This window comes from Falco peregrinus, chromosome 3, assembly GCF_023634155.1.
Source record: "Falco peregrinus isolate bFalPer1 chromosome 3, bFalPer1.pri, whole genome shotgun sequence".
NCBI lineage: Eukaryota > Metazoa > Chordata > Aves > Falconiformes > Falconidae > Falco > Falco peregrinus.
This window is the reverse complement of record NC_073723.1, coordinates 116,440,408-116,504,046: the sequence shown is the minus strand read 5'-3', so window position 1 is coordinate 116,504,046 and position 63,639 is coordinate 116,440,408. Positions and strand designations below refer to the sequence as shown.

The 63,639-nt window shown below is 51.2% G+C and overlaps 1 protein-coding gene and 1 long non-coding RNA gene across 9 annotated transcripts; both read left to right on the top strand.

Annotated features, from left to right (window-relative positions):
* The first annotated feature begins 13,793 nt into the window (after positions 1-13,793).
* Positions 13,794-26,434, top strand: LOC106112296 (uncharacterized). Its single transcript, XR_008746410.1, has 3 exons — positions 13,794-22,954; positions 24,281-24,441; positions 24,545-26,434. It is a non-coding gene; the product is annotated as an uncharacterized LOC106112296 (long non-coding RNA).
* Positions 26,435-33,379: 6,945 nt separating this feature from the next.
* Positions 33,380-58,473, top strand: LDLRAP1 (low density lipoprotein receptor adaptor protein 1). Of its 8 annotated transcripts, none has more exons than XR_008746465.1 (11): positions 33,383-33,550; positions 36,257-36,399; positions 37,962-38,074; positions 40,887-41,001; positions 43,824-43,896; positions 44,330-44,410; positions 45,762-45,892; positions 47,540-47,574; positions 49,567-50,885; positions 51,765-52,030; positions 53,313-58,473. XR_008746465.1 is itself a non-coding variant. In XM_055799616.1 (9 exons), exons 1-9 carry the CDS (start codon positions 33,466-33,468, stop codon positions 48,831-48,833), a joined length of 939 nt encoding a protein of 312 aa, XP_055655591.1. In that variant the 5' UTR covers positions 33,380-33,465; the 3' UTR covers positions 48,834-49,706. The 8 variants fall into 8 exon arrangements, 4 of the variants coding, with proteins under 4 accessions (XP_055655591.1, XP_055655590.1, XP_055655593.1 ...); XR_008746466.1 differs by having other exon boundaries at positions 51,762-52,030; XR_008746464.1 differs by lacking the exons at positions 51,765-52,030; positions 53,313-58,473 and adding an exon at positions 48,668-48,963 and having other exon boundaries at positions 33,381-33,550; positions 49,567-49,684.
* Positions 58,474-63,639: the final 5,166 nt, after the last annotated feature.

Below are 63,639 nucleotides of genomic sequence, written 5' to 3'. Positions count from 1 at the left end.
AAATAAATTTTTTTTCGCCTTTTTAACTGACCTGATTTAGCCTGGTATAAAGAATACATTTTGTTAGAAGAGCACTCTGTTATTCCGGGTAAGTCTTCTCTTTTGCAACAGAGCTTCTGTGAAACAGAAGGAAGAACAGATGTTTTTTGTACTCTGTGTATAAACTTAGCAAGTTACCCTGTCTGTGGGCTCTAAAAAAGAAAAGGAAAAAAAAAAACAAAACCCAAACCCAAACAGGTAAATTTCTCCAGAATTGCAAAAGTATGTCTGTTAGTTTAGCCTTTGTTCCTTTCCAGCTATTCTCCTTACTACAAAAGAAAAGCCAAGAGGATGATTTGGAGGTTTAAGCATTGTCCTTATCTAGACCAAAAGAAAGAGCAACTTGTTCCTGGTTAATTCTCTTAGCAGCCACAGTTCCTGTTGTAAAATTTTTTACTGGGAATCCTGCAGTTGTATTCAGGGTAAGTGAGCTGTCTTTTACATCTTCGCTTTGGTTGTTGCTGCCGCTGGTCCTGGCATGGGTGGTGTTCTCTGCCTGCGTTAAGCCTCCAGGTAAATTTTTTCAGGTACCAAAAAAATCCAACCTCAATTATTCTGTGATTCTGCTGCAAGCACTGCCAGAACCTCCCAGTTCCTTGAGGACACACTTTTTTTTTTTTTTTTCTTCTTCTCGAGGCACTACTAGCCTGACATACACATAGATCATTTCCTAATCAAAATACATTATAGATAAGTTTGCAATTTTAACAGATCACATTGCAGTGCAGCAGAAGTTGTGTTCTCTAGTCCCCTCCTCAGTTCAAATGGAAATGTTCCTTTAGGAAATGGGAAAGTATCTGCGGGCAGCAGTCTGCTGTGCAGGATAAGTGGAGTGAGTGCAAATAGATAATTTAAGCACTTGGATCTTTAAATATTTAAATGTCTGAAATGGAAAATATCTTAATGACTCATCATAAATTGTACTTGCAACATTAATGTATGGGGAATTTAAGAACATAAGACTGCAGAAGGGTCACCTAGGATATTTTGTTTTTTCTACAATCAATTTTGAAGTAATACTGTGGAATAAATAGAGAGATCTGCCAAAGAAAAACTGAAGTATCCACAACTTTCTCCAGCTAGCATAAGTCTAGGAAGAAAAGGTAATGGAAAGACAGGACCTCTTTGTAATGGTTTTAAGCACCTCGGGGTTTATCCTTACTAAAATTTTAAGTAGAGCGGAAAGCAGTATGTAATTTTATTTTTAATATTTAACGACAAGTTCCTTTATTCATAGAATCTATTCTTTAACTGTGCTAAGATGAACTGGCTTCCCTATCTTAGCGTATTTCATGATGATGGGGAAGGGAAGGCTTAAATGCCTGTATTGAACTCAGTCTTGCATCATCAAATAACTTCCAGAAGGTAAGAAAATTGCTGCTTTGACTGAAACGTCCTTGATGGCCAGGTGGGAATGAAGTGGGAGATACCGACGTTGGTGCGGGAAAGCAGACTGGAATCTGCCTTAAAGGAGCTATTTCCTCTGAAGGGTTTAAGCGGAAAAACCTTGTGGTTTGTTTTTCATTTTCTCTTCCGTAATTGCTAAATCAGATTTGGAAGTTGTTTGCTTACCCCAGCATTGCCCTAAGCGCGCTGGAATCGCACACTGGAGTAACTGGCTCCAAAACAGTTTCTTAGACCAAAAAAACCAACGTACCTTGTGGCATTACCCGATCCTGCCTTTACTGTGTCCAGGAGCTGGCTGCTCCAAATAATGCTGTTATTGATGACGTTTGTATGCAACAGATGGATATTTTTTTTTTTTTTGCAGTTCAAAATAAAAATCAGGCTCCTTCCAATAGCATTTGATAGAAAATGCGCTATTAAAAAGTTTAACACTTTTCTTTTATCGATAGTGCCTGCTTTTGAGAATAAGATTGTTCCCAAGATTAGCATCCGAGAGTGGGAGAGCCTAACCCAGAGCCTGCTTTTGACCTTGTCCGAAGGGCTTTGTGCACCACTGGCACTGAGCACCACTGTGCTGTAGCAATCCATCATCTGCAGCAGTAAGTTGCTGGGGTTTTTTAGTTTTGTTGGGTTTTTGGGTTTTTTTAAAACTTTTAGTCTGTTATTAAATACTTACGTAGGAGTTAGTGTGCGGTGGGGGATGTGTTCCTTTACTGCTGGACACTTTTCTTGTATTGCACTTTGGAAGTCAAGGTCAGAAATAGACCTTCAGCAAGCTAATACATAATAGATTATAAAAATGAAATCTGAGATGCCACGGTATCTTAATTGAATCAGCTTCTATGATGTACTAAAATAATACACAAGCATTTGACTAAAGCATTTCTAATAAAGGAGAATAGGCAGAAAAAGGGGCAAGAATCCATTTCAATCAAGTTCAGATGTAAGGGCCTCATTTACCTATAATCTCTGAGTGGTAATTATGCTGTTCTAGAGCATGTTGTCAGATTCAGAAAATACTAGTTTTTACTGCTGACAATGAAAATCTTTAAACTATATGTCTTACATAATTAACAAGAAATTCTTTCCCATCAAAATTTAGCTGGTATGAACAATAACAGTTTGATTATAAAAAAAATAATCGTGACAGTTAGTGAAAGTGTAGCCTGCTCTCTTTACATTTCTGGAAATGCTCCAGGAGTAGTATATTTTTTGTGGGGAAATGCAGCTTTTTCTCACTCTACCCCAGAGCATGAGCTTAACATCCTTTTCCAAACACACACAGCTGTAACGCCATGCCCTGGTCGTAAACCGAGTGTCAGCTTCAGGTGAGTTTTCTTATCCTTGGCTTTCAAGCCATTCCATTCAAAGTCTGATTGAAACATTCCTTATGCAAAATGCATGAGAAGCATTTTAAAGACGATTTAAGATGGTGCTAAAACCAAGGGATTCTTACAAGATTGAAATAACCACCATTTTACAATCTTTATCTCCATAATTGCTCGCTTAATCTGGTCTGTTTCCTCGTGCGTTTGCTGCTATATCCTAACTTTCATTAACCTTGACTAAACAATTTGGTCTCTTGATGATCTTTTCAGGCAGTCGCTCTATTTTTTTGTAACCTCTTCAGGTCTCTTGTCACTTAAAGCCATCTGTTTATCTGTAATATTATTATTTTTTTTTTAAATAGGCTTAGGTGTTTGGGTTTTTTTCTAAGACCTCTCTGTGAATTAACTGCCATATAGAATAATTGCAAGCAGTTTTTATCATGAGAAGATTTATGCTTCATCTGCATTTAGTCCCGTGTATCAAAAGCAAACTGAAGCGATTATATAGGGGGTATCCATTCGTTACCCATGGGAATGCATTTCTGTCTGCAAAGTCCCTGGGACTCTGGAGGGCCCCACAGCTGTAAAGAAAATGGATCATATGCCATCCTTGGAGACTTAAGTTTTAAAATATTGAACTGTTTTGATGGGAAAAAAGATTAGAAGTCTTTTTCCTTTTTTCCTTTTTTTTTTTTCTTTGGTGATTAGCTTAAAGGAAAAAAAGTATCAAACTACCCCTAAGTCCCAAGTAAATTTGGTTCTGAAACTAAATGTTGTGGTTCGGAGCAGTTTTCCATGAAAATACTTGAGATCTGAAGAGCCCGAAGAGAACAAACACATCTTGGAGTTTTCTGAAGGTGAGAACTTAACGAAAGGGAAAGTACTTCGTGTCCTTTCCCAAACAACCACGAGAGGGCTCAGGATGCTCGGGATGCTCAGGATGCCTGGAGTGAGCTTAGGGAGCAAATCGTGACCATTAGTCACCAACATACTGAAAAAAAAATGCCGTTTCTTTTTAAACAGACATCAAGATGTTATTTCATACTCTTTGCTATGTGAAAGAATAGGAAATTCATCTTGGGAAGCCCGGAGAGCTCAGAAATAGATGGATTTGTGTGATAATAAAAATATAATTAATATGCAAACATTCTTTCCGTGTAGGACTACGTAGATTCAAAGAAAGGGAAGAAAGAAGGCTTTGCTTTAATTCTCCGTATCCAGAAGCCTTTCTGTTGCAGAAACCGAAGCAATATAGAACCTTGGCTGAAGTTTGATGCGAAGACTTTCCACACCTATAGCATTTCATCCATGTTCTGGCCATGGGGACAGTTCTGAGCTGCCTTGGCCGGGTGTCTGCCTGCTTCAGCTGCAGCTTCCTGGTAACTCTTTTCCCTCGGGATCACTAATATTACAGCTTAAATGTTTTTCAAAGGCTGGTGGCTATTCGTGATACCCTGCAAGCCATGATGTGTTTGCTATCCCAACGTGTGGGATTGTGACCTCCCATAAAAGAAAGGTAGTATTTAGAAATGCAGGTGAAAAACATTTACGTCCTGGACCAAAGTCTGCTTTGTGACCCAGTAGGTGATTTCTTAGGGCTAAGAACAAGTTGCTGAAATTCCCAATTTGCAAATGGGTACGGCATGTATCCTGACTCAGGTGGCGGAGGTGCTTTAGATTTCTGTTGAGAATAATTATTCTTTTTAAAGTTCAATTTCTAGCAAAAGATGCCCAACGTCAAAAGTCACTACACTAAAAATACTCTCTGTTTACAAATACTTTTTTTGTAAAAAAAATCTTAGACAAATTAACACTTCATACCAAATTTTAACATGGGGCAGGGAGAAACCACGCTGGTGCTGTAAGATGTCCTGTTAACACCCTGTTGAACCCTGACCTTCGTTTGCTCATTCCTTTGGCTTCCTAATTCAAACGCAATTCTCTGCACCGGTTCCTTCGAACTCTGTGCTGCCTTGTTGCCCGATGTGTGCAGCAATTGCCATGCAGCTGTGCAGCAGGGCTGAGCGAGCCCATGGGTGGGAGGTTATTCTTTTCAGATGAGGAGGAGGCTTACGGAATGAATTTGCTTCCCTCTTTCCCACCTCCCCCTTCCGTTTCGTTATTTTTAGGTTTTGTATTACTTACGTTAGTAGTCTATAAGTAGCGCTTACAAGCCTGGACTAAGCTTGAAGCGGTTGTGCCTTGTGTTCTATGCACACAGACAACGAGGGGGCTTTTTGCCCTGAAGTGCTCAGAGCTTGACTGGACTTGCAAAAGAAGAGGGAGAAATCAATCAAACAAGACGCACAGCAGCATTCCTGTTTTACAACTTGGCCAGCAAAATGCAAGTAAGCGGGGTTTGCTCCCCCTCCTCCACTACATCACAGCCCCTCTGCCGGGGCCAGGTTTGCAGAGGAGCTCAGTGCACACACTGGTGCCCAGATGGATGCTGAGCTCTTTGCAAAACTCACCATGTGAATTTCGGCAGGTCCGAGCCCTTGGCAACAGTTGGAAACTTGACTAAGACCCAGCAATGCAGCCTTAAACTGCTGCTGCATCCAAAGATTCATGTCTGCCGCTCCGAGGAGTCAGTGTATCAATGTGAGTGCAGAGTATAAAAATGGACCTGCCCTTTCGTAATGGCATTTTTACATATCATTAGCACAACTTTCCAAAACCCACTTGCAGCAAAGCGAGACCTTAAGGCTCTTTCCATCAGTGGACAGCTGGCTTACCAGGTATAAATGATCCCTTTAATGTTTCGCAAAGACACGTCTTTTCCAGATGCCTGTTTGAATTTGCTGGATTTGGTTGAATATCATTCACCTTTTTTTTTTTTTTTTTTTTTTTTGTCACTGCACTAAAAAAAACCCTGTACAGTGCAGGTCACTTTTTTAACATGTATTTCTGAGTGCCAGTAACTGTGCCTTATGGGTGCAGGTTGATGCAGCTTGATACTCTTGATTTCATGGCTCTAATAGTGAAATTTTAAAGGGTATTTCCTACTTTCTTTTACTTGGTCTTCATATGGCAATAAAAGTGAATGGCTGGGTGTCTGTCTGCTGCGGCTTCATTTTTAAATCACTCTGCAAATTTGAATTGAATTGGCAGCAAATCAGTAATGCTAACGATATACAAGCTCCTACAATCTTTGAGAAAACAGGCGGTTGAGTAGAGGAGGGGGAGACCATCAGCTGCTGCAGGAAGAGCTCTGTGTAGAGCTTGAGTCTTCTCCACCTTTACAGTTAATCAGGAGACCCGTATCCACAGGACTGCAGGTCCTACGAGTTAGTGTGTTTGTCCAACTGCTTCGTGGTGAAGCCTATTTAAAACAAACCCAGTTGTACTTGTTAAAACAAAAAGGCTTGGCTGACAGCAAAGGAAGGTTATTCCTTCTCGGGCAGTAGCCTTGCCATTCCTGGTTTGCTTTTCAAGCATCTAATTTGCTCTGATTTGCTGCAAAAACTTTATATTGGGCTGTGGAGGGTCACGGCCAATTTTGAAGGATGCCGAGGAATTAGGATCATTTTAACTTTAGTACCATCTCCCTCATGATGAGTATGTATCCTGGAGGAAATGGTTTAACTTCTTCTCTACTTGCTTACCCATCTGTAAAATGGGGTTTTGTTTCTTGGCTTCTCAGGGAAATATTTTAAAGCTCGCTCCATGTTTATTGCTTCTTTAAAAGTTTAGAGCATTGTTAAAACGCTCAGTATTTCTGAGGGGGACTTCACTGGGCTCAGACAGACAGGAATGCAGAGGGTGCATGGAATACTTTACAGGTAGGAATTGCTCTGGCAGATATTTTGTAAAATATTTGGCTTCCTCCCATGTCTTACCTTGCCCGTAGCAGCAAAACTTTAGTAACAAGAAAAGGAAAACTTAAATATAGGCATATTTTTAACAAAAGAGTTTGATATCTTCTGGTCCCTCTCTTTTTAATTTGTTTCTGATTTACCATAGCTGAAGAAAAAAGGAGGGAAATGCAGTAACGCGATGGAGAACAGCAGGACCCCCACTTAGGCATTGACAGGGAGGAAGCTGGAGGAACTGAAACCGTGAGTTTTACTACATATTATGCCACAAAGTAATGCTTTAACAGTCTGATTCTCACGCTGTGTTTCTAAATGGCAGCAATACTTAGAAAGTCAAAACGCTCCTCAAGTATTCAAACAGAAAGGCAAGAGTTACTCACTGCAGAGAGAGCCTGTTCAATTATCCCACGTGTATCAAACCACTCAAAATGATGGTGCATTATGGTGGTTCAAGCAGAACTTCACAAAGCCCTGAGCAAGACTAGATTCTGCTCTCAGCCCTGTCGCTGTGACTTGCTGCAAAAAGGGGTTTTTAAACTGAAAATAGGTAAGGCAGCTCCTTGGCTCATAGCAACTGATCTGGGGAGACGTAAGAGGGAGAAGAATTAAACAGGAGAATTCTCTCAGCACTTCTTCCATATTTTTTTCAGTATTGCGTGTTTAATAGTAGTTACATTAACTAACACTTACTGATTCCCTTCTGCCCTTAGCTGGGTTTGCTTTGCAATTTCTTCGTATTTCAGTTGCGCCGGCTGTGTGCCTGCCTGCCCTGCTCTTAAATAGATGGTGATCCCAGGCAGCAAAAAAGTAAGGGTAAGAAACCCTGGTGAGTTCTTCCCAGCTCGTGTACGTGATCTGGTTGACTCTCTAGTGAGCATGTGAAACAGCATGTTTATTTGTTCTGTATCACCTAAAAGAGATGTTGGGATTCAAAATCATCCCTAGCAACTGAGCAATGGCATGCTTTGCGGTTCCTCTTGATTTGTTTGGGGGTGTTGGGTGGTTTTTTTATCTTTAAAATTCCTGGGCCTCTCGGCACAACTGCAAAGTCCCACGAGCCAAAGCAACCGCGGAGCTGGGATATCTTGCCTGACAGGTAGGAGTTATTCCCTTCCAGCTGGGCTTTCTGTGCAGCACAGCTCTTCGTTCATTACTTGGCTCTTTAGAGAAGCAGGTGCCTCATTCTAAAGGAGTTAATTTGCTTAGCTGGACCTCTTTCTTCATCTCCTTTGCCTTTTGCAGCCAATAAGCACTTGACAGAGTTTCAGCCCGTTGAAAGTTTGTGGTCAGTCTTGATTGGATTTTGGATTGCACGGCTGCCAGTAATACTATTTCTCAAAGCCCAGGCTTTGAAAATTACTTAGCCTTATGTTTGGCAGTTCAGTTAATAAGTTGCATAATTACAGTTCTAGGAGCAGATCCAGTACCTTTAGAAAGTGCAGTGGAATCTAAATACCTTCTTCCTTCTCTGCCTTGAAATGGTATTAATTTCTTTCTCCTCTAAATGGCAACAGAATTAATTTTGGAGAGACCTGTTGCTTGAAGTGGAGTCAGTGGATTAATAAAAGCGTTAATTATTAAAGCCTGCAAACGGTCCCTAATGATTGTTTGCTGCAAAGTTAATGTTTGATTGGAGAAGGTCATCTGCAAGCCTGAGTAGAAAACCTGCCTCTCTTAATAGCAGGGGAAAGCACAATTACCTTCCCTTCATGATACGCACTGGTGCTCTGTACTACACTCCATCCGATCATCCTAAACGATGAGCTTGGAGGAAGAACTGTTTTGCCATTGGACAGCTGCAACCCAAAAGGTCACACTTTTTAATTAAGTGGGAGCAATTACATCTGTTACTGTGCTTCCTAGAAGGAGGCAGGGGCACCTCATTCTGTATCCCTGCCTGAAAACCACCCTCAGGCTGAGTGAGGGTGGTGGCTCGTGTTTTGCAGCCCAAATAGCTGCACTGCACCATTTCCTGAGAGCTCAATTAACATGTGGCAGATATGCAAAGGAAACGAGTGGATGCTGTGGTTTTGCACCCCTGCTCTGTGCTGAAATGATGTGCAATCAGAAGTGTCTAGCAATGACCGGTGCTGCAAAAACTCAGCCTGCTGCGTGGCTGGGGTGGAGGGGGTCATCCTGAAACCTCTGTGTGCAGTTGCCTCTATACGAGCTTCAGGTGTAATAGAACTGACTGGCACCAGCAGGTACCTTCCCCAAAAGAGATGGGCATCCCATTGCTCCAGCTGAAGAACGAGCTTCTCAATTAATCCTGGGTCTAAGGCATGCTGCTGAGCCTTTCTGCTCTGATCTCACAGGGCAAGGTAACTGCCCGCTTGCCAGAGCCGGTGACGGCGCTTCAGCACTGCATCCTGCACTCCGACTGTTTTCCTCTACGGGAAGTTAATTGGAAAGGACATCAAGAATCTGGCTTAACATTCTGATTCTCCTGAAACGATGGTTGGTGGTATGAAGGGTACTTACTAAGGGTGGGGAGAGACCTCAGTTGTTGCCAGCCCTGCCGCTCACTTTCTTTGCGGTTTTGGGCAAAGCGTTTAACCCCTCTGTGCTTTGAACTCTTTTTTTTTTTTTTTTCCCCCCCCCCCTGTTTAAAATGATGATAATGTGCAACCTTAAGAAAAACCCTCGAGAGCCTTGAGGGAAGGGCGTTGTCACAGTGCTGCCAAGTTCTGTAGTTGTTAGGAGAACGGATGTTTAACTTTACAATTTCAAACAAAACAAACCCCTCTTTGAATAAAGCATTGCATGTAGCTGCTGGGGTTTAGGCATTAATAATGTTTCAAGTCCTTGCAGACACTCCCTAGTTCATTGCGTTGTCAGAGGGATGAAACTGGTGTGTTTTGCAAAAGGAAGAGTAGTAAGAGGGGGAGTATCAAGAGGTGAGCCTCTGCCAGAGGTGAACAGTCAGAAACAAAAAGGAAGGGAGCAGCCAGATGCTCTTTGGTGCAGCTACACCTCAAGTGAGCAAGAGACGCAACGTAAGAACTTTCTTTGTAGTAAACAATGCAGTCGGCATGTAAAAGCAGAGTCGGAAAGGGTGGTTGCTGACATGAAGAAATACGAGCTGCTGCTTTATCTTTCAGAACTAACAAGGGCTTTGGAAGTGTCTGTTATGAAAGCACTGTTCCCCAGGAGAAAGACAATGAGGATTTCCGAGATGTGTCCTGTGACACGTAGCACCAGGAGAAGCCCTGTCAGTCTGATAAGGGATTGTGAGAGATCATCAGGTGGGAGAGAACTGAAATAATTCTGACCTTTTGGTATAGGAAAGCTCTTGCCCTTCATGGACTGTCCATGCAATTGTTGCAGCTTTGAGGATCTCTTCATTAACCTCTCAGATGTCCAAGCAGGCTAAAGGAACAGCTTCTGTCCCCTGGGATTTTGGCTCTTTGCTTTGCAGCTTCAAATTAGCTGATGAAAGGGGATTGAACAGTATCCAGGCTGCACGTGCTCCCATCGTAGTGAAATACAGAGAGAAATCTCCTGACAGATCCTGACAACAGGAGCCAGAGCAGCGAGAAAACAAGGAGCCACAGCAGCGAGAAAACAAACACACACTGTCTGGGGCTTTCAGGGGGTTTGTGTCTTCAGCCAACTGCAAGTTATCAGCCCCCTTTTCACCGTAATTCACAGGGACATGGGAATGTTTCGGTTACAGCAGCACTGCCAGGCAGCGCATGGCTGTGTGGCTCCGGGAGCTGGGGCAGTTCCTGCTCATAGCTGTGACTACACCAGCACGGGGTGAAGCAGCCCGTCTGCACTCTGCCAGAGCCTACAATTAAGCCTCTCAAGCCTGTTTAAATGATACTGAGGCACAGCTCCAGCGAGCAGGCTCTGCCTTCCACCACCCTCATTTACGCTTGCTGCTGATCACTCAGTATCCCCTATTCGAGCGTTTCCCTCTGCAGAAGAAAGGTCAACGAGGAAGAGCAGAGTTCTTGGCTCGCACGTCTGTGACGCCGGGCTCTCCAGAGAGTGCGGTACTTGTGGGTCTTTACGACGTCTGCTGAAGGATGTCGGTGTCTGAGCCGCGGAGCAGGTCAGCGTCGGTAAGCTGTCTGTGGCAGAGCCTCTTGCTCACGGGAGGATGGGAACAGCAAGTGACAGAGGGACCCAGAGTTCACATATGAGTGCCTTTCAGCACCTGTGAATATCACCAGTTCCTTCCCAGACTGATGCTGGCAGGGTACAGGCCAGGCTTCCCGCAAAAGGTTGGTGGGGGTTTGCGCTGGGTTTTTTGTTTTAAGAGTCTAGTCAGCAGGAAAAAGGGCTAGAAATACATCTGAGCAGAGAGAAGCCTCCGAATCTCATAGCTAACTGAAGCTGAAGGCGCGAAGGTTGGCAGAACATAATTACCTAAACTGGAGTTCAGCCAGGACACTGGGGCTCACCCTCCTCCTCCAGCGAAAATGCCGTTGGATATTTGATCACTATGGTGGGTCCCACCACTTGGTTTTACGTATCTCCTGAAAGATGGAGTTGCTGGAGCAGGAACCTCACCCCCCCGGCTTCTTCCTGGAGCTAAGACCATGTAGTAGCATCCACCGAACCTTTCCTAGCCACAGCTTGCAGCACCTGAATTTTCTCTGGCAATCCCTCTCCAGGTTTTGCCAGCTGAGAACCTGCTCCTCCACATGTGGGATGTGGCAGAACCACAGCCCAGAGGCAGCACGTCTGCAGGCTCTGCTCGCCGCTTTGTCCTTATCGCTGCTGTGGCAGGTGACCGCATCCTTGATCCGCTTCTCCCCTGCATGTTCCCGCATCCAGCCGAACCCCCTCGGAGCCTGCAGCGGGGAGGGAACGTGAGGCATGCAAGTCACCCCGTGCCTAAGGATTTTGCTGGTGCAGTTCTGCAAATTCCCTCTGTTTTGGCCACATCTAGACATGCCGGCACGGCGTGGCGAGGGAGGACAGCTTGTGTTTGGCAGTGCACGAAGAGGAAAGGCCTGGATTCATTGCTGTGACTGTGTAACAAGCCCTGCCTTGTTAGCTTCTGGGGTGATCAACAGGATTGGGGCTTCTCCGGCTGCCCTGCCGTCGCGTGGGGGGGTGTCATTGCCACCTCTGTCAGCAAATGTGCCCCCGCTAGCTGGGCTGGCAGAGGGGGCATCCCATGGCTGTGTGCCCCTGCTTTGTCCCCATGGCCGGAACGCACCAGAAAAGTTCTTCCTTCTGATTCTTTGGCATAAATATTTCATGCGACCCAGGAACGTCCCAGCGGGGGCCGTGCTGTGCACTCTGAACGTGGGCCACGTGCGTGGAAGCGGTGTATTAATTATTATGAAACAGCTCAGAGAAACAAATGCAGGTTGCCATGGAAGCACCAGCAGCGACAATGTCACCTCATTTTTAAGATGCTTTCAATGTTCCAAACACAATTTCCCTTCTTTTTCCAAACAGACGATGACAAAATAGCCTGGTGGAGGGGAGATGAGGCTGCGGCCGTCGGCTCTGTAAAACTTGACTCCCCGTTATTACAGCCGAGGGATCAACTTCGTGCTGAAGCCCCAGGGAAGGGAGGAAGGAAGGGAGCAGGAGGTGGAGATGCTGACCCAGGAGGTGAAGGACAGCGCAGGCTGGAGATGGGGGGAGTAGGTTGTTCCTTCCCCATCCCCGGCTGTAGGGGCTGGGGGTCTGCAAGGCAGCTGGTCTGGTGTCTCCGGCTCCTTGGGAGGGTTGGGATGTGCCAGGAAAAGTTAAACATTCACAAGGGTTACAACAGGGACACAGGAATCTGTCTCTGAGGATTTGGATGGAATAAATTGAAACCTTGCATGAGAGAGGAAATGAGGCAAGTGGTAATGTTAAGAATTGATAATGCTGATTTAATGAATGCGAAAATTCAAATCATTGGAGAGGAATGAAAAAAAATACGATAGTAAATGCCTGGAAGCTGGGTTCTTCTTGCCCCTTTCAGTCATCTATGCAAAGCAAAACTGTGACCTTTTAACCCCCATCATTTTAACGAACCTTTTGTTTCCTGACTTGCCCCAGGAGCTTGTAGTTTTAGTGGATGTAGCCAGCACCAGCAAATCTAAAGGAATAATCAGTCGTGGCCAAGCCCTGCCCTCGGCTAGGCCCACCTGCGGGCTCCACGCGGGCACTCGAAGGCAGCAGCGTTTCACTGTGCTGTGGTGCCCCCCGAGCGACGGCAGGTGGGCTCTGCCCCCTTGTCCCCCCCGCCTGAGCGTGTCACCTCGCAGAGGGGTCCCGGCGAGCTCAGGCAGCTGCCGTGGCACCGCTGCTGGGCACCAGCTGGTGGATGTACTGAGCCCTGAAATGGGGTGACCTACGCACCGGTGTCCTGCGCCCTTGGGGGTGTTGGTAGCAGAGATGCCACGTTTGTCCTGTTCTGGCTGCGCTTCTTCTGTGACAGCGTCTGCCTTTGGTTAGTCTCTCGCTTCACGTTTGTTCTCTTGCAATTACCCATTTCTTAATTCCGTCTCCCCTGCCTGGGTTTTTGGGGTTGTCTTTGCTGAAGTACCGTGCATGCTTAAAAACCTGCACTGTTAGCCACCCAGGCAAGGCAAGAGCCTTGTGGATATTTCTGCAGTGCTCAGGGCATAAGTAGAAACAGATTTACCGGACACGTGCTGTTCAAAACTGGTGGAGAAAAAAAACCAAACACACATTAAAATTTCATAGATTCCTAATACCCGATATCCCTGCTCTGTGAAACCTTTCAGTGCGTGGATATCTGCTGCCTTAGAGGATCTCTACAGAGATCCCGATTGTTGATGCTGAGGGCAGCAAGGTACATTCAGGAGGGGTGGAATCGTGGCTGGGGAGCTGGGGTCTGGCTCTCAGCCACCTCGTGCTCACACAAATGGGGTTGTGTCCCTGCATTTTTCACCCGGACCTGGAGAGGGGCTACGCCACCATTCATGCTTGGCCTTAAAATCTTTCTTGGATTAAAAAGGAACGCTGCAACTCACTGTGTGTTTGGAAAACTCACATATACTCAAATAGAGTTACAAAAAAATGCATTTTAACCAAGTAACCTCGTAATGTTTTTCAGCGACCTCGGATGACTACTTGCAGAAGGAAGACTGCAATATTCCAGCTGTTAAATCAAGTGATTGTGGATTTTGATTCTTTGTGGAAAGGCAGTGATATTTCCCTGCAGTAATAGCGTGAGCCAGAGCCAAGCCAGCGGGCAGCAGGCGGGCACAGATGAAAAGTAAGTACTCTCCTTAGATTCATTTTAATTCCCCCTGTTATCTTATGAAAACTGCTAAATCATCAGCATCAAGAATAGCATTTGTGGTTATTAAAAGCATCCGTCAGTCCACTTAGCCACTGTAGCTGGTACTAACCCCAATCTGTCTGTTTTATGCTCCTGCTGTGTTGACTCTGCACCTCTGCGATGATGACAGGGATGGCTGATTTAAAGGGGAGGATGGAAGGCAGCAGCGGCTGTGCCAGAAAGCAGCGGAAGATGCGCAGAGACTTAGAAATCCTCTTTGTAAAGGGAAAAAAAAAAAAAAAAGAATAGAAAATGGATTTCTCAAACGTTTAGCCCTGCCAGGCCTCTGCCCTCATCCAAAAGCGAGCTGTGATGCTGCTGGCTGGACTTCAGCTGCAAGCGCGTTGCATTCGCATCGGCGGCTGGCCTGTTTGCAGGGTGGTTTCGAGGAGTCCCTGGCCCGTGGGCTGGCGTATGTGGGAAGTGGGCTTCACAGCTGAGGTTTTGGTTGCCTGGTCTCTGCCTGGCAAACATGAGGCAGTGGGACCACAGCAGATTGTACACGAGTGAGGGAATATTGCCGGAGCTGTGCTCGTAGGAATCTGCTTCAAAAGATGATGGCCAGATGTCTGATACCTAAACCAGCCATGGGACTCTGGAGAAATCACCTGAAACCTGCTTGGCTCCAGCTCCACAGACCCAGCCCTTGACCATCACCCTTCCCTCGGGCCTTCCTCTCCCATCCACTCAGCTTCCCTCCCCAGGGAAGCTGCATTTCTGCTTCACTCCCAAATCCAATACCCAGTTTAGCACTGGTCCCATTCCTGAGGTGGGAGATGCTTCACCCCAGGCTCCTTGCAGGGAACAGCAGAGCAGGAGGAAGCCAGCAATGGTTTCATGTGGCCTCCTCCAGTAGAGGTGTAGAGCATCCTCACATCTCACCAGCTGCAGTGAGACCTAAAAGCTCCCAGCATCCCTTCGCAAGCAATTTTGATGCTTTGGCAGCTGGGCTTGGAGGTTTTGGGGTGAAATCCCTCCTCCCAGAGTGATGAAGATGGCAACCTCCTAGAGAGCAAATGTCAGCCTGAAGCTCAGGAAAGGGAGAAAACCACCCCCCGATGCATCAAAGGGGACACAGATGGTCAAAAATTGATGGAGAGCACAACTCGCTGGCAGTGCGCCTGTGGGCATTAATATGAAAGCAATTGTTCCACAGATGCACAGTTCTTCTGATGAACCAAGCTCTAGCAGCTAATGACAAGACAGGAGCCATTTAACAAAACAACAGGCAATACAGATTTGCCACTATATTTTTGATGGATTTTTTTTTTTTTTAATAATGAGGTTTGTGGGTTTTGTGTGTGTTTGGTTTTTTTTTTTTTATTTTTGTCTTTTTAAAAAAGCCTCCTTTCATGTGAGTTGATGAAAAGTCCCTGTGTTTCCTGTCCCTTCCATCTCCAATCTTGCTGTCCGGCAGCTGCTGAGAAGTCCAGCTCAACGATGCCGTACACGTTTGCAGCGCCAGCAGCGAGCTGTTCCTACCAGCCTGAGCAGTCAGTGCCTTTTCTGTCTGGTCCTTGGTCACTGGCAGTGCCCGTGATGCTGTAATCCTGCCTGCTGCCCACGCCAAGCTGGACGCGGAGCAATGATCCGTGTGGGATCCGTGTGGGAAGCCAGCTCAGCACCGAGCTGCCAGCAGGGAGAGGCTTTGGGCTCACCCCAGCCAGGGGGGTGCTGTGGGCTGAGGGAAAACGGCCTGGAAGTCTGTACCCTGAACTCTTGCCGTTGTTAATTAACCGTGTAACCTCTCTCTTAGGCAGCCCTCTTCGTCGGTTCGTTTGTCTTGCTCCTCATTTGGCAGATGGAGAAGCTGAAGCGCGGAGGACCAACGTTCTGGCCAATTGTCATCCATCGAGTCCATCTGTAGAAGCCAAAACAAACCAAAGTTCCCCAGGCGCTGGACCAGCGCGCTGACCATGAGGTAACGCTGCTTCCATACTGTTCTCCCGATAAAGTTTGATTAAATCAAATTTCTCCCTTTGATTCCTCTTGAAGTGCTGGAGTGCTCCACTCAACTGATTCCTAAATGATTCCCCAACCCACCTCAAAACTCTGTGCCTCTTGCTCTGTGGCAGAGCAAAACATCTGATGTCCACGCAGTAATGTGACGCTGGCAGAGCTCCAGCGAGCCTACCTGGAGAGTGGGGTGGGGGATTTGACGCTCCTCCACCAAGAATGGGCAGCTGGGGCCATACCGGTGGATCCCTGTGTCAGGCTAACTGGTGCTGAGAGCATCCTTGTGGAGGAAGGGCTGTTCTGGCCACAGCAACGCTCTAAATTTCTGCTTGCTCATACCAGACAGGGACCAAACATGGATTTCTCACTGGGCTGACGGTGGGCTTGAGGAGAAGCAAAATATCCCTTCTTGTGCCCTGCACAGCAGCTGAGGGTGTTTCTTCTAGCCTGGCACCCTTCACCCGCCTCCTGGAAACTGCGTACAGAGCGCTGTTCCTGAAACGCGCCGTGATGCAGAAGGAGACCAGGCTTCTCCGCACAATCCCTCTTCAGCAACTGGAGAAAATGAACAATGACAAAAGGTGCCCTTAAGGGTATTTGCTTCCCAGTGGAATGCACTTAAGGGCTCTGTGAAGCACACTGATGTTATTAAAAGGATGTGCGCGGGGGAGCGCTTGTCAGCCCTAAGTGAAATTGATAAAAAGATGTTTTATGCAACAGGCTGTATTTAAATCTAAGGGACAATTTAAGCTGCTTTGTGGGTAATAGCATCTCTTTGATTGAGAAGCCGTGTTTTAAATATGGAATTAGTGATAGTGAGCGTGTTGGTGACCCTGTTTTCAGGGAAGGCACTGTTACGTGTGTTGCAGTGAGCAATAGGACTTGAGGCACAGTGGAGTGATGTTAACCCTTCAGTGGCTTCATCCAATTAAGTACAAGCCCCTCTGCCCTTTCCTGGCACGTCAGAGGTCTGCGTTCGCTCCCTGACCACTGTGTGGTGACTGCGCTCGGTCGGGAGCACCAGATTTGAGAGGAGAAGTACCAACGTCCAGCCACGGGCTTTGCAAGGGCTGACAGTGGAGAGGCATCTACGCCAGCCTCATCTGAAACCCTCTCCTGGTTAATTGCCTTCTGCCGGTGCAAGATCAGCCTCCGTTGCAGACAGCTATCACATTCGTTATCGTTCCCTTTCCGAGCTGTCATCCAGCGTTACTGTTCCCCACCGCACTCACCCCAGACCTTGGTTGCTTTTCAGTGCTCCCTTGATGCAGTTTGGCATCTCTCTGGGCGAGGAGCGCTATCGCTGCCACCTTCCCCTATCGATATCCCTTTTGTGTGGTGCCCTCCTGCCTCGGAGCTCAACACCACCAAGCCAGTAATTAGCGTCACATTATAACTGAATTGTCAAAAGGAGCTTGTGTCAGAGCTGAGCGAGTCAGCAGGATTCCTCCTGTCTCCTTTGGTCTTTCGTCATCTTTTGAACATCTTTTCTTCATCGCTTTATCATTTATTAGTCATGATGGCACGTAAGGATTAGCTTGGGAGCCTTTTGCGGCAGGCACTGTATTTCCGTGCTCCTGCAGCGCTGCGGGCAGCTACAAACCCGTACCGAGGGCTGCCGCTCGCTCGCTGCCCCAGCCCTGCTTGCAGCCTCTCTCCTCCTTCGGGCTGTGCGCTGGATCTCCAGCGGGACCCAGGGGATGTTTCCAGAGGAGCTTCAAGTGGCAGCAGACGTGTGTGCGTGTGGAGGGGGCTGTCCAGCCCAGCCAGGTAAGAACCAGCCGCTAAACCCACAGCAGGTACGTGGTGGCAAGCAGCTGAAGCGGTGCTAAAGGGGGTTTGAACAAGCTCTTGCTCCTCCCTGCTGCTGCCCCTCGGAGCTGCCCCGTCCTCCTCCGCCAGTCGCGTTTGTCCTGGGCTGTGCTGTGCGCCCCGGTCCTGCTTTCAGCACTGACCCTCAGCACCTGCCAGGAGGGTGCTGGGTGGTAGGAACCTCTGCACCTCTGCCAGGACAGCGCGGCCGCTCCTTCAGGCAGACAGCAGCGTGTACCAGCCTCTGGTGCAGCAGGAGGATGCTCAGAGCCTGGCGCAGCTGCTCGGCGCAGGAAAATGCAAACCACCTTCTCTGCCACTGCAACTCAACCTCTTGGCCGTGAATTTTGGGTTTCCCTTTTGGCAGCTTCACTAGAGAAATTGCAGATGAAGAGCTGCGTGGGGCTGGAGCAGGAGGAAAGGCCACGCTGCAGATCACCAGATCCTACTGAACACGCTCGCCTCTTGTCTTGCTGCTGTTTCCTACAGGATTAATGCAGAGAGCACGTAGAAAACGCCTTGGCAGAAATAAACATGTTTTCCATTCATCTGGGAATCCCAGCAATCTCTGTTGATGCTCCTGCTCATAGCCAAGCCACGAGCTTTCAAAACACCATTAGGACTCATTTTACAGTAGCATTTCCAAATAAAGGCGGCAGCTCTTACACAGCAGTTTGCAGGGCTGAGAGAGGAGGAAAAGCCGTGTGTTGTCTCGTTTGCAGGTGTGTTGACCTGTGGTGTTTTTTGTTTTCCCTGAGCCTGTTTTGCAGCAATGCTTCCATTCTCCTCTCCATCTCCCCACTCGGGGATGCTCTGCAATTCCCCGGAGAGATACTGTTGCTGTTCACCAGTAGCAGGATTGCAGGATGTGGAGGAGAAGAGCACCAGGACCCGTAAGGCAGGGAGACTTGGGCATCTGGCTGCAAAGATGGCTTGGGCACGGCTGCTTTGTGGGCCAGCAAAGTTTTCCACAAAGCAAGGCTCTTGCAGAAGTAAATGGACCAGGAAGCCAGCCTCATCCATGCTGACTGAGGGTGGATCTGTGGAAAGCAGCTGGGGAGGTTGAGATGCCCAAGGGCCAGAGCAAGAGTTGGGATCCAGGAGCTGCTTCCTGGGCCGGTGGCTGGCAGGCCAGGACAAGTCCCTTCAGTTCTCCTGCCTGCACAGGCGGGTGCTGAGTGCCCTGGGGGACCTGCGAGGAGGGGGACACAGTCACTCCTAACGCAGCAGGAGAGGCTGGAGAAGCAGAGCTCCAGGAACCCGCCTACGCACCGCACATCGGCGGGGACCCCTCTGCTCAGTCCGGGGCTGGCTCTGGCAGGACAGGTCTGCACGGCCCCTTCCCTCGCCGTTGGTTGCTGAGAATTTGAAGAAGTCCTCTTGGAGCTAGGATGGGTGCAGGGCTGTGTGAGCCTGTGGCACCCATGGGCCCCCTCCGCACAGCCCCCGCTTCGCGCACGGAGCAGCAATTCGGCAGTCAGTGACAGCAGCGTCACCCCAAAGGCCATGCGGGCAGGGGTTGGTGCGCAGAGGTGGTGGCATTTCTTCTGGTCCCACTCGCAAGCAGACAAGGCACTTCGCCCTGGCGATCGTGCATTCCACCTGCCCACACATCCATCACCCGGTGCCCCTGCAAGCTTCCCAGTGGCTGTATTTCTTTCCCCGTTAAAATTAAACCTCCCAGCTGGATGTGCTTGAAAGCCATTCCTGTTCCCATGTTCACGGAGCTGCCTGTCCCCGCGCTCCCGTCCACCCAGCAAGGATTTGCTCGGGAGCAAGGGCCTCCCCTTGGCTGCCGCCTGCCGGAGGGGTGAGCTCTAACTATCTGGAGGACAGGAGTGTGCGAAGAAGAATCAATATTTTATGAAGCCTTCCCAGCTGGCGGGTGGTCACAGCCTGGAGGGAGACACGCTGCCTGCCCCTCGGCTCCCTGGGGAGATGCTGTGACCCTCAGCAAGCGGAGCTGCCGCATTCGGAAACAACAGAGCGCTGCGTGACGTAGGCAGAAGGGAGCCAAGCGCCCCCGTCACCCCCAGCTGTCTCCGAGAGCGTGGACTGAACGGGAGAGACGTTTTTCTCCGAGATAGCGGGGAGCTGCTTGGATTTCCATCCAGCACCGGTAAAAGGAGCTCCCTCCTCCTGGATACAAAACCCACCAGGCCCCCGCCAGCCAGCCCCGTGCTCCCTCCCCGGGGTCGCTGGGGGAATGTCCCGGCGTGGCTCGGGGGGTCCCCACTGCTGGGGCCACCAGGGCATGGCTCAGGCTCAGCGCTTGTGCCGCTGCCACTCGTGCCCTGGTTCCCCAGGGCTTGTGCCCCGCTGGCTCCAGCTAGTGCCGGGCCAGAGCCGACGTCCTGCTCTGGACCAGCTGGGCTCAGCCGCGCTGGTGAGCACAGGGAGCCGGGGGGGCGAGGGGATTTGGGGTCTCACTGCTCTGCCGGGCAGGGGTGGCACCAGCTGCTGGATCCAGACATGCCGGCACAGGCAGCGGCTCTGCACATCTTCCTCAGAACAACCCCCTCATCCCTGAGGATGCACCGTGCGGGCATTTGTGGTGGTCCTGAGCTCGGGTGCCTCTCGCTGCAGGGACTGTCCCGGCCCTGGTGTAGCCACTTATGCCGGAGCTGCCGGCTGGCCGGTGACCCCCTGCAGCCCAGGGCTGATGGCCAGGGAGAGGAGAGCCAGGGCACAGCTCCCACACCTCTCCCCTCCAGCTGGAGCCTCTGAGCACACAGCTGAGGACCTGCCACCAGCACCGTGCCGAATGTATTTCCCACATTACGCTGCATCCCCATTTACATGTGATTAATTGAAACCTCTTGTTGCTATGGGACTGACATCTCCCTGCCTCACCTTTGCTTTCACTTTTTTTGTTGTTTTTTGTTTGTTTTCCGGGTAATGCTCTTTGTTCTTTTATTTTCTGCTCAAATGTAGTGGAAAAACTAGTGCTGGAGGAGGGGGGTGGGAAGGGGGAGTTGGAGCTTGCAGTAGGAAAGAATGGACTTTTGTAAATACATAGGCAGCTTTTGCATAGGGTTCAGCAGAAATAACCTGCTTTCTGTGGGTCAGGAACCGAGGGGCTTCCCAGAAGAGAGGCAGCAGAGGGGACCTGATGTGCTGGGAGGTGGGTATGGGACTGGGGGGACCCAGAGCGTGCACCAGCCCATCCCTCTTGTGCTCCGCTGCATCCCCAAACCGCCGAGGCAGGCGGCCTGAGCGATGCGGGGAGCCAGCATTTGGCACCCGCCAGCCCCAGATTAAAGCTGCACGTCAAACCCCACGTTTGCTGTTGGGGTGGTCACACGCTTGTCACACGCTGTTGTTAGGAACTGTCCTGGAAGCAGCAGCAGCAGGGTTCAAGGCATGCGTTCGCTGCCCCAAACTGCTTACGGCGGGGCAGACCCTCCCTTCCCCGCAGGAGAGCGTAGGAAGGGACCCGCCGAGGAGAGCCTGTCCCTGGGGAGCTGGGATCTGCAGGACCTGTCCCAGGGCAGCGCATCCCCCAGGGCTGCAGGGAGCTGGGGTGAGCCCTGGGATGGGACTCGTGCAGGGTGGCCGCTGCCTTAGCGTGGTGGCGGAGCTGAAAGCAGCAGGGGGGACCAGTCTGGCTCCCCTGGGCGTTAGTAAAGCTCTTGCTGGTCTCCGTGCTGGAGGGGCGGGCCCGGGGGCTAGCTGTAGCCTTTGCCAGGGCAGAAGCAGAACAGGACCCGCTCCCCTGTGCCAGAGATGCTCATGAGGAGCACAGTAATCCCTGCCCCAGGGAGATAGCTGCTATAACATCGTCTGTCTTTGCTCAAGGGGAGTTATCTTTCATTTTTTAAGTTATTAACACAAAATTATCGATACCCATATTCTGGTTTGTTATACCTCCTAGCAGGGTTGAAAGCAGATAGATTTCCGAAGAAACAGAATTGATTCGGTACCGACGAGAGCAGAGCAACATTCAGCAGCGCTTCAGGGCATGAATCGATGCTCTCCGAGGCGCAGGAGGGAAAGGTGATGCAGGTACCGTCAGGAGCAGCTCAGGGGACGGGTGGACGTGTGCTCCTGCGGTACGGCCAGGAGAGCAGCAGCCGCGGGAAAAGGAGGCTGGATTCACCACAAACTGGTTTTGCAGATGCACCCGGCATGAAACAACCCGAAACCCAGTGTGCAGCCAGTTTAGCGAATTAAAGGTCAGAGGGGAGGGCTGGCATTGCCGCTCTGAATTCCTGAACAGTAGAAGCCACAGGACTTAATTCTCCTTTTCAGCCCAGCATCCAGGCTTAGCTTCAGTTTTTCCACTGCTACAGGATCCAACCCAATTCTTGATAAATTGCTCTAAGGGCCAATAATCCGCGTTCTTCAAAAACAAAACCAAAAAAAAGACCAGAACAACAAAAAAACCCCACAATCTATTCTGGGTCAAATTTATCCAGCTTCATCCTTCAGTAACTGGATATGATCTTTGTCTCCCAGGTTGAAGAGCATCTTTTGGTCACGCTGCTGCTCCCTGTAGCGCTGTGCTGCAGGTCCAGGGTGGGTGGATTTATCGCCAGCTGCGTCCACAGGCTGTGCTTGAGGGTGCGAGAAGGGAGAATTGGGAAAATTATTTTGCTTTGCCATAAAAAAAAGAGGCCAGTAAAGGCCAAGACTGTTTCTCAGAAAAGGATTTGGTGACTTTTTAGAGCAGCCAGTGCCTGCCCTTCCCTTTGCGGTCAGCTGAGACCCGAGCAGCCAGCCTTGGGAGGGCCAAGCTCATCAGCCACGTGGCCAGATTCCAGTATTACTATTAAAAGCTCAAAACCCCAGAGTCAGCTTCTCTCCTGGGTCCAAAGATATGTATATGTATTAAAAAAAAAAAAAAAAAAAAAAGCCAGATTTCTCTGCTTGCTGTCTGGATTTTTGAATTTCTTCCTATTTTCAACCACAAAAATCTAGAAACCTCACGTTTTAATGGAAGGGAAGACTTGTAATCTGATAACATAACCCCAGGGGCTGCATGTAAAACAGGGCTTGTAAGAACTGGCCGCTCCAAAAGCTACAAAGCACATCCAGAGCAAAACCAGGAATAAAATGTGACCCCTGTTCTCTGGATGTACTCATTGTAAAATGTTTATTTCTTTTTTTGAACTGGCTGGCATTTTCCAAACTGCTACAGCCCTGCCTGCCCCTTCTTCGTGGGAAGTCTTGAAGGATATTTTGTTGGGAAAGAAATTCCTGATGAAGCCTGGGTCTGGATGCTGGGTGCACCTCACCGGAGGCGATGGGCAGCGCATGCCAGCCTGGCAGAGACGTCCTGGCTGCAAGGAACAGTCTCGGCACACAAAGAAAACAACAGTCTGGATCGGAGGGTAAGGAGATTATAAGGATTAAACAAGACGGAGAGGGATGTTTACGATTATTATTAGCTTCAAAATCTGCCCAACCAGAGCGGCAAGGCACTGCCCATCTGTTGTTTGACGTCGACAAGACCTCGATGGGTTTATTCCTGTCTGCACCTTCAATTTGATATTCTGGTACAACCTGAACGTAAAGCAATGCCAGCAACGGCCAAATGGGACAGCGGTGGTGCAGGGCTGGAGGTATTGAAGCTGGCTGCGGGGAGGCAGCTGGGGAAGAAAGGCCCTGCAAAAACCGCTTGGAGAGAGAGAAATATCATCTTAACCGCTGCAGTGTAGCAGGAGAGAGGACAGAGACACTGCCGGGCAGAGACAAAAGGCAACACAGAGAGTTTTCTTAAGGAAACGCTGAGAAACGGTTATAATTAAGAACACATTAAACTGAGCTGAGTGGTAATATTACATGAGGCGGCCGTGGCTTTTCACACAGTTCAAATTAACTCCCTTGGCATCACTGTTATAAATTCCCTTATCCACGTTTGCTCTAACCTGACAGAGAAATGTTGCTCAGGGCTGCCACACCAGCAAAGGACATGAGATGAGGGGGATGGAGAACCTGCCAGGAGCTTGCTTTAGGGGATGGGAAGCAGATGAAACCTTTTTCAAAGGAAATACATAAAAATCAAGGGATGGATTTTTCAGGCTCTTTCCCAAGAACTCCTCATCTCAACACTGGGGCTATTTCCTAGGTGCAGATTTGCCTCTGAGAGGGAAGGATGCTGAACCCAGAGCAGTTTTGAAGGGTTGTATGTGTGGAGCTGTGCAGAGGGGTGCGTGTCTAAACCATTCCTGAGACATGAATTCATCACTGTTCTTCAGCTCGAGATACTCCACTCTTTCAAAACGCGTAAACACATCCACGTGGACGCTGGGTGCGTTCGCCTCCCTGGGGCACGTGGCTGCTTCATCAGGGTGCCAGGCCCTAACAATTAATGCCATGGGGCACAACACCAACGGTGACAGCTGGCCTTTGGGGAGCAGAGCGTGGGCAGCCCAAAATCCCATCCAGTCCGGGAGGTACCTGCAAGCATCCTTCATCCCTGGGGCTGAAGAGGGGGAAAGGTTTCTGCTGGAAAGGATGGGGGACTTTCAGTGCCTGGATGGGTTTTTTGGATGCTTTTGTGGTTTTAAGCAGGGTAGTTCAAAGTGTTGGGTCAAAATAGAAATTTTTTGCTTTGTTTTGTTCCTGGTGAATAATTGGAAAGGTTTAAGGAGCTTAAATAGCCCTAAGAAAAGATGATTCTGAAATGACCGTTGTCTTTTTCTTTCTCCTGAAAGTCACCGAAAACCCGAGTGAACCTGGGTTGCATTTGGGAACTGGTTGGATGTTTTGGCTCAGCCTGACATGGAAACCTGCTCCTGGCGCGTTTGTAACCACAGGCTTGACAGGCAGAAGCGAAACAAGCAGTTCAAGTGACTCAGAAAAGATCACCTTGCAGGTAAGGGACAGAGCTGGAAACGTATCTCCCGTCTTCTCTCTCCCCTCTCTGCCAGGAGCTTTCTGTCTTTAATCAAACAAGTGAAAAGCTGTTTCTGTGGCAGGGCGATCATCAGCCGCGCCGCTGATGGCAGTGAAGTTTCACCACCCAGCAGGACCAGGGAGGAGAGATCCTTTCAGCTGCTGTAAATCGGCACAGCATCCCTTGCCATGCCAGAGAACCACGCTGATTTACCTTGGCCTCACTGAGGTCCCTGGCAGGCACGTGCCGGGGGGTCACAGTCGGGCGGTCGGTGTCCCCGTCCCGCTGATGGATGTCCCAAGGGGAGGCAGCGGGTTTGCGGTGCCTGGCAGAGGGGCAGGGCTGGCGGTGGTGGCAGCTCCAGGGGCCCAATTTTAACCTGCCACCAGGTGCCGGTGAGAAGCCAAGCGATGTTGTGCAGCCTTTAATGTCGCAAAGCTCCGGTGGGATGGGGAGCAATTGCCTGGGGCTGGGACGCTGCCCTGGGGTCCTCTCCCTGGTGCACTCGGTGCGAGTGTCTTTAGCAGAGGAACAGACAGAGCTGAACTGTGATCCCAGCAGGCAGAAAGTCTATCGGGGAATGAGGAGTAAACATCCTCCCAGGATAAGAAACAGGCAGCATGATAGTGGGCTCAGATGAGCGGTGGCTGATGGGGTCTGTTGCCCAGGAAAGCCCGGCACCATCCCTTCTCCCTGTTCCTCTGCAAAGCCCCGATCCACTTGTGGAAGAGGTCAGGGTATTGGATGGGGGGCTCAAAACCAGCAGTTCCAGGGGCTCAGGTTGTCAGCACGTGGATGCAAGATCCTGGAAAAAGGGTCTCTGTGTGAACTGAACTCTGGAGCCTTGGCAGGAGCAAGCCAGCTTCCCCCCGCGGGGCGCGGAGCGGTGCAGGGAGTTACCAGGGGGCTTTGAGGAGGGTTTAGGAAGGAGCATCTGTTAGGAGGAGGCATCCTGATATTGCAAAGTCTGTTTATTTTCTCAAATCAAATTGAAAATTCACAGCAACTTCCCCCAAGTTATGGAAGTAAATACTCGGAGCAGTTACACTCAGAAACACGCAACTAGCCAGAGCAAAAAGAAATATTTAGCTAAGGTCGGCCACAACTAATTACACGGGATGTACACATGACATAGTAAACCCTGAAATAAAGTCTCCAGCCCCTTTCCCACATATTGACTGCGCAAGATCCCATTTTGATGCTGAATTGCTTTGAAATTGCTCTGTCAAAAACTTCCTTGACATCAATATGCTCCCGCAAAACGTTTCAATCTCGGTGAAACAGCATTTCCCACTGGAAACCTCTTTAGTTTAAATATTTCCTTGTCGCTGCCGATGCTTCCTGGGTTCATGCCCTGCTTCCAGCTTTGTTCTCTTCTGCGACCAGCCTGTGACAAGGCTTAAATAAGTAATGATTTGTAAAGTGCTTTGATATCCTCTGATAAAAGATGCCCCAGAACACTGTGTATTACAGTACCATGATTTCTCTCCTCGTTTCTTCAGAACGCATTAAATGTGTGGGCACTCTGGTTATTTCCTCTAACGGTTGATATTTTACCCTGATGTATTTTTATCTTCGCTGTATTATATAACTAAGTTGTGTTGGTGTCAATCTGAAAGCTCCAGCGCTGTCAGTAAAACTAATCCAGTTTAACACAAGCCTAAGAGGAGGACTGAATTCCTTGTGAGAAAAAGCAGAATTAACCCAAATGAGTGAGTAAACTCCTCAAAGAGCGCCTGGTCCCGCTGTCCTTACATTGGGAAAATTAATGAGAATCAACACGAGCTAACTTTCACTCTCAGCTACATCCTCGGCATATGCCAGGGGAATTTGGACCCTGCCGTTTGCCTCCTAAAAGCTTTGAAGCTGGAGAAGTTGCACGAGGAATAACTCTTCCTCTCCACCCGTGTTAGAGCTGAGCAATCTTGGTGAAGGATAAATGTATTTTGGTGAAGAATAAATGCAGCATGAAAGAAGCCATTTCCCGGGGAACTAAACTATTTGTGAATTAGATGCTCATTTGGCAAATGGCTTTGGCCAAACAAATCGCCAAGAACAGAAAGCATGTGAGAAGGCGGGGGCGGGGGGGAGTTCCCAGCTGTGCCTCCGGAGCTGGGATGCACCCCTGGAGCTGGGATGCACCCCCAAAGCTGGGATGCACCCCCAAAGCTGGGGTGTGCCCCTGGATCTGGGATGCACCCACAAAGCTGGGATGTGCCCCCAAAGCTGGGATGCGCCCCTGGAGCTGGGATGCGCCCCCAAAGCTGGGATGCACCCCCAAAGCTGGGATGTGCCCCCAAAGCTGGGATGCACCCCAAAGCTGGGATGTGCCCCCAAAGCTGGGATGCGCCCCTGGAGCTGGGATGTGCCCCCAGAGCTGGGATGTGCCCCCAAAGCTGGGATGCGCCCCTGGAGCTGGGATGCACCCCAAAGCTGGGATGTGCCCCCAGAGCTGGGATGTGCCCCCAAAGCTGGGATGCGCCCCTGGAGCTGGGATGCACCCCAAAGCTGGGATGTGCCCCCAGGGCTGGGATGTGCCCCCAAAGCTGGGATGCACCCCAAAGCTGGGATGTGCCCCCAGAGCTGGGATGTGCCCCCAAAGCTGGGATGTGCCCCCAAAGCTGGGATGCACCCCCGGAGCTGGGATGCGCCCCCAAAGCTGGGATGTGCCCCCAAAGCTGGGATGTGCCCCCAAAGCTGGGATGCACCCCCGGAGCTGGGATGTGCCCCCAGAGCTGGAATGCGCCCCAGCGCTTTGGTCGAGAAGCAAAATGGGATGAAGCTCAGTGCCTGGCCCAGCTGCAAAGTCAACAGGAGAAGACAGAGACCCCTCCAAGGAGTCTCCACCAGGGTCTGGCTCACCCTCTGGAGATACCACTTTCTCCTTCACTACAGAGGGAGAGCAGATAATTAACTCCCACCAGCCTTCTGACTCCAGGCAGCAAAAATGAGCCGAGTCCTTCTGCGGTGGCTACAGACGCTGCTGCCGCTCGGTGTTTTTTGAGCCAAAGCCCTGGAGTGCTCCATGCTCCACACCAGCTCCGCTCTTCGCAGCAGATCAGCATCTGCAGGGCTCAGATGGGCGACTGCTGGTGCCGGGAGCCGGGCGGCCCCTTCTGCCCCCTGTGCCGGTGGTCCACATGTGTGACAAGGGCTCATCGCAAACGCTGTGATGCCAGAGCAGCCCGCTGTGCCTGGCCGGGGCTGGGGGACAAGCACCCTTGCCCAGCACCCTGCAGGGGCCACGCTCAATCCCCTGGCACTTCAGCTGCCATCTGCTGAAAACTGGGGGAGCTCCCCGGGGGGACGCAGCATGCAGGAGCAGTGACCTGGAGATAAGCCATGTGGATGGGGAGGGACCGCTCCAGCCTCTCCCGAGGTGGCTCTCGGCCATTGAGATGGAGCTGGAAAGGATGCTCAGGATCCCTGTCGCCCCCACCGCTGCCTGCCTGCCCAGATTGCTTCCCAGCACCCAAGGGCACGCTCGGCTCTCAGGGCTGTGCCGTGCCACCTGAAGGAAGCAGGGGACGAGGCGCTGGGTGTGCAAACACGGGCTTGCGGAGGGAAGACAAGCAAGTCCACAGGGGAACAAACCACAAACACACACTGGGAGCAAGCACGGCTTCCCATTTCCCTGAACAACAGCAGTGCTGATGTGGATTTTCCATCCCTCATCCCTCCCACCGCACTCAGCTCCCCAGCTGGGCTTCCTCCCCATCACGGGGGCCTTTCTTCCCTCCAGAGAAGGGGGACAGTGATGGGGTGTACAAGGCACCTGCTGCCTCCACCAGCGGCGCAGCAGGGTGGGAGGGCGCTTTCCTCCGGAGCTTCTGCCTCATCTACAATTTGCCGTCAGGGCAAAGCCCCAGAGCTCCTTCGGTGTCGGAATTTTTAAGACCGGTGCTGGCCACAGAGACCAGCTGGGCTGTGGGATTTCCAGTGCAAGACATTGTTCAGACCCAAAAGCGTGCAGAGCTCCAAAAAAAGAGTGATATTTACTTCTTGGTACCCAAGAGTCTGCAGAGCCAGGCTAATTATCATATGAAATTTGGTAAGAGGCATTAAGTCTTCTGCTTTCAGGTTTAAGCCAGCCTGTAATTACATGGGATTGGGAGATTTTCTGCACCACCCTCTGCAGTGCCTGGCACTGAGCATCCCTGGAAGCAAGATGCTGCGCAGGTGGTGCGCGTGCTGGAGCCCCGTCTCCGCAGCCCTCTCAGACGCAGCCCCAGTTTCCCGGGTGCATGCTCAGCTCACAGCCCTGGCCCGGCAGCCGCAGCTGATCGGGCACACTGACGAGGCTGACAGGCCTTGATTGCAATTAAGTTGTTGCTCCTCACCGCCCTGGGCCTGTTTTCCATTAGCACAGGCAGTTCAGTGCGCGCAGCCGTCAGCCTGATTTTATCGGTGATCCGGGCGAAAGCAGCCGGGCTATGGGGATGTGGGAATAGTTCAAGAGCGTGATAGAAAAGAGGTCACAAAAAATAGAAAATTCAGGTCATGGTGTTTGGGGGAAAAGCATGTGAGGATTGTGCTAGCAGTGGGCATAGTAATTAGTGTGTTAATTTGGCATTGCCGGGGCTGAGCCCACCTGCTGCTCCTCTGTGTAGGGGGGGTGTAAGGGAGGTGAGAGCAGCTGGGTCTTTGCTCTTTGTGCGTGGTTGTACGGAGCAGGGCGAGGAGCAGCACAAGGGATCTGGGAGGGGGAGAGCAAAAAAAGAAAACAACCAGGGGGCTCCTGGTTCTGGCCTGGATGCAGCTCCAGACTCCTTAAGGGTGCTTAAAACCCCTGCTTTGGGGGCAGCGGAAACTTCAGGATGGAAACGCAGCCCTGCTGGGACAGCACCCAGCTGCGCTAAAACGGGTGTTTCATGTCAGGCTTTGTTTCCCGTCTCCAGCTTGGTGCTGCTTTCCGAGCGGCGCTGATCCTGGGCATCCTGGCATCGAAGGGGATGCTGGAGGTGTCCCACCTGCAGCCTCTGGAGAGCCCTTTGCACGGGTGACACCACAACCGCGGTGACCGGTCCCCCGGGACCAAGCTGAGTCCGTCCGTCCCCTCGCTCAGCACCGGCTCCTGGCCAGATACCGGAACAGTCAGATACTTCTGCAATATTGGATACTATGCCTATTTATAATGACCTTTCTCCATAGATCTCAAAGCATGCTAATTGACTCATTAACGAAGTGTTAATGACTCTGGCAATTTAAGTCCTAAGCATGCCTATAAATTAGAAGTTTTCCTGAGTTAAGGTGATTCTCTGAGCTGGGAAACCTTTCCTGCAGAGTCCTGGGACACTGCACGGCCAGACGAACGGGAGCGTTGGCGTTCCTGGAGGCAGGGGACAGGGGACATCCCCCTGGCCAGCTACTCACTTAATCAGGGCAACTCGCAACGTTGCAGCCAACAACTGCCAATGAGAGCACATTTGTAGTTGCTGGTGTTACTTTCTCCTTAATGAAATGTCAAAGGAAGGGAAAACAGCAGCAAATGTCAGCAATTGGTCTTGTATCACATAGACGGGTAGACGTGGGCCCTCTCAGCGAAGATGCCAATTTCTTAGGAGGCAAACCTCAGATGGATTTGACACAGCTACAGATTGCCATTATTGATCACCTTTTAACCAGCCCCAGATAGCCTCAATTGCTCTAAACACACTTTGCTATAAATACGAAGACAGGAGTGGATGAGGAAAGCCTCGGGAGCGTGCAGTGTCCCTGGCTGGGGGGGACGGCATGGCTCTGCGAACTTGGTTAAGCAAAGCAGGGAGCAAACACCCACCCACCCTCGTAGTAAAGCAGAATGACCATCACTGAACTGGGGCTGTGAGTGCGTTGTAGAGATTGCTCCAAAGAAATCGGCGATGGCTCACTCGGCTGGGGCCCCGCCAGAAGGGAAAACGCATCAGCGTTACAAAAAACTGCAGAAATGTCAGTGAAAAGCCGCGTCTATTTCATTGTGATTTGTGGATGTCAACAGCGTGGCGGGGAGGAGCAGCGGGGAGGGTCTCTCTGTGTCCTGGGTAGGAGAGATGCTGCTGGATGTGAGAAACGGCAGAGCTGAGCAGCCCCCCTGCTGCAACGCTGGAGATGCCAACCTGTATGATTCGGTGACGCCGCCGAGCTGGAAATAACCTGGGGAGAGAACACGTGGAAAGGGCCGATGGCTCGTCAGGAGAGATGACAATTAACGGGGAGATGGATGGGCGGCCACGGGCCGAGCACAGTGGCGCTGAGGAGGTCAGCTGCGCGGTGCTTGCAGCTGGCAGGAAAGCAGGGGTTCCAAAAAAATTGCTGCTTTGCCACGCTCAGGTGTAAATAAACAGGGTGGGCTTCGCTTGCCGGACCCCAGGATCCGTCCACCCGTGGGGGGAAAGATGGGGCTACCAGTGCCGTGCGGGGTGGTGATCTGAGCTCCCTGCTGGAGATGGCACTTCTGGGTTTGGGAATGGGAGAGGTTTACCATCACGGGGGTATTTTTACCATCACGGGGGTATTTTAAACTCAAATTATGCCTTTCCAGGCCGGCTGGGATGGCACAGCCATTTGAGACCTTGGTGTGAGGGCTCCTCTCTCCCAGGTTGTTGCCGTGGTCCTTTGCTCTCCGGCTTGAGCCGTGACACTTGATCGTGTCATCCTGCACGTTCTGCTGCTCTCGCGATGTAACAGCCGCCCGAGACAGCCCAGTCAGCAAAGCGAGGGGCAAACATGGGTGCTGGGATTCAGTGGGAAAGCCCAGCAGCTGGGTCTGGCACCCTTTGCAGTAACGCCCAGAGGCACAGGAATACACCCCGTGCGCCCTGGAAGGAGCTACAGAGGTGGGTAGCAGCTGTAGCAGGGAGGGATCAGAGCTGCAGGAACCTTCCGGATCTTTTCCCTGTCGGGCCGGTGGCCGGTGAGTGCCCTGGCAGAGGAAACACGGGGAAGAAAGCGGCGGAGCAGGACGCGAGCACAGGAGCCGCTGCCCGAGTGACCCGGAGCACGGCGTGAGAGACGGGGCCAGCGGCGGTGCGAAACACAGAAACAGAAAAATAAATCACGGATGTGTCAGGAGGGTGGCTTTCTCAGGCTAGTTCATCAAGGAATTAATTGCGAAGGTGTCTGCCTGAACTCATCGGCTGTTGGCAAGCGGGAAGCTCTCCGGCAAGCGCAGGGAGCTGAGCGTCACCGGCGCTGGAGCGAAACGTTTGAGCTCGCCCTTAAAACCCCGAACGTCGCTCAGGTCTGAGCGTGTGCGGCTGCTCGGAGTTGCTGCACGGAGGTGGATCTGTGCTTATGCTGAAATTGGTTCCTAGCACGGCATTTTCCCAGGGTTTTTGTATTTGCGTGCTCCTGCCCTTGGAGAGCTGCTCTGACGTGGTTAGCCCTCGGGGGAAGTTTCTTCTTTCGAGTTTTGGTCACTGTCCCCAGCTCACCCCCTGTGTGCTCAGGTCCAGACTGGGCACTGATGGAGCCATACTGGTGGCACTGTCCAGACTGGGCACCAATGGAGTCGCACCATCAGCACCATCCAGACCAGGCATCAGTGGAGCCACACCAACTGCATCATCCAGACTGGGCTCCAATGGAGCTGTACTGGCAGCACCACCCAGACCAGGTACTGAATGGAGCCGTACCATCAGCACCATCCAGACCAGGCACCGATGGCGCCATACTGGTGGCACCATCCAGACCAGCCATCAGTGGAGCCACACCAACTGCATCATGCAGATTGGGCACCGATGGAGACGTACCGGTGGCACCATCCAGACCAGACACTGAATGGAGCTGTACTGGTGGCACCATCCAGACTGGGCACCGATGAAGTTGTATCATCAGCACCATCCAGATCAGGCACCAGTGGAGCCACACCAACTGCATCATCCAGACTGGGCACTGATGGAGCCGTACCGGTGGCACCACTCAGACCAGCCATACCGGTGGCACCAGTCTGTTTCAGATGGGGCTTTTTGGCAAAGAGATTCTGTCCAGCCCTTCCACCACCCGCTCGCAGCCCCAGCCACCGCCACCCCACCGCCTGGCACCTCGGCAGGGCGACTCCTGCTACAAGCGGGAGAGTGGAATGTTAAAATTTGACTAAAAAGAGATTTTCAATTACACAAATGTTTCTGTGAATAATAGGCTTTGGAAGGCATTATTCTCCAAATCCTAAATATGGGGTTTAACCTCCTCGTTATTATCCCTTTAATTTCGGAAAGCCTTTGAGGGCCTTAATCTTCCATACCATTATGTTCAGGCTGAGTTAAAAGGACGTTGGTGGCCGCGGTGACACGGAGGGGCAGCACGTGCTCAGGCCAACCTTTATCAAACACGATATTAAAATATGAATCAAATCACATTTTTTCATCGCGGGGTGGGGGCAATCGAGCACCTCTTGGGGCAAGTGCAACTATTTTGGTGTCACCCGGGTGTGCTGAAGCGGGGCGACTCGGGTCATGCTGTCATGGAGCCCTAGGAGGGGATTCCTGCCCCGAACCTGTGTGTGGGGACCCCCCCGTGGGAAAGGTGGGGCCCCCGTGGAGCTGCTGTTTGCTGCCCCCCTCCACCCCAGGGGGTTGTAGGGTGGCTCTGGGCGTCTCGGGGGTCCCCGAGACTGGGGTGTAGCAGATCTCACGGGGGTGGGGAGGGCCAGCAGCTTTCAGGGGACCCCCAGCTCTCTGCCGAGCCTCGTGGGGGGATGTCCCCAGCTCTCCCGCGGGTCTCTCGGTAAGGGGGGGTACCGCCCGCCTCGGGGGGCTCCCCGCAGCCCCCACAGCCAGCCAGCGGCCGCCCCGCAGCTCCGCGGATCCTGCCCTCCCCGCGCCGCCCCCCGCGCCCTGCCCGGTCCCCCCCGCGCTGCCGGGACCCCCGGGGGCGGGGCCGGGTGGCGTCAGGGCGGGGCCGGGGGTTGTGGGCGGGGTTTGAGGAGGCCCCGCCCCCCGGACGCCGTCAGCGCTGGCGCCGCAGGAAAGTTTGCGGCGGGGCCGGGCCGGGAGCGGGGCCGGGAGCGGGGCCGGGAGCGGCGCGATGGACGCGCTGAAGTCGGCGGGTCGCGCCCTGCTGCGGAGCCCCAGCGTCCACAAACCCGCCTGGGCCGGCGGCCGGCACAAGAGTGAGACCCGCCGCCCCGCTTTGCTGCCGCCCCCGCGGCGCCTGCCCCGCCGCACCCCCTTGCCCCGCCGCACCCCCTTGCCCCGCACCCCTCCTGCTTCCTACCCGGCTCTATCCCGCCTCTCACCCCGCTGCACCCACTTTTCCCCCTCCTCGAGCTTCCCCCTCCTCCCCCCCGCACACCTTTGCACCCTGCTTTACCCCCTCCCCACTCCCCCTCTTTTCCATGCCCCCTGCCCCCCCTTTTTGCTTTACTCCCCTCTCCTGCACCCCTTTTTCACCCCTCTCTTTAGCCCCCTTTTTTCCTCCCGCTTTGCGCACCCCCCTTGCACCCCCCTTTCCCCCTGTACCCCTTCCCCAGCGCAGCTGGGGGGCGGCTGTCCGGTCCCCCAGCCTGGGGGGGGGGGATGGGGGCTGGAGGCACTTTCTGGCTTTGTCCCAGTACATGCTCTGTCACACGATCAATGGCTCCTGGGCCAGCGGCCACTTGGCCAGTGCCGGGCGTCCTCCTACTGTGGCCGGGGAAGGGGGGAGCAGCCCGGCAGACCCCTGCGCTGCCCCCCCTGAGCATGGCAGGGGGCAGCAGGAGGGTGCCATGCCCACCTGCAGGCCAGATCAAACTTCTGGATTTTACTAATCTGATAAGACTGACCTGGCATCGTGACACCTTTTTGCTGGGATTAAGGGCCAACAGCTGCAGGACGCGAGGGGGGCGCCGGGCTGGGGGGCAGCAGGGGGCTGGGGGGGGCTGTCCCAGCATGGCCTGGCGGGACGTAGAGAAGCCCCTTTGCAGCGCAGCAGCCCTCGGGCTGGCCCTGAGCCTGCTGCCGGGTGACCTTGCAAACTGCCTCTGTGCTCTTCGCGGCGGGGGGGACACATCGCTGTCACCCCCCGGACGGATGCACCCCTGGGTGCAGTGGTGTGCGTTAACGGGAGGGTGGGCGAGGTGGGGACGGGGCAGGACAGGGCGCATGGAGGAGCGTCTGTCTCTGCTGCCTCGGCTGCTCCTTCCTTTCTGAAAGCACTTGGGTGGCTGCCCCGAAACCACCCGTTTCCGTCCCGGGCCCACCAAGCTGTGGGTGCTGGGGGCCTCGCTGCCGCTGGCACCGTCCCAGGCAGCGTGGGGTGCCCGCAGGCCCCCTGTGCTCGCAGAGGCTCCGAGCTGCCCCGCGCGGGGTACAGGACGGTGCCTGGCTGCCCCAAGGAGCGTGGGGCAGGGGGCTGCCTGCCCATCACCTGCAAACCACCCTGCACCCCGGGGTGCTCCCCTGGCTTCAGCTGCCACGGGTGGGAGGGCGGCGGCAGCACCTTGGGCTTGTGAGAAATGTCGGCTTTACGCTGGCACCCTCTGTTTCTAGCTGGAATGTGAGGTCAGTGCAGCATCCCACCTGTCCTGGGGTTTTCCCTTCCCCAGGTTGGGGACCTGCGTGTGGGTGCGGAGCCCCAGCCCCCCTGCAAACCCTCCCCGTGGTCCTGCTCCCACCCGCTGCCGTCGCTTTGACTCCAGCCGGTGCTGGGCTGGCCGGGGTGGTTTGCTGCCCGCCGCCGCCGCACCGGGTCCTGGGAGTGGTGCTGGGGTTTATGGCTTATCTGCCATCTCGCCTTCCCCAGGAGGCTGAGTCACAGGGGTTGTGCCGGGGGTGTCCGTCCCCCCCGCAGCCCTGCCCTCCCGGCACTGCAGGTGTGCAGGGAGCTGCGGAGCTTGGCCCTGCTGCTGGGAGGCAGCTGAAGGAGCTGAATTCAAGGCAGCGAAGCCTCCAGGGATATGTTTTATGTGTGGCGAGTGGAGCCTCCTCGCTGGGAGCCCCGTTGCTCCCCAGGGCTGTGGGTCGTTGCCTCCTGCTCAAAGCAGGACCCTCCTTAAGCACACAAGCTGCAGATCCTGGGTCTGGAAGTCAGCTCCTGCGGTGCGATTTCAGGCTTAGAAATACCCACCCAGCTTTCGGTTTGGTCTCAGCCTTATTTCCGTGGTTAAGACCCTCCTTCCCATCCTTGCAGCACGCAAGGGAAGAGGCTGGTGGCCTCCTGGGTGATTTCCAGGGGAGAGCAGAGACCTCTCCTTGCCGAGGTGCCACCTGCGTGATGGGCTTCTCAAGGAGGTCGGTGACCGATGCAGCGAGTCGCAGTGCGTCACCTGGATCTGTGCGCAGGCTTAGCTAGCAGCAAATCCTGTCTTAGCCTCCCTGGGTAGGTGATAGTAGCACAGGGTAAGGTCATTGCCGGGTGGGGGGATGGCACCAAGCCCTCCCCGGCACCTGGCTGGCGCTGGTGCGCAGGATCCCCTTGGTTAGTGTTGGTTACAGCGGTTGGGCACAGGCTCGTTTACAGCGCAGGATCCCCTGGGCGCTCACAGTGACGCTGAGGAGCTGATGGATCTCGGAGGGTTGCTGCCATTTGCTGTGGCTCCTGGAAAAAAATTGGGGGGTTTGTTTTCTGCTGCCTTGCATAGCTACACAGGCTGGCGATGACGTTGTGGTGAACACCTCGTGGTTGCCACGTGGTTGAAGCCTGCTGTCACCTCCAGCAGCCAGGTCTGTGCCCCATCTCCTTCCCCCAGCGCCTTGTGAAAGCTGTGGCAGTGCAGCGAGCTCCCAGCGGCTCGGGCAGTAGCTAAACCAACACCCTGCTTGTTCCTGAACCCTCAGGGCCTGACAGAGGTATCCTTGTGCCTTCGGGAATCTTAAGAGCCTCTTGGTTGTCTCTCTAGAGCTCCCGGAGAACTGGACCGATACCCGCGAGACACTGCTGGAGGGGATGCTCTTCAGCCTGAAGTACATGGGCATGACGCTGGTGGAGCAGCCTAAGGGAGAGGAGCTCTCCGCTGCCGCTGTCAAAAGGATCGTGGCCACTGTGAGTGTCGGGGCTGGAGCAGGGCTCCCTCCGTCTGTCCCTAGGGAGGGTTTCACAAGCCACAGGTCCGGAGGCAGTGCTGTCCCTCCGCAGGCTGGGGCTGTCAGGGGTGCAGGACCAGCTCGCTGGTGGTGCAGGGAGAAATGCAGGCAGCGGTGCTGGGAAGCCCTTGGGAGCAGCCCCAGCCTGCGGGTAGGGCAGCTGGGGAAAGCTGCTGTTCTGTGTCTGAGCTCTGGCCTCTCTTGATAAGCTTGGGTGACCCTGGGTGTGGAAGAAGCCTGTGACCTGGTGAAATCAGCCTTCCCTAGGGCTGTCTTTCCTCTTGCAAGGCGCAGACAGCGTTTTGAGTGTGGCCAGGCGCAGGTCCGAGAGCTGGCATGCGCTTCTGAGTTTTCCTTCCCAGGATTTAGAGGGTTAAGAGGAGAAGGGAGCAGGACAGCTTGCTCTGATTCCCAGCTAATACAGCTGCTGTCCTGCTGTAACCTCTGAAGCAAGAGGGACCAATTTTCAGCCATCCTCTAGCACTGAGCCTCCCTGGAGCCCCTGCTTACCAGGCTCCAAGTAAAATTAACGCTTCTTTAAGCCCTTATAAAACTGAGTAAGGCAAGCACCCAGTCGTACAGTTAACCGTTGTAAAACTCAATGGGGTGGCGAACTGCGCTGGGTAAGGACGGATCCTTCCCTGGCATGTGCTGTGGTGGATGGGAGAGGAGCGCTCGCATGAAACGGGAGCTACTGGCAGAGCCCTTCGTGTCTGCTCTGATCGACCCAGAACGGAGCCTTTAGATCAAAGCCCCGGGGCTGAGGTCAGCCTCAGCGGGGCAGGACCGGCTGCCAGCTGCTGGGGACGTGGCTGGAGCGAGGTCCCCAGGGAGCAGGGCTGAGGATCCAGGTCTGCACTCTGTAACTAGCTGGCTGCGTGGCGTTTGGTTGTTTGGATTTTTTTAACGGAGAGAAGCTGGGTGGTGAGCTGAATGTAACCTGAAGGCTGAAAGCACGATAGGAGTAAATAAGAGAAAGTGGTGTTTAAAAGCCCAGTTACTTTTTAAGCCTGTGTCCTGACCTTGGCATGGGGATGCTTTGCCACTCAAGCGGGGTTTGGCAGCACAGCTTGAAACTGGCTGCTTGGGAGCCCATGTCCTGCAGGACCATCCTGCTGGCAGCACAGCTCCCTTATTCATGCTGGTGTCCTCCCTGCTCCAGCGCCGGCCCTAAAGACAAAACCCCCCAGTGTTTCACCAGAAACTCACACGGCCTGGCCGGAGCAGCCGCTGCTGCGTGTGGGTGGCTGTGGGGAAATCCTCGGGGGGTGCTGGGCTGCAGCGTGGCATGGGCAGTGTGTGTCCTTGTCTTGTTAGTGCCAGCAAAAAGTCACTGCTTCAGGGAAGGAAAAGTTTTAAAGAGTGCCTTCGCACACCTGGTAGTAAACTCAGTCCCTAGCACTAGCAAGTGCGATCCATATACGTATTAGGTAGTGTGTACCTGGAGTCTCTGCTCACGTACCTTTGGATGTATCAGCATTAAAAGCCTGTAACTTTCCCCTCTCTCTTTTCCTTCCAAAGGCAAAAGCAAGTGGAAAGAAACTGCAGAAAGTGACTCTGAAAGTCTCGCCCAGAGGGATTGTGTTAAATGACAGCGGCACAAATGAGCTGATCGAGAACATCTCCATATACAGGTGGGTTACGGGGCACGCCTCAGTGGGTGCCATGCCCCAAGGGGCCTCACCTGCTCCGGTCTCCACTCAAGCTGAGCTGACGCCTCACTGGCCATCACATCTTGATGGAAAGCAGAGGTGGGGGAAGAAGGGTCATTGCTAGATTTAAGGTAAATTTACATCCAGTGCAATAAGTGCCAGGCCAGGGGGAAGGAAAGCCATGGCAAGCCTAGAGTTGTCATGTGTGCAGACTGCAGATCCACAGCCAAGCGCTCCGTGGCCGTACTTGGCTTTATCACCTGTTTTTGGCAATAGAAATGCCAAAGCACCTGGGGTGATGGCAAGAGTTGGATGCAGACGATGGTCAGAGCATCACTGAGCAGGTGAGGAGACGAGTGCTGGAGCCAGGGCTGCCCTCCGTCGCTGGCTGCTCTGCACCTGATGCCTTTAAATAGCTCTGACAGAGCAGGGATGGGGCAGCTGTTGAGACTCAGTACCGGTGTGGGCAGGTCAAGGGTGGATTATCCCCTGTCTGCTCCTCTGGCTTCGGCACTTCCGAACATTCAAAATGTTTGAATTTTCGGAAACGGCACATTCAAAGCCTTCCAAACAGGCTGGAGGCAGGTGCAGGCCTGGGGAACAGAGCTCAGCTCGGATCTGGCCCTTTCCATCTCCTCCATCCCTTCTCCTTCTGCATCCCCCACACTCTGCTTCTGTCCTTTACCTGCTGCTCTGTCCCCCCATGCTAAATGTGGGGTGGGGAGCGCTGGGTGGGGGCACTCTCTCTAAACAGGCTACTAACCCGCTTGCTTTTCTCCAGTCAAACTAAGAGTCGCGTACAGTGCTGAGCCCCAGCCCTCCCCAGGAGATAAACCCAGTGCTGAAGAGCAGAGCTGGGCGAGGTGGCTGGGCCAAAACTGGCATCACTGCGCTGGTGTAAGAGCAGGCATAGCCATGGGGACAGGGTTTTTAGATGCTGCCTTAAATTCTCCCCTGACACTTTAACAGCTGTGATAAAGCTGTTCCTCCCAGTCAGTGGTCGTGTACAAGCAGCCCCTCGATTCAGTTGACAAGTCAGCGCATCCTAAACAGGCTGTTGATCTGGGGGTGCTGCTGCTCCCCAAAGCTGCCGGCGCTGTGGGAGCAGGGATCACGGCAAAAGCTGGGGTCTGCGTGCGCGGGGGGTCATCTCCCCGCTCCATGAGCGTGCTCCTCTGGTGGTGGCCCCGAGGCTTTTCTGTAACACCTCTGCTGCCTGCTCTTCAGCTCTTCTGTTCACCGGGATGATGCTGGCTCTGAGCTCTCGCCCCGGATCATGTGCCGGGGCAGGACAGGGTGGCTGCAGCTGAACCACAGCCACCGTCACCATGTCACCAGAGTGCTGCTGCCAGAGGCCTCGGTGGTAAAACGGGCTCGCTTCAGAGGCGGGTGTGAGTTATCTTTTCCCTGGAAATTAATGGCCATTGAATATTGAGCTGAGCACTGGGAGGTGCTGGAAGGGCCGTGTGCCAGCACAGACAACCTTATGCAGCTTTGTCACGCTACTAAAAGCGTGGCCACACTGTTTTGGGAAAAAAAGAGAGGAAGAAATGAACTTCTAAGTACCTTTTTAATCCAGAGCATGGCTCAGCTGTGGAAAACAAATTATAGGCCATTGAGCAAAGGCATCCTCATGTGCAACAAGAAACAAATGCAATGTAAATAGATTTTGAATGTGACTTTTTTTAAGTCGTAGCATCTGCTGGGAACTGGGACCTTCCAGTCCCCTCCCTGCAAACTCTCGGGGCAGTGAGAGCAGGAGCTGAAGGGGCAACATGGGGCCGTGGGAAAACTTTCGCCCAAGTGTCCCACTTTTTCCTTGGGTTTTCTCTTTCTATAACACCTGTTTGATCTGTCCTGTGCTCAGGGAAGAGGCTTTGCTCGCTGCTAGCACCTGCCGCCTTGCACTAAACCTCTGGGGTGCTCCAGCCTGTGCTTGCTGGCTTCAGATGAGACACTCAGTCCTGCAGCTCCTGGCATGGATGGACCCATGGGAGATGGTGGTGGCTGATGCTGAGGGACCCACTGCCCTGCAGAAGGGAGCTGAGCCCTCAGTCACAGCCTGGTCTCCTCGAACAGGTCAGCCTGTTGCACTTCCAGAGCCTTGTTCAGCATTTCAGAGTCAGCTTTGCCCTGCCTGGGGGCTGGGAGGGACACGGCCATCCTGGGGATGCTCCACTGAGGTGGCTGAGCCTCCTTCCCTGTGGCCTGTGTGTTCAGGGGTCTTGGAGCATCCTGTGCATCTGCTGCTGCGGATCTCAGAGCTTGAATTCCAGCCTTTTCAACCGCCTTTCTTGGGCACCCCTGTATCAATTTCTTTCCCTGGTTTGAGCCTCAAGATAAAATCGTAGGCTGAGAACAAGTCCTTCTCTCTCCTTGCAAGCTTATTCTCCAAGGAAAATCTTCAAAGTCTCTCTTCTGAAGGCAGAGCATTTGTCAGGTGCAGTCCCAGGCTGGCACACTGCAGAGTCTTTACCTTCTTTAACCTGTCCTTTCCCACAAGGCAAAACATTTCCTCTTCTCTCCTGCCTCTGCGTGTGATGCTTGTGGTGCACGCCATGGCTGCGGGAGTTGTTCCGGGCTTCTCTTACGATCAAGCCAGCGGTATCAACTCCTCCGCTTTGGGAAGGAGTTGCCCTGAAGCCTGGTGATGCTCCCGTGCTCCCTCTGCCTTCCCTGCTTGTCCCCAGAGCTGGAAGTCCTGGGGCAGGCATTGCTGGTAGGTCAGAGGAGGGGTTGGATGATCTCCCTTGTGCGCAGTGCCCCAGACAAGACATTTCATTCTGTCTTTCAGGATATCCTACTGCACAGCAGACAAGATCCACGATAAAGTGTTTGCCTACATTGCCCAGAACCAGCTCAATGAGAACCTGGAGTGCCATGCCTTCCTCTGTACCAAACGGAAAATGGTCAGTCCAGAGGAAGAAATGGGGATGTGGCTGTAGGAGGAGGAAGGAGAGAGAGGCTGTGTCGGTGAGATAACAGCTCTGCCCCGAGGGAGAGCGAGGCGGGGGCCCTGCCCCGGCAAATGGCCACAGGAGAGCACCCAGCCTCCTGCTGCCACCGCCGCCTGCCCGCCCTGGCAGTGCTGCCCAGTCCCTGGCCACCGCTCTCCAGCAGGTGTAACTCCGGGCTGGATTCAGCCCATCGTCTTGGCAGGTAAAAGCCTTTCTGCCCCAAGGCCCGGGGCAGGAGTGAGAGGTCCTGGCCCTGCACCGGCACCTGAAGCCCCTGCCGTGCTGTGGTCCAGCTGCTGGGATTCTTCCCTGCTCAGCATCCACTTCCCCGGGCTGCCAGAGGAGCCGGTCTGAAGCCTGAGCCCAGCGTGCCGAGAGGCTTTGGCAGGCAGGGAGGTCTCCAGGGAGGCTGGCAGCGAGGTGCCCAGGGGCAACCTCATTGATGGGAGGCATTTAGCCAGCGGTTCTGGGCTCGTCGCCCTGGCTTCCTTCCATTTCTTGCCATTGAAGCTCCTTATCCAATTTCTAGCGGTGTCTTTCCAGACGGGGCCGTGTCCTCCTCACAGGAGCAGCGCAGGAGACCCCGCTGTGTGCTGAGGATGGAGCTCAGGGCAGAGACCTGGGTATAGAAAACAGTCTCTGGCTCTCGCTTTGAACTCGCTCATGGGCTTTTTTTCCTGCTGATCCAGTGCATCAGGATGGGCAGGGACCCAGCACTGACGAGCTGGCGAGGGAGAGAAGTGGGTCACTGGGCACCGGCTGCAAGTGGGGCCAGGAGAGCCCCGGGGGTCTCTCCAGTGGAGCCAGAGCTGGGGCTGAGCCCCCTCTGTGTGGCAGGAAGGGGAGGTCAGGTCCCGGGATCTCCTGAATCCGCGGGGAAACAAACCTCCCGAGAGCCATTCCCAGCCGGTGCACCCTGGCATGGGCATTCCTGGGTCCTTACGAGCATCCCTGTGCCCAGAGCGTGGCCACCGCAGCTCTGTTAATATTCTGTGCTTCTCCCGATTTAGGGATTTTTATTTTTTCTGGGGAGAGAATAATAGAAGCTACAACTTGTCTCTCCTTTCTGTGGCGTACGCTCCCATCCTTGCACAGTGAAGATAAGCTTCTCTCTGCAAATTAAAATTTAAATCTCTCCAGTGCTAAAAGAATTATCTCAGTGGTATATCAGCTTAGTGCGTCTCCCTCCAAATAAAGTTCTCCAAGGCCTTTTGTGGCAAAACCTAGAAATATTTCTTTTTTTCCTTGTCTGTAAAATGCAGGAACATCATGCTGGTAAGGTGATGCCCTGCTCCCAGACCAAGGACCATCCCTGCCCCAGGGCAGGGTCCCTGAATGTATGCACAGCTACCAGTCACGGGCATATAATTAGTCCGTATTTTTAGTTCATGGGTAATTCTCAACGGTAGCTGGGTCTATTAAACTTGATTCAGATGTGACAGCTTAAATTGTAAACAGCTGTGAGGAGTTTCATACTTAATTACCATATTTAAGTTTTTGCCATAAAGCGTTTGCACTTCCATCAAAGATGTAAATAGCTCCAACATTCAAATGAGCTCTCCTGCTTTGCAAGGCTTAATTGCCACCGATAGGTTTGCTGGGTTTCCTCGCCCTTCCCGTGCGGGAGCGCCTGGCTTTTGGGGGACGCCTGTGCTCCGTTCGTGTTTCCCCCTCATCTCCATCCTCCGAGCTACCAGGGGCTGCGGGTTACGGACCCGGATCTGGGTTTGTTTAGTTTGCAACTTCATAAAACAAACTCACGCCTCAAGGCTCCTGCAGCACGCCAGCCTTGCAGAGTGTTCCTCGTTATCTCCTTGAACTTAAACTGCTCGTGAGCTCTGCCTTCTCCTAATGAAACTGGCATTTATGTCACTATTTATATATCTCCAGCAACTCAGGCTATTTAAGGTGGTGGGTTTTTTTAATGCTGCTCAAGCTCTTGGCTTGGGGAGGAGTGGAGGGACTGAAGGGGAAGGTGTCCCTCCTCCTGCTGCTGCCCCAGCTGTTGCAGAACAAACCCATGCTGTCGGTCAAAGCCAGCGAGACCCCAGCTTAGCTTGGGGGAGCCAGGGGAAGACCCTGGTGTCTCTCTTGTCCTGCTTCTAAGACTGCTCCCCATTGGAGAGAGATGCAAAGCCGTGGCATTTTACCCTCTTGCCCTTGGAGCATCCTTGTGCATGCAGTTGTGCGCGGTGCTGGGGAGGGATGGACCACAGCTCTGCGCATCCCTCCCCAGCACTGGTGTGGCCAACAGCGGCATGGTCCAGCACTCGGCCCAGGCGCTGATTCCCTTCAAGATGTTGGTTGTTCTGGTGGGTGATGCTCTGTGGCGGGTGCAGCGCAGCCGAGCCCTGGAGCAGGGAGCCACATCCTTCAGGGGAGCTGCAGGGATGAGCCTGGGGCTATGCAGCACTTGCATTTGTTTAGGTCATGCTAAGGTGTGGGGTGCAGGAAGAGCTGCGAGTGCCTGACGGTCAGGAGCAGCTCTTCTCTCTCCATCCGTCAGCATGATGGCTGTGACAGCCATGTCCCTGCCTCCTCTGTCTTCCCATTACACCTGAAGACGTGTTTACAATGAGCTGCATGTCCTACATGGAGCAAGGCTCTGCTTCCATCAATATTTGATTACCCCTCCCCAGCCATGCAGGGAGCGTGCAGAGCAGAGGGCGGGTTGGATCCAGGTTGACATGAATCTGCAAAGCAAAACCTCCAGATGATTTAAATCTACATGAGGACCGGTTGATTAACGTGCTGCCTCACCGCTGTCTTTGCAGGCACAGGCGGTCACCCTCACCGTAGCCCAGGCCTTCAAAATTGCGTTTGAGTTCTGGCAAGCAGCTAAGGAAGGTGAGGTTTTTTCCCCTCTTTCCATGAAAGTCCAAGGGATGATTTTGATTTTTTTTCCAGCTTTCAAGTGCCTTTTCCTCTTACTCTCCAAATTGCCAGGCTGCTGTTAAGGTTGGTTCGACCTCTGGTGTGATTTAAGGCATCTTACGTGTTTCTCTTAACAGCCTTTTAAATCCACCCAAATTCTGGCTGCACTGCTTTCTTGCAGGCAGAGTGGGAAGGACCTGGGGCTTGTCTGTGGTACCTCAGAGCCCTGCTGCTGTCAGGATTCTTGCTTTCACCTTCCACGAGATTATAAAACACATCCAGAGCCTGGGCTGCTGTGGGCAAAGGAGACCTGGTGGCCCGTCCTAGCTGTCCCCCCCCGGCCCTCCTCCCTAAAAGCTTGCAGGGGAGTACTCGTGGGCAGTGACAGGGTCTCCTTCTTTTGCAGAGAAGGAGAAGCGGGAAAGATCCATCTTGGAAGAAGGGCCGAGCAGCCCCACCTTGGAAGCCCCAGCCCACCCCAATGCACGTAAGTCACCAACAGCAGAACTTGGCTTCGGGCTTGGCGATGGGGAACAGCCTGAGGGTTTTTGCTGGAACGGGGCAGGCTCCTGGGAGGGGTTTAAAGACCAGCGAGGAGCAAACATTTTTGTCGTAGCAGAGCTGTTGCCCTCAGCAGTGCGCTTGGGATGCAGTGCGTGCCTGCTGAGTCCTTCCATCTCCCTCTTAAATATCTAGTGCAGCCCCTTGTACAGCCGCCGCCACCCCGGATCCGTTTACTTCTGTCCTAGGCAAACTGGCCGTAAGATCCTTATGAGATTAGTATGGACCCCCACGTCCCAAGTTTGATTTCAGGTTTGTCTTGGACCTGAAACACTTGGAATCCCATCAGCTGAAGGAGATGGACATCCAAGTGCCACCCTGCCTCCGGCTCCCCAAAGGAAGGAGAGGTGCTTGAAAATGAATAGTAAAGCCCCTAATTCAGCACCTGGCCATGGGTCCTCTGCTACCTCTGAAATGCAAGACGCGGGGCCAGGGAGAAGTGGGGCAAAAGGCTAATCTCTCTTCCATGCTGGCCACTGAGATAAGAGGATTTGGCACAGAGGAAAATAGCATTAAACTGGGCTTCCTTCCAGGCTGGCACATCTCGTTTCTTCATGTGAAGGCCCAGGACTGGAGGAATCTGTTACAAACGGTGGCATATTGGGATAAGCGAGGCCTGGGGCTGCCGCGGGTGTAAGAATGAGCTCCAACATCTGCCTGGGGGATGCTCCACACCCGGGGCTCTTCTGTATCCACCCGTACTGCAGGGGCATGAGGAGGATTTGGGGCTTCCCTGAAACAACCAGCCTGCAGTGTCCCAGCAGCCCCCGAACTATAAACTGTTTGTCACCCAGTGCAGGATTTGCCCTTGGTCCTAAAAAATAATGAGGCATCTCTGTAAGATGCTGAATCAGTGGCGTGGGCTGAGCTGTATCTATCACCCAGGGTCTGTTCCCACCCTGGGGTTGGGATGTCCTGGGGTGGGATGTGTCAGCTTTGCCTGGGGCTGATCCTGACTCATCCCAAACGTAAGTGGGTACCCAGGAGCCTCCCCTGATGGCTGCTGGAGGGACGAGCTGGCTGATCCTCCCCTGCGTCACTGTCAAGAGGGTCTCGGGTGCCTGATCTGAGCATCACTAATTATTCAGGCTGAAACGACAGCCCCTGCTGGGGTGAATGCAGCTCCCTCATGCTAAAATCTGGGGCTATCCTGCAGGAATTTGATGCAACCCTTTGATTCCCCTCTTGAAGGGAAGCGATTACTGCAAAAAGGCTTGGTTTCGCGTCATCTCTGTTTTCCCCTCCCCTGCCTCATTCCCTCTCTGCTCTGTTTGCAGCAGCAGCCACAGGGAACTTGCTGGATTTAGAAGACTCTGCCAAATCACCCCTGACCAGCAGCGCAAACTCCCCACACTTGGACAACAGCATGTTTGGGCCCAGCTCCTCTGTAAATAACAACGTGGTGTGGGTAAGTGTGTGCCCAAGGTCCTGTGGCATTTGCCAAGCCAGGGGGGACGTGCGATGCCACCTCCATTTCATGTGCTCCAGATCCCGTCATGGGGCTTTTTCTTGGAAAAAATCCCTCCCCGGGAGCTCTGGGGTGGCTGAGCGGCTCAGGCAGGGTTTCAGAGATGCCCAAGCGAGCTGAGTTTCAGTGTCCCACTCAAAATGATCAATTAGTTTTCAAGTACCTACTGCCCTTTTTAGGCTCTGTAAATAAATGAACGAGATTGTGTGGCACTCTGAAAAATGCTGCTGTCAAGTAATTGAATATTATTTATTCTTGAGCTGCATTTCTCAGTGGTTTGTCACTTAATTGAGAGACCACCTAACTGCTCTGTTCAGGGGAAAAAATCATTATGTTGATGGTTTTTGTTTACTGTTCACTAAAACCAGGTTATATTTATGTTTGTTATTACTTGTATTTTTCCCTTGGTTTTGTTTGTGGCTCTGTCTGTCTCACCTGAGCATGGATGGTTTCTCTAAAATGTTCTCGGTCATCTGGCTTAATTGTTTCGTGGACCAGTAATAGAAAAATAATTAGCCAGCCCACATGCCTGGCTGTGCATCTGTCCGGGAGCCTCCTCCATGCCTGAGTGCTCCATCACCAGTCGGGCTGGGGCTGATCTTTGAAGCCCCACTTGACCTGGGACCTTGTCCCAGCCATGAGCACTCTCTGGAAACATGCTGCCTGCTGAATTTTGGAGAACTGAATGATAAAGGCCTTCCCCTGGAGCCTGTTTCTTGAGTCTGCTGGGTCTGAGCCTGAGGCTTTTCAGGTTAAACCTGAAGATCAACTCTTAAGTCGTATCAAATCCTTATCGGTGGTCTCTAATCCCTCCCTTGTTGCAGAATTTTCACACTTTATGTATTACGTGAAGTCTGTAAGTGCATTGCGCAATTGTGGGAATAGTCAAGTCTGTCCATAGCAAAGCCCTTGCACAGAGTCCATCTTCCAGCATGGGAAACCTTTCTCCCCCAAGCAACTCAGATGCTTTCCCTGGGAAACCTTAAGAGCAGCTCGGAGGTAAAGCACCCCAGAGCTGCTTTCAAGCAGCTCAGGTGCCCCCTGTGCTGATACAGAGTTGCTCTCCAGGCTCCTGATCCAGAAATGCCCCGAGGGATGCCTGGAGCATCTTGCCAAGCTCTGTCCAGGTCTACCTCTTAGCAGAATCCTGCAGCAGGTGCCAGTCGCCTGCCGAGGGCTGTGGTTAACCCCAGAGGGGATGTGGTCCAGCTGATGGGCCAGATCCAGCCCATGCAGGCAGCAGGGCAGAATTAGCCCAGTTTGGAGGTGGTGGGAAAGGGCCAAGCCCCTGCCCCGTCCCTGGGCTGTGGGAGAAAGGTGGCATCCCCAGCCCGAGCCCTGGGATCTGCTCTGAGGAAACCTGGACCACCCAGAGTTATGCCTTTTGGCCTGGGGCATGTGCAGGGAGTGAGATAAAACCAACCCAAGGAGGCAGAGAGGAGGCAGATTGCTGAGAGGAGCGTTGCTTTAGGCACTCAGGAGTCAACATACATATATTTTTTGTCTGCTGTGGAGCTGGATCTCTAAATACACTTTTGTGCGTTCTCTTAGCAACTACTTCTCTCTTTTTTTATCTCTTCAACAAAGGAAATGGATGATGGTCTCGACGAGGCATTTTCAAGGTAATTCTAATAACTCCCTTTACAAGTTCACACCACCAGGGACCAGCCTGGGAGACTTGACTAGTGACTGACTTTTAATAATGCTTCTAATCTAATCAACCACTGTGATCTGACCTAGGCAGCTGCCCCATCAGTGCCTCAGCTGTTAATTGAAAGATAGGCTTTGAGGCTGGCTGATAAGCCAAATATTTTGACAACCTTTTAAGGATGGAGAGAGGCTGTGTGTGATAGGGAATTTAATTTCCCAAGCAGTTGGCATGTCCGCTCCCACTTGCCAGGGTGGTTTGAGGCTGTCCATGCTAGCTGCGGCAGTGCTGGTCCCAGCTTCTGGCACCGGGGGCTTTACCCTTCCTCGCCCTTCTGTGAGGTTTAGACTAACCCTGAGTCTTCAACCGCAAACCAACAGCAACTGCTGAGGGCAGCCTGCCTGTTCCATCCATCCCTGTTGCAGTGGGGTCACAGCAGGGCGACTGAAGCACCAATTTGAATTCATGCAGGTGAGCACATTCAGAGTTTGTGGCCACGGTTTCACATGGCTCAGTTTACTTTCCAGTCCAAATTAAGAGCTTCCCTGCGCATGCCTGCCGGCAATCTGGCAGTGTTGAACAAATCCATTTTCTTCTGAGTGAGTTTTCCTGGCTGTCCTCGTGCAGGCAGGCCCCCGTGGGGTGATGAGGGTGCTTTAGGTTTTGTGGGTCCCATCCTCCAGATCAGCTCATGAAGCCGCCCAGCTGCCATTTGGGCAGCACACCCTGGTTTGGGCAGTGAGCTGCCTTTGGCGCAGATGCCAGAGGCAGCAGAGAGGGAAGGTTCTGAAGGAGGGAGTCAGGCAGCAGCGGGGCTGAGCCTGGTGCTGTCACCTCCCCGAGAGCCGCTCGCCTCTGCCCGGGTTTGGAGCAGTGCAAAAACTGCGTGCTCAGCCCTAAGGAAACAGAACTTCACGTCTTGTGTTTAGCTCTCAGGAATGATTTACAGCTTCCGCTTCCATGGTAGCCCTGTCCCAAGTCGTGTTTGATAAAGGGGCTGCTTGAATTTATGTCTTAATGTCATCTATTTTCCTCACCTCTGTTCCTTGCCCTATTGAATTAAGCAGATGTTGTTGGTTGCGGTCTTTTGTTTTGCATTGCTGGATGCCGAGCTGTCACATCACCCTTGGCCTTCTGGTGACTCAGTATTTGGACGGCTCATCCACCAAGGCGGATGCCTCTGAAAGTGTTCCTGCCACAACATCATCGCTGGACATTTTTCTTCTTTATTAAAAAACGTGCATGTGGCTGGTTCAGTCTGAGGCTTATTTGACACCGTGCCTCCCCTGGATGAAAGACCAAATATTTGAGTAAACCTTTGGCCCTGGGAGAAATGATGCTGCAGTGTTACGTTTTCGCAGAGGTACTTAACATAAAAACAGACTGGGGCTTGCTAGGTTTTGCAAAACATCTGGAATGTGCTGAGATGAAGACATCTTAAAGCTCGTCCTGTGGGCTATTAAACATCATCTGAGTCCTGCTGTGTCGTAACCCAAAGAGTTAAATCCTTGGGCCAGGGAGTGAGGCAGGCAGTGACTATGGCACAGCCTGCGTGTCCAGACACACCACCGTGAAAATTGAGTCATTGCAGCGAGGCTGCTCCTTTGGTCGGCAGAGCCTTTACGCTGAGATAAGATCCCAGCAAATGATGCACCCGCCAGCAGTAGCTTGGGGGAGGAAAACAGCAACGTTCTGCCAGACCATTAATATACGGGATGCCCAGACTGCAAATTCCCTGGATGCCTGTAGGGGAAATGTTAGGATAAACCAGCAGCAAAGCTGCAACAAACTTGAGAGAGCTGCAAATGTTATGTGCCAGCTCTCCCCTTACTAAATTATTTCATTCCATTGGAGGATTTTGAAATGTGGAGCTGCAGCTAGGGTTCGGCATTACAGATGCATCAGGCATCCAGGCTATAAACTGCATGGATTTGTGTTCTTACTTTCTGTTTTTCTTCCCTCTCAGACTGGCTCAGTCAAGAACAAACCCTCATGTCCTCGATACAGGACTGACAGCTCAAGATATCCAGAGTGCAGAAACACTCTCACCTGTAGACTGGAATAAAATAGATTCCAACGCAGGCGAGAAAGATGATCTGTTCATGTTTTGAGGTCAAATGCATCTGAGAGCTGACGAGAGAATAACCACTAAAAGTCTATGGACTGAATCGTGCTGTTTCGGGTGCTGTACGCAAGGGACTCTTCTGAGGGCTCTTCACCAAGTCAGATGATGTTGCAGCACAGTTTAGACCAAAGCTTTAGAAACCTAATGCAGAGTTTTGTACCTTGCTTTTACTTAAACCACAAGATGCTCTTGAGTATATTTATTCATAGCTGTTACAGTTTACATGTGTATTGGAAGGTGTGTAGAGCATCTGCAGTGTTATGTGGCAATATACCATGGAAGAACCTTCAGCAGTGCCTGTTCCTCTCCGAAAAAAGGCTATGCAACACCAAAGTCTCTCTGTATATACTTTTCTAGACAAAGGTCTGCAGATGGAAATGCAATTGCAAGCACAAACTGTTACTAATCCACTGTTTCTTGAACAACACATCACCTGCCTAGGCGGAGGGGCGGAGATTTGCAGCAGCTGCTAACAGCGTTAAAATCAAAGAGGTAGCAGAGATCTTGCTTTTGTTGTGAATGTCTGTGATACTCTCACAGTTGTCAATCACCCCTATGGGTTCTGGCTGTTTTCTTCACCAGCTTTGTATGGGAATTGACACTTTTTTTTTTACCCAAAGACTCTATGAAGTTTTGCACTTTAAAACTTGGAACTGAAAGCAATGGTCCGAATTGTCAAGGTAAGCAGTGCCTGTAACTTCTCTTCAGAAGCTATTTACCCAAAAAAACCCCAACCTGGCAATGCTGCGGGTCTGTTTCAAAACAAGACTATTCACATGCACCATTTCTGATGTGACACAAAATACTAAGGCTCCGTTGCACTGTTGGCTTTAAAAGCAAAACGGCTGGGGAGTAACAATTTGTTTTGCTAAAGCGCGTTGAAAATTGCAGGTTGGGTGAACCCAGTAGCACAATAGATCTGTGTTCTTAGCTCTGCTAAGTGGATTTGGCTGTGCATGCCTTTTTACTGTCTCAAAACCATTTGGTTGTTGCTCACTCAATAGACTCAAATGGAATTGGATTAGGCAAGACCAATACCTGGATGTTCAATTAGCAGGAGGTGCCCCTTCCAGCGGTATTCCGATCCTCTTCCCCCCGTCTCCCGTGAGGCTTGGGAAGCTGTCTTCATCTGCTCCTGGAATTGAAAATAAGTAATGGAGGTATAAAGCTTATGCTAATTAAAAGATTAAGTTTAATGATCCTAAATAGTCGCACTGACAGTTTGCAGTGTTTGTGGCCTTATGTGAAGTATACTAATCTGTTTTATAGATTTGTAACTTGGTTTTGAAACACTAATTCATTCCGCAGATAGCTCTTTATAACTCTTTTAAAACTGCTTGCAGGAAAAAAAAAAAGAAAAAGAAAAACCTCTTTGTCAGCTGTAAGAATTTATTAGGAAACAGCTGAGTGACTCTAACTTAGATTTGATTTTTTTTCCCCCCTAAGTGTTACTGTGATAAGGTACCGAGGACTTGTGAAGTTGACTCATCATGTCTTAATAAAACGTGTGCTATGTTTATCTTGCAAAATTGTGTTTAAAGCAATTTTACATCTTGAAACTCTTATGCCCATGACTGACTTGATCTCATATGTAGCATCAGTCTCTTGCGATTGAAGGGATTGCTCAAAGTTTGCCCGTGCTACAGAGGCACACGTAGAGACGTGAACCCATTGTGTAAGCAATGCCAAAACTGCAGGAGTGGTTGTAGCAAGCGCCTTGTCCCGACCCCGAGGAGTCATGATCCTAGGAAAGAGCTTGGGCTGTAGGAATGGACTGTGAGGATTTGTCTGTACATCTTTCCCCTTTTCTAGAGACTCTAGGAGCATATACTGATGCACAATGCTATATATGTATGTATATAGTTTTTTTAAGAAAACCTTGTACTGTAAAGAATATCTGTACTAAGGAAAATAAAAGTTCTGCCATTTTTTGGAGTGTCTGTGCTGGGTGGCTTTATTTTTACCATAGTCCTTTTAACGTGTAGAGGCCTTTGTATTTCTAACTGGTTGAATTCTCCATCTCCTTTGATGCCCAGCAGTAAGTGATCGGAAGCATCCACGGGAAGTTTCTGTCCATCAGAAGGCTGTTCCCAGGGCCATCCAGGTGGGAAGACGGCTGCAGTTAGACACTAGTCTGTGGTGCTGCCTCCAGGAAACAGTTATGGGACTGGATGCAGCCACACAGGGTGCAGGGGGACAGGCAGCAGCCGCTTTCCCTTCTGTGCTGGGCCACGAGGTGACCGTTGCAGCCGGCTCAGTAAATCTGTCCCTGCCTGAGCCCCTGCCTCGCTGCATTGCCCTCCAGGTAAGGGTGTGACAGCAGATGAGAAGAGGGAGGTTGGTGCTTTGAGCTTGTCAGCAGGTAAATGGGGTGTTGGTAACATCAAAAAACAAAATCTCTTAATTGATAGTGTGTCTGAGTCGCAGTGCAACGTGCTTCTCCCTTGAGGGGAGTTTAATTCGTGCAGTTGCCTTTTAAATACAGGCAGCCCGGAGAGCCCGGCACAGCCTTGTGCACTTGGCCTCCCCGGGCAATTCCTGCCTTTGCTGGCTGCAAGCTTGGTGTGACTGGGCTCCTGCAGCTACCGGCTAATCACGCTGCTAACGCTTGGCTGGGAAGCACACAGAGAAATTCATTTGGGGATGCTGACAGAAAGATTTAACCTGCGTGTACCACCATGCTCCCTTTGTGGTATCAGAGCTGGGCTGCGGGCAGAGCAAAGGGGCTTTGCAGAGACACCTCTCTTCCCACAGTGTTAGGCTAACCAAAAAAAAAAGAATTAATAAAAGTTCATTTTTTCTATTTAAATTGCCTGTTCAGTGTAAAGAGATGTCCCAGATTATGAGTACTGAGTACCAGCCGTCTGCGCCTTCATGCATAACTGATGGCGATGCTGAGGAACAAATTGATCTTTCAGTTTCGATGTGACCTTTTTTTAAGTGCCAGTTAAGAAACTTTCAGCATCCATTTCCTTCACCTGCGATGGCTGCGTGCTTGGGAGGGAGGGAGGGAGGAAGGGGCTCACGGTGGGAAGACACAACTCTGCCATGAAAAGGCAGCTGCTTGCACAGGGGCTGCAGCATCTGCTGTGAGCTGGGGGAGCTGCCGGCTGTTCTCACCCCAGACCCCTATTTTTCGGGAGGGGATGGGGACATGGGGACGGGGACATGGAGTGACTTCGCTGCCTGTTTTCCTCCCTTTCAGCAGCCACAGCAGCCGAAGTGGCGGTGTGGGCTGCGCTGTGAAATGCTGGTCTGTCACCCTGCTTTGGCACAGGGTGTATATAGGACATTAACAACTCCATCCATCCTACAGGCGGTAGCCAGCATGGGTGAGGAAACTAACTCAGAGCTCATCTTCAACCTCCCTCTCAAAATCACCTGCTGAAGAAACAAAACCTACAGCTAGTGCAAGCCATGTGGTTCAGAGCTAATTTCTTAAACTGCTAGTGCTGTAACTCATTAAACTGATTTAATGCACCCCCTGAAACTGCAACAACCAACCCAGCTTGTTGCTGCCAAGTTACTGGCTGGGTTTACGTGTAGGCATTAAGTTTACCAAGTGTTGCTGTTTCCTCTCTTTTCAGCAAGTGCTCCTGAGTGATGGTCACTTGTGTTATGTGAGTTGAGGCCAAATCCAGCTCCGAGGTTACAAACCGGCTGATTCGGGGAAACGCTGAGCTGTTAAGGACGACAGCGTGCACTGCGGCAGGTACTGAGCTCTGAACTTCTCTCTCCTTGGAGCACTGAGAGAGTTTGTAAATTCGTGCCAAGCTTGAGCGAGAGCTGTAGGGCCGTCGTTACCCAGATCATTCTTTTTTAAAGTACAAATAAAGAGAGCAACATTTCATCTGAACACCTGAATGCTGTATTCTGGGTTTTATAGCCAGCCCCAGGGTGCCAGGAGCTGCGGGCTGCTCTGCAAGGCTTTCTGTGCTCTGAAGCAAGAAGAAATAACCGTCCTTGTGGAGAAGCACAAATGCATTTTGGCTCAGGATGGAGGGAGGTGTTAGTTAAGCGCTGCTCTCCTCCACTCTAACATGTCAGCGTTGCGTGACAGCTGTCTACAACAGCAACAGCAAACTGCCAGACCCTGAAGAGATTCACCCCTGTCGATGCCAAGGGGAGCTGAACCAAAAAAATTGCCAGGCAAAGGCGATGTTTGCTGAAAGCCCCCCCGCCAACCTCGTGGGGACCCCAGCAGGGGCTTGCTCAAGAGGAGCTCACCGCAGGTCAGCAAACGGTCCTGAAGGGGTATTTTGCGAACGCATCTCTGCCTCTGCTTTTGAACTTCTTCCAGGGGGTTGCAGCAGTTAATGGCAGGAGACGAGATTACAGCGGGAGACCAGAGTGGTGATGCAGCGTTAGCAAATGGCTTTTGTCAAAGTTTCCATTGCAGGGAGCTGTGGAGCCGCGTGCCAACGCAGCTGCCCTCGGTGAACATGAACAACGAAGGGTGTGGGGTTGTTCTGCCAAATCTCTGCTGTGCATGAAAGTATCTCCCGCTAAAAAAGCTGTAATTTGAGTGCCAAAACCCCTTAAATTTCCCAGAGTTAACTTTTTTATGCCTCCCTTCAGAGAAAATCTTGCTGTCTGGTCCACCTCTCCCTGAAACCTGGGGCCTCGATTCATCATGTCGATGGTAACCTGGGGGTGACGGTGCCCGTGCTGTGCCCCTGCTCTGCTGCAAAATAAAATCTCCCAGAGCGGCTCCTTCTGTGGAGGCAGCACAAACCCTGCTGGACACCCAGAGCCAAACAAGATGCAACGTGGGCTTGGCAGGACCCAGAAGCTTTCCCCGCACAGAGCAGACCTGGGAGCCCACACCAGCACTGCAGGGCCAGAAGCTGATGAAATTACCCGGTGCAAATGAGAGCGAGTGAGCAGGGCCTCTGCTGCCAGCCCTCAGCTTGAAAGTCATTTTAGCAGCAAGCCGGCATCTGACTGCAAGCAATTTATCAGGAGTGAGTGGATACTGCTTATGACAGAGGGAGTCTTAATATTGCATTACTTCATTTATTTAGCACCTCTCCTCTAATGCCCAGGGGAAGGACAATGGGAAGGAGTGTTGCGGGTTGCTGGGGGCTGGTTGTGATTTTTCTTCCCTGCTAAAAGCAAACGTTTTCCAGCTGGTTCTTGGCTCAGAGAAGAAATATTTGCTTTACAAAAAGAAGGGTTGTCAAGTCATTAAAAGCTGCAGGAAGAGGAAGTCTTCTGAGATGGGAGTGGAAATGGGGCCAAAGAGCTGGAGCCAGAAAGCAGATGTATGAAGAGCAGGAAGATTGGAGGTAGTGAATGTAAGGTAGAAGGTAATTAAGTGACCAAGTGCTGGTTAATTTACTGCCACTGGTATCTCACGCTGGACATGCACTTAGTCCCTTTTTTGCTGGGCTCTGATCTTCATCAGCAGCAATTGCTTCTCGCTCCTGGCTCTGGAGCAGCTCCCAGCACGGCGGCTCTCTCGGCCAGCAGAGCCAAAGGGACCCTCTGCTCTGCCCAGAAAACGGATTAGCACTCTGCTATCAGGGCCACGCGCCGCTGTCAGCCGGTGCTGGCCTGCAGCCAGGCGCCTCGGAGCGGGGAGCCGGAGTCCAGGGTTCTCCATCCTGCCCAGCACCCAGCTGGCACCGCTCACCTTTGGCAGCATTGAGCATCTCCCAGGGCATCAACCTGCCGGAAAGCTGTTGGCCTCGGCTGTGAGCAGAGATGTGTCATTGCAATTGAGTGCTTGTACCTTATTCCCTGTAGTGTGGTCTGGGGGGCCCTTTGGAAGTCAGCAGGAGTCGCAGGAGGTGGGTTGTGCCAGCAAACCCAGCACGGGAGTGCAGGGAAAGCGGTGCCGGCTGTGCTCACAGGCAGGGACCCTGCCACCTTCCAGCCCTCCACTTTTCCTTCCAGGAGCCAGGCATGATTATCACCGATGTCACTGCGCCCACGTCAGGGCTGTGGGGTTGCTCCTCTCCCTGCAAAAGAAAATATCAGGAGAGGCAGGTTGTGAAACATCAACCCCGTCAAGTTTTGGCTCTAAAATCCCTGCTGACTTGTGTGATTTATCATTCACCCAGCTGCTACTCACAGCTTGGAAAAGATAAGTGAGGGGAGAAAAAATGGATTTTAAAAGCTTGGCTTTAAAGCCCAGGGCTCAGGCCAAGACTCCTGTCCTGGCTGAGGTAACAGGATGGGAAGAACATTACAGGTCACTGCTGAAATAAAACAGCCATCCACTTCAGGCTGCGGTACACAGGGGTAATTCTGCCACCTTCTCTTCCCTAACACATATCTTTTGAACCATGATGCGAGGAAAACAGTGTTTAGATACCAAAACCCCTGCCATCTTCCTTGTCTTTGGATTTATTCTCCAGGCATCTTGTTTGCCCCAAATTTTTGCCATCGCAGTTTCCATGTCAGGCGAGCAGAAGCAAATACATGCCCAGAGCATCACTAAGCCATCATCTCTCTGGTAGACAGGGTGATGTCCAGGGGATTCTTCTTCCCCTCCTTTCAAACCAGCTGCTCTGCAAACTCCACTCCAGATCACTTGCTTTCTGCCTCCAAGGGGTTTTTTTCACCTTTCCAGCTACTGCTGTCAGCATTCTTTTCCCCAGCAAAAACTCCAGCCTCCATGCAAGAGTTTTCCTGACACTCTCGCTGTAAACCGCAATGGCAGTTTCTGTCTCGGCTGTTAATAATCCCACGGATGGTAACACCACTCCAGGCAAAGTTTTTGCTTAAAAGCTTTAATGATGATACTTTACAGGGAGTTATTTGGCTTGTACCTTTGTGTTTCCATCTCCCTACCCAAACCTTGCTTAACAGCCCCCAAACTCACTGCTTGTCAGGTCTTGTTTTAGCTACAACCCTCCTCCATCCCCTTGCTTGGTGGCACAACTTTTAATGCGACATCCCAGCACCAGGCCTGTCACTTGGCTGTTGCTTGTATCACACACTCATATGTACGAGCCTCAGGTCTAATTAATGTAATAAAATGTGTAAAAGTACTAAATCTCCTCAGACGTGGCAATTTTATCACTTCTATATACTGTCACAGCACAAGTAAAACTGACAGTAAAGAATAAAACAGTTATGTCGCTGGCATTTTTTATTACTTCTAATATGCTACCTTTTTTGTTACTGGAAATTTAAATTATAATGGTATGCTTCGCTTAAAAAAAAGAAAGTATCCATAGCAACAGGAACATCTAAATTATTACAGGCTGATCACTTCTCTCCTAGAGTCACATCACATGCCTTTCAAAGACAGTCCCAGAGGTGCAGGATTTTAATAGAATATTTTTTTTTTACCTTTTTTGCAAATAAACAACTGTATACACAGCACTTTCTCCATCAATATGCTACCTACAGAAAGATCTGAACCTAATAATTGTCAGCATGCTTCATTACCCAGAGAGAGAGGGTTTCAATCCTTACTTCATACGAGTCTTTCTCATCTGAGTCAGTTTTCCCTGGTTATCCCATGTGAAACTGGAAAATTACCATTCACTTCAGCTGATGTAAATTCTGACTTGAATCAGGGGGAAGTAGGAGGGGATGGGGAAGACCCCTGAGCCTGCAGCATCAGGAAGCCGCTTGTTAGATTAGAAGCTGGAGTCAGTTTTATTTGTATTTTATTTTTTTAAAATTCCTGGTTGTCATCCCCAGAAAACAACTTCAGCAGCTGCTTAACATTTAAAAGGCAATCAGTGGGAAAATACTCAGGTATTTTTCAGCCACCATCCCTACATCTGAGTCTCCTTGGTGACTTTTGGTCCAAAGCACTTACAGCTTTCCACTCTTGAAAAATTCCTTCACCTTATTCATGAAAGAGCCCTACCAATACATGCACAGAGCTGTCAAATGTAAGAAGCAAATATGCTGGAAGAAATAGAAGGACTTTTTTTCCTCCAACCTCAATTATAGGAATCATATGCATCATCTGGATCAATAATAGGTTGAAATTGCTCAGCCAGAAAGATTTTATATATAAAAAAGCAGCAGCTGATAGCCTTCTTCTAAGCTCATGTATTATTATGTTATAACTGAAATTATGGTAGTAAACCATGTTTACAGACTCTCTTGGAAAGCTCAGGTTAAGAACAAAGGCTGAATAAATGGATTTGTACATAGTAACAAGATCTCAAACCAAGGCTGTATGTATCTGAGATCTTATCATGTTCAGTAATAGCAGAGAATTGCTTTTTATGTCCTTTGTATCCCACTGCCGTGTGGTACATTCCTGGGTCATCCTTTCCTGCATTTTCCCCCAGAGGTAGCTGCAATTCAAGGAGTGTATATTCACCGAGCAAAACATGCAAATTACAGTGGAACGAGGCAGCCTTTAAAAACATAAAATATTACTTATCACTTAACCTTTGTAGAATAAGAGCTGATGTGCAGACAAGTGGTTGTGGTTCACCAAGGACAGCACAAAGCAGAAATGATAAAACCAAATAAAATGTGTCGGAGTTCCCTGGTTTGATTGGTTTGTGAGGAAGGGTCAGGGAAGCTCTGCATCCATGGGAAAAAAGGGGTCTCCAAGGAGAGAGCTTGCAGGTTTTGGATACGGTCATCAGGGGCAATACCAGGCAAACACTATCACAGGAACCAGGTGTATCGTCTGTCAGTGACTTTCAGATCAACGTGGTTTCACATGTGAGTTACAAAAAAAGTCTGAGTGAGAGAAGGTGGGTGGTTAAAGAGGACAGAGAATGATGCAAAAAATCTGTCGGACCTGCAGATCCAGCTCACATTTGAAAATCACCCTCTTTATGGCTCCCGTGAAATCACCTTTTAATAAAGAGTCTATAACAGGAACCTATAATTTTGTGGTTGATGCATGAGCCAGAAGACAATCTAGATCACTCCCGCGTAGCTTTATAGCATGGGTCCAGCTGGAGTGAGAAATACTTACTTACATTGAGCACACAAGATTGTACAGAAATACTGGGTGCTGACCTTTGTAAAGCTGTCATTGCCCGTCCCACCACCTCCCTCCCAGCTGTATGGCATTAGGTCTGGCAGGAAGGCTTCCCTAATCCGCAGGTGGAGCTCTTTGACTCACAGCTTCCCCGAACCCACCCTCTTGACTCTCAGAGTAATTAAATAAATCCCAGAAGCCACAGCCCCAGGTACCTGGGAGTATTTGTCATCCAGTGGGATGTCTGTGGGCTAGGGGGATGGGTCTGTGCTGCTCTGCTTGGCATCAGCTTCTTAAATTGGGCTGGATTGGATCCTCAGTGTTTATGTTGGGGGTTTTGGTGCATCCGTAAGTGTTTTAGGGCTGCGCAGCAGGTAGGAGCTCATTAGCAAAATGTGATTGTAAGTGCCTGAAAACAGTTGGTGCTGGGAGGGGAAGACCTTTGCTTTTAAGGGTGACAAGAAGGTGGAATTTGTTTTTTCGTGTTGGTTAAGACATTGTGATCCCGGGGATGGCTGGTGGTGTGTGAGTCAAGGCTAAACTCTGGGGGAAGACTGTCGGTATCTGGGTTACTTGCTCCTTCATGATCTCCCATTTATATATTGAGCTGACCTGACCTCAGTCTGTGGAATGTGATGGGAGAAGGGGAAAAGCTTCTGGTGAATTTATTCAAGGACTTTAGATGGCATACAAGTCATTTTATAACTATGACAGGAGAAACTTGCCTAGCATGCTAGTTATATTTCATAGGTGCTTCCTCCTGCCCTTGATGCTCTGTGCCTTTCCATTTCTGCTTTTTATGGCCTCAAAATGAGAGCGTGGTCTCCCGAGGCCGGGGTAAGATAGAGCCAGCACAGGCTGGAGTGGATCTTTTCAGTTACAAGTGTTCCCTCGTCTCGTTAACCAGATTGCATAAGGAGGTGCAATACTGCTGAGCTTGAAATTACATCTCTTTATTTCCTACCTGACACAGCAGTAGCAGATGAGAGAGACAGCTGCAAACAAGTTTAAAAGTATTGCTTCCTCAGAGCAAAATTCCGGAGATGAGACGTTTGGGTTTCATCTGGCTAACCAAAAGCCCATGGGGAGTTCTGGATGCCACTGCCTGATGCCTGTGACTGCCACGGCTGTGTGATACCGGCTCTGGGCTGGCCCAGAGCACTGCAGAGCTTTTGAGAGCGCCCACCCGTGTGTTTTGCAACAAGATGTGATTTATGGGATGCCTGTGGAGCAGCTGGTCTCTTTGTGATAACGAAGGAGAGTCTGTGATGTGACTTTCCTGAGAGCCGGGAACAGACTCTTCAGTGCTGGGGGTCCTTTGTCTGTCCCCACAGTGCCACTGCATCCCAGCTGACAATATGATCCCACTTGTCAGCCCCTCTTTGGTCCATGATCAGCAGACTAGGTCTGATGGCTGCAAGATGATCCCCTCATTTTACTCAGAGGGGGTGCAGGCTGGTCCTGCCCTTGTATTGTCAACACTTCCTCCCTCATGCTGTTCCTACCAGCTTTAGTTAAATGTCATTGAATCAGTCTCTTCCGAGTGACTAACCCCTCTCAAACCCTTGGTTTGAACCACATGCTGAGCCAGGAGTGATGGAGCTGGGAGATTTGTAGCTGGAATCTGGGAAATGTTCAGTCTAGAGCAAGGTGAGCCTAATCCTAACCTGCCTCGTGTCTCTTGCTGTGGCTGCAAAGTTTGAAGCAGGGAGTGATAAAGCCTCCTTTAAGCACTGGCTACCCTGATGAGCTCGGGCTTTATCTGATTTGGGACCTACTAAGGCCATTTCAGGAAGGCGCTGAAGTGATAACATAATGCAATAGCTGGAAAGGTGGTTTCTGGCTGTGTGGTGAGAATAAGTGCAATAGATTGTAAAGCCAGGGGAAACCATTATCAGCATGTAGTCTGATTTTATACAGCAACACATGCTTTAAAGATGTCACTTAGTAACATCTGTGCTGGACTTTAAACTACCATCTGAATTACCAGATCTCTCTAAAACCACACGCAGTCTTCAAACTTGGGGGAGGAAAGACAAGAATTTCTTATATCTGAAAGACCTTCCCAGCCCTGACACAATACTGTATTCCCTCTCCTCAAAAGTTTGATCCACCAGGTGCAAAAAGGTGGGCAACTAGTTCAAGAGGAGCATGGTAAAGCTTCCATGTAAAGCAGCATTCTGCAATCAACCATTTGATCATCTGTCCCAGGATTTTTCTTCTTGTCTCTAGGATGACTCTTGGCAATGACTATTTGAGGGCTGAAATTCCTCCTCCTTTTATCTGTCAGAGCTGATGCCAACACTAGGAGGATTTTCTCAGCTTAAATGGGAAGAGCCCCAAGCAAGTTGGGGGAAGAGCTCTGGAAACAGGTCATTACCAAAGTATTAAAGGTTGAGGTGAATTTGCCTTTGGCAAATACAGACAGGCTTCCCTGGTTTCTGCAGGCTTCTTCCTGGCCCTGATTTGAGATGCTACTGGATGCCGCTGCTCCATCCATCCCGCAGGCGAGGAGCCCCGGTGAGCAGGGTGCACGTGTCCGTCTGCCCTCCTCCGCACCACACAGCCCACGGGCTGCCCTTGAGAGCCATCACGGACTCGGTGGCTTGTGTCAGAGCGATGGCTGGAAAAACCACCTGACAAATTGAAGCAGACACCAAGCAACAACGTTCCAAGATCAGCGTAGGTGACATTGCTTTTCCCCTACCAACCAGCTAGAAAATGAGCAATTACAACCTCCCTACAGTGCTAGCTAACTCCTACAAATCTTCTTGAAAGTACGCGGCCTCAGCACTGGCTATGTTGATTGACTCCATACCCCATTCAGTAGTTACAGTCTGTGGGCTTCTGCTCCAAGGAAGCTCAGCCTATCCTGCACCTCTCTGGCTTCAAAGAGCTACAAAACCTGGGAGAATATCAGCAGCATGAAGACTGTCAGTATTGCAGCTCTCCATCAGAAACCCATCAGCCAGGCTAGAAGACACTGTGTCCCCACAGGTCATGCATTTCATGTCTTGACCAAAAAATCTTTGGCGTTTGGTCCTTCCTGAAGCTGGGACAGGAGGACGCTGCCCTGAAACATTAATTTCCTTAACTTGCCCTTCCCCCATAACTTCATTTCCCCACTCCCTTGCGCTTCTGATACCTGCAAGGTATTTTTATAATCCCTTATTTTGTTATTTTCTGCAGTTCTCATTTCCTATTTTACAGCCTGGCCACCTGGTCAGAGCCTTTTAATCTGTATGCAGTGTGCATGGCTGGTGCAGCCCATAGGAGACCTGTATTTAGAAATGCGTGCTAATATACAACAGCTTGAGGCACAGAAATACAAATGCTTTTTTCCCACTCTCTTTTGGGCACTGCTGCCAGCTGCGGAGTGAGCACACTCGCTCACACAGACATATGTGTTGGGAGAGGGAGAAAGCACCAACCTATACGAGGTTTGTTAGGGTCCTCGAAGGGGATCTGTTTGGTCTGGGTGAGGATCCAAGGAAGATTTTTCTTGTTCTTTGGGGTAATTGGGCATTGCCCTACGTGCAAGCTTAAGGTAGAAAAGGAAAGACCAATGCCTCCTGAGTTGTAATTGGATCTATGGGTCAATTAGATTTCTCATTCCATGGGAACTCTTAGGTGACAGGTGGGGAACGATGGGATGGTGAGTCTGGGCTGGTACCACCCAGAGACATCAGATGAGAAAGGCATTTTCCTGTTTCACAGGGCTTCAGCACCATAGAATTGTTTTATTTTGTACTGACCTAGGAAAAATTGAAAGGCAACTGAGGAAGACTCTTCTGAATTCCATAGCAACACGGAGGGTCAAACCCCAGTCTCCCACCAGTCCGCAGCAGGCTCCTTCATACGGCACAGCCTTTGCTGGCACACTTCCACCAGTGAAGCCCTGCAGTAAGGAGCCAGTTGGTACTGGGAAAGGGAGCTCCTCTGTCAGCAGAATGCAATCGCCTCTCCAGTGCTGATGTGGGGATGATGAGGTATCTACAAGCTGTGTCTGTGTCAGAGGATGTGTTTTGCCTGCATATGCCATGACTTAGATGGGACATCTCTGTTCACCAGACTTACGCTGGCAAAATGTCAACAGTTTGGTATAGACCTCCCCAGGCTCACGTATAAATATAGTGTAGACAGTGATTCATCTGAGCCATGTGAGGAGTGACCTGTTTCTCAGGTTGGGACAGATGAATGTCACCCTGAAGGTGACTTAAAAGTTATTCTGGGCTATGCTGGGCCCTCCTCATACTCCAGTATTTAGCAGGGAGCATGGTGCAGTGCACAGCAGAAAGAAGGCAACTGGCTGAGGTGGATTTGGCCTTACAGGAGGATATTGGCATTCAGGGGAAAAGTTGGGTTTTTTTAAAAAAAGTGACAGCCCTGCTTTTCAGGGGGAAAAAAATAACCTGCAAAATAGGACTGTGACACCAGCATGTCTGCAAAGTGCAGATTATTCTTCTTTTATGGCTTTAGCTTATGACTTCCCATGATAATTTAAAATCTTAAGTCGTATTTCTTGTCTGGATACTAATGATCTGACACAGGAACTCCCACTCTGGAAATGTGAACTCCACAGTGTCTCTATTTTCCTGTATTGGTTAATGTCTGGACAGGGAAAAGGGTAATTCTATAATTTGGCAAAGCAATGCATAGCAAAGCGCTTCAACAACTTTTACTCCTCTCTACAGGGAATAGAAATATATTTAGCTGCTGGAACATCTGCCCCGTTAACCTTATCTCTTTTTTTTTTTTTTTCTTTTTTCCTACGCACTATTGACCTCTTTGAAAGAGGTTTAAATTCTGCTTACCTTGAAAGTCCCTGGGGAGGGACTCCACCTGCCAGGCACCAGGATCCACGCAAAACATGTGAGGTATTTATCCCAGTCAATAACATGGCAGGTTCAGATCACTGCAGAAAGAGGCTGGGAATATCCAAGTAGTGCCAATAAAATACTCTGGAACTTGTGTATTAATCTTAATATAATTGCCCAAAG

Coding starts and splice junctions, on each gene's coding strand:
- LDLRAP1 (XM_055799615.1), top strand. CDS start 33,466: ATGGACGCGCTGAAGTCGGCGGGTCGCGCCCTGCTGCGGAGCCCCAGC. Junction 43,897..44,329: donor CTGGCAAGCAGCTAAGGAAG/GTGAGGTTTTTT, acceptor CTTCTTTTGCAG/AGAAGGAGAAGCGGGAAAGA. Junction 44,411..45,761: donor CCCAGCCCACCCCAATGCAC/GTAAGTCACCAA, acceptor CTCTGTTTGCAG/CAGCAGCCACAGGGAACTTG.